Source organism: Cannabis sativa, chromosome 5 (assembly GCF_029168945.1).
Source record: "Cannabis sativa cultivar Pink pepper isolate KNU-18-1 chromosome 5, ASM2916894v1, whole genome shotgun sequence".
Taxonomy (NCBI): domain Eukaryota; kingdom Viridiplantae; phylum Streptophyta; class Magnoliopsida; order Rosales; family Cannabaceae; genus Cannabis; species Cannabis sativa.
In genome coordinates, this window is record NC_083605.1 from 45,409,174 (window position 1) to 45,481,262 (window position 72,089).

The 72,089-nt window shown below is 32.9% G+C and overlaps 4 protein-coding genes and 1 non-coding gene across 8 annotated transcripts; all 5 read left to right on the top strand.

The window, feature by feature from the left end:
* The first annotated feature begins 7,603 nt into the window (after nucleotides 1–7,603).
* Nucleotides 7,604–13,685, top strand: LOC115716755 (probable copper-transporting ATPase HMA5). Its single transcript, XM_030645651.2, has 6 exons — nucleotides 7,604–8,230; nucleotides 10,499–11,902; nucleotides 11,982–12,236; nucleotides 12,313–12,435; nucleotides 12,515–12,994; nucleotides 13,165–13,685. The coding sequence occupies exons 1-6, from the start codon at nucleotides 7,943–7,945 to the stop codon at nucleotides 13,579–13,581; spliced, it is 2,967 nt and encodes a 988-aa protein (XP_030501511.2). The 5' UTR covers nucleotides 7,604–7,942; the 3' UTR covers nucleotides 13,582–13,685.
* A 1,332-nt stretch (nucleotides 13,686–15,017) lies between these two features.
* Nucleotides 15,018–18,495, top strand: LOC115717086 (uncharacterized). 3 transcript variants are annotated; one of them, XM_061115677.1, is made up of 4 exons: nucleotides 15,018–15,261; nucleotides 15,467–15,569; nucleotides 16,071–16,230; nucleotides 17,345–18,495. In XM_061115677.1, the coding sequence occupies exon 4, from the start codon at nucleotides 17,444–17,446 to the stop codon at nucleotides 17,918–17,920; it is 477 nt and encodes a 158-aa protein (XP_060971660.1). In that variant the 5' UTR covers nucleotides 15,018–15,261; nucleotides 15,467–15,569; nucleotides 16,071–16,230; nucleotides 17,345–17,443; the 3' UTR covers nucleotides 17,921–18,495. The 3 variants fall into 3 exon arrangements, with proteins under 3 accessions (XP_060971660.1, XP_060971661.1, XP_060971662.1); XM_061115678.1 differs by lacking the exon at nucleotides 16,071–16,230 and having other exon boundaries at nucleotides 15,019–15,261; XM_061115679.1 differs by lacking the exons at nucleotides 15,018–15,261; nucleotides 15,467–15,569 and adding an exon at nucleotides 15,632–15,653.
* A 7,611-nt stretch (nucleotides 18,496–26,106) lies between these two features.
* LOC115715576 (protein LHCP TRANSLOCATION DEFECT) lies at nucleotides 26,107–27,741 on the top strand. Of its 2 annotated transcripts, XM_061115680.1 has the most exons (3): nucleotides 26,118–26,561; nucleotides 27,212–27,486; nucleotides 27,528–27,741. In XM_061115680.1, the coding sequence occupies exons 1-2, from the start codon at nucleotides 26,289–26,291 to the stop codon at nucleotides 27,467–27,469; spliced, it is 531 nt and encodes a 176-aa protein (XP_060971663.1). In that variant the 5' UTR covers nucleotides 26,118–26,288; the 3' UTR covers nucleotides 27,470–27,486; nucleotides 27,528–27,741. The 2 variants fall into 2 exon arrangements, with proteins under 2 accessions (XP_030500071.2, XP_060971663.1); XM_030644211.2 differs by having other exon boundaries at nucleotides 26,107–26,561; nucleotides 27,212–27,741.
* A 14,309-nt stretch (nucleotides 27,742–42,050) lies between these two features.
* On the top strand, nucleotides 42,051–42,157 carry LOC115711815 (small nucleolar RNA R71). The gene has a single exon (XR_004010685.2). It is a non-coding gene; the product is annotated as a small nucleolar RNA R71 (small nucleolar RNA).
* A 23,334-nt stretch (nucleotides 42,158–65,491) lies between these two features.
* LOC115717261 (glutathione S-transferase T1) lies at nucleotides 65,492–68,278 on the top strand. The gene is made up of 7 exons (XM_030646230.2): nucleotides 65,492–65,712; nucleotides 65,795–65,868; nucleotides 66,087–66,147; nucleotides 66,503–66,556; nucleotides 67,018–67,097; nucleotides 67,303–67,508; nucleotides 67,901–68,278. Exons 1-7 carry the CDS (start codon nucleotides 65,648–65,650, stop codon nucleotides 68,072–68,074), a joined length of 714 nt encoding a protein of 237 aa, XP_030502090.1. The 5' UTR covers nucleotides 65,492–65,647; the 3' UTR covers nucleotides 68,075–68,278.
* The last annotated feature ends 3,811 nt before the right edge of the window (nucleotides 68,279–72,089 follow it).

Genomic DNA, 72,089 nt, shown 5'->3' on the forward strand with positions numbered 1-72,089 from the left:
TGGTCAACGTTTACCAACTATATATATTGATTAGTGAATTAATTAGTTTTTCTTTTTATATATTTATTCTTCTAATACAATTTCTTATCAAATGATAGTTGCATCTTGTTGCCACACACACCATAATATATATGTTCGAAATAATTAATACAAATATATATGTTTTTTTCGCTTGGTAAAAATACAAAATATATGTATATATGGATATGTCAATCTTTGTCAACTCCACTTACGTGCCATTGTGGCATTGTTGAATTTGGAATTGTTTAGAATAATATGCAATAATACTAAAATCTTAAGTACATATGTTATAAATATATATAAGCGCTGGACCAATTAAAATATGCATGGTACATCAAATAAATATAAAGTTATATATGATATTGAAAAAGAGGCCAAAATCTTGCCTTACTTTTTTTTTTTTTTTTTTTGAGTATTGGGGTGAATTAGTTAAACACGGTTTCTCTCTCTCAGCTTTATCATGTTCATCCTCTTATTAAATTAGTCTTATGACAATACATAGACAAACATTACCCACTAAAGAGAGTTGTATTCATAGCTAAAGAGCTACTCGATCACATTATTATAAATTAGTTTACAATCAAATTTATTTTTAACAATTAATACATTGCAAAAAATAATCGGTGTGGTTCACTATACATATATTTTGTATATTAGAAAAAAGCTAAGTACGAGACACGCATGCTTAGTTTTATATTAGGTATATAATTTAATTATAAATAATATAAGAAATAATTATATATAATTTAATTTATTATTATGATTTAATTGAATTTTTTTAATATAAAATAGTTAAGACAATAACAAGTAGTATAATTATTTTGTAAAGTTATTTTTATGTATATTCAATACATTTAAATAATTAATTCTTGGATGAATAATATTCTATCATTCTTTATAAAAAAAAAAGTATCTTCTAATGCATTTATATATATATAATATGTTGTTTCCCAAGTAATGAAATGTTTACTCTAGTATAGTAATATCTTAAATGTTCTGTCTAAACAGAAACACACGGTATTTAATTTGTGTATACATATACATATATATAAATATATATTTCTATCAAAAAAGTAATATATATATATATACTTTTAATAAAACGTATTGTAAAAGATATTTATAATTAGTTTTTTTTTAAATTAGGTTCAATTATGTTAAGTGCAATACATGTATGTTTATTTTTTTTTTTAAATTAGGTAATGTATTTTTTTTAATTTTTAAATGGGATTTGAGATTTTGATCTTTAAGAAAAAAAATTAGCTATTACTACACTGCAGTGTCATTTGGATATGATTATATATACGTATTTTTTTAAATTTTTAAAATTTTCTTAATATGGTAACGTTTCTGATAATACATATATTGTAATTTACTATATTCTTAACCAAAACTCACATAATCAAATTTGAGTGTGTTTATGCATAAACTGGATTCGTAAATTTGATATAAAGGTTTTTTATTCCTAAACTTTATAAAAAATATGGTGTGTGAATCAGTTTACCATAACTAAAATGGAAAGCAATCAATTCATTAGTACAACAATTTCAATTTAAAATATAAAATAAATAATAATAAAGTTAAAAATATGGTTAAAAATATTTATAATTTTTTAAATTTAAATTTCTTTATATATAATTGTTATACTTGAAATTTGGCTACCATCTCAGTAGGGGACACGTGTCAAGATAAAAGGAATATGGATCGATGCAACCGCTTTTTATGGAATAACTCATTAATTACGTAAGTATCAGAGTATACTTGCAACCTACTGACTGTAAAGTCTATCCGAGGAAAAAAATATACAAACTGTTGCTTGGTATATTAACGAGAAACCATATGTCGTTAAATGTGAATAGCGAGGCATCAAGTACGTTACATCTAGGAAGACGAAAGCGACACATATCGACTGCGAAAGTACTTAGATTATAATGTACAAACTAAGTATAACAGTTGGGTTGGCTCGAGACCTAATAAGGGAGGTGCCAGTCTCGCTATGGGAAGACTTCCTGTAACTTCACCCAGTTAACTTTAGATATTTTCTCAGTGAGGCTTACAATCCTGACGAGTCAGAAGCTAACATTCAAACGAGCCTCAAAGAACTCTTTGTAAATAAGAACCGCGATCATCACAAAGAAGCAGCAAGACGTGCATCGTCGACCTCGGAAGGGAAAATAGCCCCAGCTCGCTATTATGATCACTGGAACCAAGCTTCTATCGAGACATCCCCGGATACAACAATTAAAGATGTGTTTAAATACATGATCATTTTGACCCAGTAAAAGCGGGAAAATCACAGCTATATAATTTTCAAATCATAACCGCATTTACACTACGTGATATGTAATCAAACCCCATGATTTAAGGGGATAATCGTTATAAGAAGATTACAGTTGTTGACCGAGGTTTTTGGCAACCAACTTAATAATATATAAGAAAGTTGTAGGAAGTTTAGTGCATGAGATTTTTACGTGGTTGGGGTATTAATGAGCCTTAGTCCACGAGTCTTTAGTATTTATGAGAGTATTTATTACAGAGAATGTTCTTGGTAGTTTTTCTCTCTTTGGTTCTTATGAAACCCAGAATTTCGACCCCTGCCTTAATGTGTTTGGGGGTATTTATAGTGTTTTTATGGGGTGATCCCTAGAACCGAGCTACACGTCTTTCTGTATTTTTCAGTAGGGGCACACATTTCTAACAAGTGTAAAATAGGAAATGCATGGTCTATGCCCTGAGTATCCTAAGGGTTAGGTGGATGTAATCCTTTATCCCTTCTTGACTGATGTGATCCCTCATAAAGTAGCCGTCACTAGGCTTATTAATCATAGCGTAATAGCTGCAGAAGGGGGATTACGCCGTCAGACTTAATACTTATGGCAGTTCCAATACGCCTTCTCCCATGCGGCATTAAATGCGAGGTGACTGTTCAGATGGGGTCTGATACCTCCCGTAGGTGCTTTGTTATAGCTTTGCCCTCCGGGAGTACGTGGACCCCTCATACCTTCTCCAGGAGGTATTTTTCTTGCTGATCCTCTTGATTTTAAAAAGACTTAGTCAAATTATCTCAAAACCATACTCCTCAAATCCACGTGTCGCAGTCGCATTGGTTCACGCATTTTGGACAAAATTAAGGGCAACATTTACCCCCAAGCCTTGTTTGGTGGGAACTAAACGAGGCTTGTTTAGGCGCCTCTGGTTGTCTTATTAACTACCTGGTACGTGCTTTGGGCGCGTGGGGTGCATTTATGACCATCATCATTGCAATTTTTACTTTTTGCAGGCAACGATTCGTTTCCTATCCATTAATGATCTGACGCATTTAATGGGTGTCAATCAAGTACTCAAGCGTTTCCAACCGCCTTGATGAACGCTTGTCCCAACCATTAGATCTATAGAATGCGAATCGATTGCTATTCTCACCGTACGGTGATGCTTGATCACAGCTGCTTCACACCCGTTCTGGCCTATAAAAGCCAGCCTTCTCATTTCATTTGGTTACTTTTGCTAGTTTGCCAAATTTTCTCGGAGCTTTCACAGAGAGAAAAAATTCCAGACACCATAGATCATTTGATACTCTTCCTTCGTCGTTGCCAGTCCTCACTGTACCGACGATCAACACCAACCCCCAGCTCTCAAACTTCATGTAAGTTTTCAGGACACTGTATACTCGTCTACTGTTTATTTGTATAGCATGTTTAGAATATTTGAGTTGAGTGTTGAATTTCTGGGAAATAATCTTGACTGAATTTGCTATGTAACGCATAGAATCTCTCTTATTTGTACCCTTGCTGTTTCCCCTTATATCTTTCTTCTTTTGGAGTTGTCTCCTCTGTCGAAATAACGCTTTTAGGGCATAGGGTGATTCTTGTTTCCTTGGCGTTTTCTCCTTTCTCTCTCTCTCTTTTTTTTTATTTCCCTTTTATCCACTGTCGCTACCTTTGGGATTTTTGCACCCGATGCTTGTTAAGGAAAGTCCTCGAGGTTTCCTTATTTGGCAAGCATCCGGAGGGGGCCTCTTTCCAACGGTTAGGGGACCCCCATTCCCTTTTTAAACATTAGGGTTTTGTTTGGGGCCTAACTGCTGGATTTCTTATTTTTACAGAAAAATGTCTGCTCCTATCTCCGGGACGAAAACTTCTAAGAAGGGGGCGGCCACCTTGGCTACTTTGGAGGAAGTTATGAAAGGACTTGTTGCCCAGGAGAACTATACTTCTCGCGCCAATGGTTGGGAAGCAGATGAGCTCCATTCTACCTTGGTCTGTGCTCATTAGCTCGAGAAGATTGTGACTGTGGCAGGCATCAAGCCATCTGCGTCCGGGGTTGTTCACCGCTTGCCTCGAGACGAAGAGACGTCCAATCACAACTATGGGGGGTTCGGAGCTTGGAGCCAAACCCACCTCATGTTCGGGGCCATGCTCCCTCTTCAAGACTATTTCATTAATTTTCTTATTTTTGTCGGCCTTGTGCCTTACCAACTTATTCCACAAGCTTACCGCCTGCTCTCAGGCTTATTTATTTTTTATGATGCCAGAGGCTGGGCTACACCTAGCCCGGCCGAAATTTTGTATGTTTACGAACTTGATTCTTGTTGGGTTTTATGCCCTAAATAAAACTCTATTTCAATGTAATCCAGACTATTCAATATCAATAAAGAAACAAAAGTATTTTTCTCATTCATTTGTGTATGTTTTGGTTCACCTTATCAATTATTTGTCTACTTGATTTATAAATTCATCCAAACCCTTTTCACATACTTAATCATGCAAATAGTAGCTCTTCCTTGGCCATCAAAAGAGTACTCGAGGTCTACCATCAAGCTTCAGGAAAATTTCTCAATACTCACAAATCAATCATGTCTTTCTCTCCTAATACTTTAGATGATGCAAATAATTTCTTTAGCCAAACTTTGGGAATGCCAATATGTGAGTGTCATGAAACATACCTGGGTCTCCCTGCCTATTCAAGTCATAATAAGAAAGAGTTGTTCGGAAATTTAAAGGAAAGAATTTGGAAACTTCTACATGCTTGGAATGAAAAAAAAAATTCCGTTGGAGGTAAAGAAGTTCTTTTGAAAGCTGTGGTCCAATCTATTTCTACATAAGCTACAAGTTGTTTTCGTTTGTCAATGGGGTTCTGCAATCAAATTAAATCTATGATGGCCAATTTTTGGTGGGGTACAAATAAAGACGAGTCCAAGATTCATTGAAAAAGATGGAAATTGCTGTGTAAATCAAAGTTTGAAGGTGCAATGAGCTTTAGTTCGTTTGTTGATTTCAATCAAGCTATGCTTGCAAAACTAGCCTGGAGGCTGTTTGAGAATCCGAACTCACTGTTAGGTAGACTTTTGAAGCATAGATACTTCCCAAGAAACTCTTTTTTAGAAGCTCACCTTGGACACTCACTTTTTTAACATGGCAAGGAATACACTAGGGAAGGGAACTAATTCTTAAGGGACTTAGATACAAGATTGGTAATGGCTTTCAAGTCAGAAGTGGGCTGGATCCTTGGATTCCAGGACATGACGAATTCAAGCCAATTTGCTATACTAGCAATCCATCAACTCATGTATCTACTTACATTCACGATACTATAAAATGGAATTTGGCTCTTCTTCAAGAAGACTTTGCACAAATAGACATTGATCGAATTATCACCATTCCCTTAAGCTTTTACCAATCACAGGATCGGCTTATATGGTATCATAACACAACTGGGGTATACACAGTTAAATCTGGTTTTCACCTTGCAAACTCAATCAGTGAGAAAGATCAAGAAACCTCTTCGGAAGATTACAAAAGCTGGTGGAAATTCTTTTGGGCCTTGCAGCTACCACCAAAAGTGAAAATATTTTCTTGGAAAGTCATTCATCATGCCCTACCGGTTGCCTATGCTTTACACAAGAGAAAAGTCATAGATTCGACTTTATGCTCAAGGTGTAAAAATGCTTGGGAGTCAATTGGACATGCCTTGTTTACTTGCAAGCATGCCAAGGCTGTTTGGAAAAACACTAACTTCACAATTAATTTTCACCACGCTCATGGTATGTTAAACGGGAATTATCTAATTCACTTGGCAACTACGATGGATAAATTTGATGTTGAAGCATTAATACGTGCAATGTGGAGTATCTGGAATGGTAGAAATACAGTCCTTCATGGGGGTTCACACATAGATCCATCCTACCTTGTAGCATACGCATTGAACATTAAAAACTATAGAAGTGCCAAAGGAATTTGCTGCAAAAAAAATGCTGCAACAGCTTAATTCACAGCAGGCAGTTTCAAATGTTCATAATGCTGGGCAAACTTATCACCAAGAGATGTTGTTCACCCAATTTTCTCCACACCAGGTTCAACACCAGCAGTTTTTTAATGGCCAAGACCAAATTGCACAATCCCCGAATTTGATGCACAAACAAAGATCAACACTTAATCATGGCCAAGGTAACAATCAGCAAAAAGCTTCATCACAGGACTGTCATTCTCGACAAGAAGCAAACCAGTATCAGCAATCTACAATTTTAGTGATGCGCACCAACAAGGCAATCCAGCCCCAGATGCCACTGTTAACATCCGAAGGCCTATTGATGAGATAGCATGGAAGCCACCAGATGTTAATATGCTAAAAATGAATGTAGATGCTGCAGCCAATTTCAAGGATAAGATATTAGGAATTGGAGCAGTGCTGCGCAACTACAAAGGAGAAGTAATTGCTGTGTTTTCAAGACCAGTCCAAGGATGTTTCAGAATTGACGAAATGGAAGCAAATGCGCTCTTTCACAGTTTAAATTGGGCTGCTCAACACCAATTGTTAATCGTAAATGTGGAAACAGACGCCCTTAAGAGTATCCTCTGCTTTGAACTGTTTTCATAGAGACTTATCTTGTTTTAATAATCTCATTGATGATGTACGTAGTCTTTTATCCTCTTTCCCTGAAGTTTTCCTTACAGCTCATACTCGTAGGCAAGCTAATAAAGCTACTCATGGCTTAGCAAAGTACGTTCTAGAGTTTGATGAAGATGTTTCTTAGATAGGAGAAATTTCTTATCCTATTTTCTCTATTATTGTAAATGACTGTTAATTTATAATTATAATATGGAAAATTTTCAAAAAAAAAAAGTATTATTAAAAATAAAAAATATTAAATGTGTATTTCAATAAAACACAAGATACCAAATAAGTATTAACCCTTCAAATATTCTCTATCACCCTCATAATTAGTTAACAAGATTATTCTAAAGTCAATACTGTATAACAACAATTATTACTAATCTTTCCACCATTGTTTGTGAGTGGGATCCTACATAAAATTATGTACGAACAAATTATTATTAAACCCACCACATATTGCCACTAAAAAAACTATATTTTAACCGTTTTTAATTATTTCCTTGGCTTATTTTTTCAATAAATAGTACTCTTCATACCCAAACAAAAAAAAAACAAAACGTTATTGTCCCTATCTCACAAAAAAATAAATAAAATAATACGTTAGTATGTCCCATTTATCATATTGCTAGTGTCTAATAATAAATGAGCTTAAAACATTTGCTTTCAAAAAAATAATAAATGAGCTTGACCAAACTCCAACTTAACTATTTAAACAACCCTTGATCTCTCACAAAGCAACCACTACTTTCCCATTTTCAGTTACAGCTCAAAAAAGCAAAAGCTATAAATTTTTTTAAGAAGAATCATAATCATATTCATAATAATATATAGTTTGCTTTGCTTCATAAGAAAGGGTGAAACCAAAGGTAAGAAAGATCGAGTTATAGAGCTTATTTTTTTTTCCTTTTGGCCCCAAGTCCCCACCACAAAAGAGAGAATAACAATCATAATATCGTTCCAACTTTACCTTATTCTAAATTGTTATTATTATGATATAAATAAAATCTCATATATATCTGAAGCTGCATTTATGGCTTCAAAGTTTGTTGCTTCATTGGGTTGTTTTATTTGCAATGAGAGTTGGGGTCCCACATCGCCTAGGCCTCACTATCCTTCTATGCCTAAATATCCCAAAGGCCAGTCTCCCGGCGATGAAGGTGCAGAGGCTAAAGCTCTTTTCTCCGTTTCCGGACTCACGTGCTCTGCATGTGCCGGCTCCGTTGAAAAGGCCGTCAAGAGGCTTCCCGGCATCCGTGAAGCCGCCGTGGATGTCTTGAATAACAAAGCTCTTGTCCATTACTACTCTAACTTTGTTACGGTAACTTCTTCTCTTTCGATCGTTTTTAGAAAATATAAATTGGATTATTTTATTTATTTATTTATTTTTTGTGTAAATTTGTGGTTTCCAGCACATACATCCACTTAAGAATAAGAATTTTTCATAACTGACTTTGGTTAGTTAGTGTTTTTATATATCTTAAAGGGCCATAATGGGTTTTGATAAGATTATGAAAATATATTAGATGCTTTGAAGTAGTATAACCAATCAATAAGTTATATAGTTTTTTTTTTTTTTTTTGATAAACCAATAAGTTATATAGTTGAAAGAAGCTATGTGGTATTTTTTGTAAATTATTCCATTGAAAAAGTAAGGTGTTTATACAATGCATTCTCTTAAAAGGGATTCATTGATGGAATATGTACCATTTACTATTTCGGTATTTAGAAGAATTTTACATGCGCCTAAAATAAAATAATTATACGTGCTATTTGAAACTTCTTTTCAACGTGACCATAATAAAAATTTTGACCAACAAAATTATTTTAAATACCAAACAAATAAAAATATATCAATGCATCTCTTTTAAGAGGTGCATTGTAGAATTTGTCAAAAAAAATATTTTTTTTTCTTAGTAGTTTTGACAATTTATAATAGAGAAATATCAAAGGATTCTTAATACCGCCTAAATGTATAATATTATTGCATGTCCTATTGGGTTTAACATATATGTTAAGGAGAATTTTTATTTTTATCCTTTTTTTATATAAAAATAAATTACTTTGTGGAAAAGATAAGAAAAGTTAAAAAAATATGGAAAGAAAAGTTCAGGGTCACCATTTATCTTAGGGTAAGAAAATGGTGAAGTTTAACTAACTTTCTCCCTATATTTTTTAATTTTTTTTTAAAAAAAAAAATTGCCACAAGTTAACTTCTTTTTGTTTTAGAAAAAAAAAAATATATATATATTTTTGTATAAATTGTATAAAAACTCATAAAATACATAATTTTCACATTAAATTTAAACTAGTAACTAGTATAAAAATCATTAAGATATCACCTCATGGTGTGAGACTCATCACTGGTGAATAAAATAAATGTTCACTAAGTTGGTTTGTAGGTAATTTTTTTTTTTTTTTGAGGAAATTCATTTCTCTTCATTCAAAACTCACTTTAATAATAATAAGAAAACATATGCATGAATACTTCAAAGAGGTTAAGTTGGATGGAAGAGGCAAAATATGTGTGGCTAGTTTGATGGAAATGGAATTATATTGGTCTTGTGTGTCATGTCACATTTCTTTTAATAGTGGTTGATATGTATATATTAATAATGTTTTCTTTAATTAATATATATACAAATTGGAGAATAATGACCTATAAGATAATTTAATATTATAAAACTTATCTATATTACTAAATAGAATTAAAAGTCACTAAAGCTAGTTTAGTGGTAAGAGGAAAATAGGAATAAGCGAGAGGTTATAAATTTAAATTTAAGTTTTTTAAGCTATTAAATTATTAATTGATTGTAAAATATTATTACGCTACACTAAAAAAAAATATTAAAAGCGTATATAAATATAAGATAAAATTGAATAAGTTATACTTGTGTCGTTTTCATCTTATCATATGCACAAGTGAAACAAAAATGGTTTAAAACTACGGAAAATTTCACAATTGGTCACTTTCAAGACTACTATAGTAAATATTGTTTGGTTCTTAGTTACAAAGCTTTATGAGCTTAGCTTTAATTATTTGGAGTAACGATCGTGAATAAATTTTATGTACTTTAAAGCACATAAATTGAAGGGACACATACGGTAAATTTTTTTATTTATTGATTGCAGTTAATTATTTATGTAAAGAAATTAATAGCAAAATTACTTATGGGAATTTTTTTGCAATTTAGCTATTTATGTAAAAAAAAAAAATGGACAGCAAAAATGCCTAAGTGGATTTGTTTTTTGGAATTAAATACTTATGTGAAAATAGTTTAAACTAAAAATTAATTAAAAACCTAATACTATTGTTATTTTAAAATTTAAAATATTTTAAATAAGTAGTTAATTGCAATTTGCAACAAAATCTGTTACGTACTTCAGTATTTTTGTAGTCAAAGATTTTAGGTACCTAATTAACTGCAATAAATAAAATTATATAAAAAGTTATGTTGTCAAATTTTTTACATAATTAACAACAACAAATGAAAAGTTAAGTAACAATTTTTCAAAAATTGAATAATTAAACTTATTTGCTAATATGGTTGCATAAATAAAATTGTCATTTTTTAAAACTTATTGATAGGAGGAAAGAATTCGTGAGGCTATAGAAGATGCTGGATTTGAAGCAACGACAATCAAACAAGATGATAATATAGCAAAAGACAAGTCAATCCAAGTGTGCAGAATTCGCATCAATGGAATGACTTGTACATCTTGTTCTTCCACAATTGAATCAGCTCTCAAAGCACTTTATGGGGTTCAAACAGCTCAAGTGGCCTTAGCAACAGAAGAAGCAGAAGTTTATTATGATCCAAACTTTCTAAGCTATAATCAGCTTCTTCAAACCATTGAAGATACTGGTTTTGAAGCCATACTTTTAAGTTTAGGAGAAGACATTAGCAAGATAGATATCCAAATTGATGGCTTTAAAACTGACCATTCCTTGAAAATCATAGCCAAGTCACTTCAGTCTATAGATGGAGTACAAGAAATTGAAACATACCCAGAACTTAAAAAGATCTCAATCTCATATAAATCACAGTTAACTGGACCAAGAACTTTCATTGAAGTGATTGAGTCATCTGGATCAGGTCATTTCAAAGCCATGATATACCCTGAAGATCAAGGAGATAGGAATAGTCATAGACAACATGAGATTAAGCAGTACTACAAATGGTTTTTATGGAGTTTGGTTTTCACTATACCTGTTTTTTTAACTTCAATGGTTTTCATGTATGTACCTGTGATAATGAAGGTTTTGGATATCAAAATAGTCAACATGTTGACTATTGGTGAGCTTTTGAGGTGGGAATTGGCTACTCCTGTTCAATTCATCATTGGTTGGCGATTCTATGTGGGTTCGTATAAGGCGCTTCGCCATGGCTCTCCTAACATGGATGTTTTGATTGCTTTAGGAACAAATGCAGCCTACTTTTATTCTGTCTACATTGTGTTGAGAGCAGCTAACTCGAAAGATTTCAAGGGGACTGATTTTTTTGAGACTAGTTCAATGCTCATTACTTTCATTCTATTGGGGAAGTATTTGGAGGTTTTGGCTAAGGGGAAGACATCTGAGGCCATTGCAAAGCTTATGAATTTGGCTCCTGAAACAGCAACACTATTGACTCTTGATGGGGAAGGAAATGTGGTAAATGAGCAAGAAATCGATAGTCGTTTGGTACAGAAGAATGATGTGATCAAGATCATTCCTGGGGCTAAGGTAGCTTCTGATGGTTTGGTCTTATGGGGGCAGAGCCATGTCAATGAGAGCATGATAACAGGTGAAGCTCGACCTGTGTCAAAACGAAAAGGTGATGCAGTCATTGGAGGCACTCTAAACGAAAATGGAGTTATGCATATCAGAGCTACAAGAGTTGGATCAGAGAGTGCTCTTTCTCAAATTGTAAGACTTGTTGAGTCAGCCCAGATGGCCAAGGCTCCAGTACAAAAATTCGCGGATCGAATTTCAAAATACTTTGTTCCATTGGTAAGTGAACATTGAAATGAAACTACTTTGGCTCTACCATTACTAGTTTTGACTGCCTTTTTCTTGATTTGTTTTGCAGGTTATAACACTTTCATTTGCAACATGGCTTGCTTGGTTTTTGGCAGGAAAGTTCCATAGTTACCCACGTTCATGGATACCATCTTCAATGGACAGTTTTGAGCTTGCCCTCCAGTTTGGAATCTCAGTTGTGGTCATAGCTTGTCCTTGTGCCTTAGGCTTAGCCACTCCTACTGCTGTTATGGTTGGAACTGGTGTTGGTGCTTCCCAGGGGGTGCTCATTAAAGGAGGCCAGGCATTAGAAAGTGCACACAAGGTGCGCATAAAACATTCCCTACATAAATTTTCTATTAGTTCAAAATTTAATCACTTGTTTTAACTTTACCTTGTAGGTTAGTTGCATTGTGTTTGACAAGACAGGCACTCTCACAATTGGAAAACCAGTAGTTGTCAACACAAGAATCCTTAACAGCATGGTTATTCGCGAATTCTACGAACTGGTTGCTGCAACTGAGGTAATTAAAAGAACATATCTTCAGTATAAATTTACATGGCAATAGACACAAAACTTATAAAAGCACTTGTATTTAATAGGTGAACAGTGAACATCCACTAGCCAAGGCCACTGTTGAGTATGCAAAAAAGATGAAAGAAGATGAAGAGAACATCATTTGGCCGGAAGCAGAGAACTTTGTCTCTATCACAGGGCAAGGAGTTAAGGCCATTGTTAAGAACAAGAAAATCATAGTTGGAAACAAGAGCTTAATGCGTGAAAACAACATAGAAATCCCAGTGGAAGCTCAAGAAGCACTTGAGGAAGCTGAAGGAATGGCTCATACTGGAATCATAGTATCCATAGATGAAGAAGTTGCTGGAATTGTATCCATATCTGATCCACTCAAACCCGGGGCTCGAGAAGCTATTTCGATTTTGAAAGCCATGAAAATTGAGAGCATAATGGTGACAGGTGACAATTGGGGTACAGCCAAATCTATTGCCAAGGAAGTTGGGATTGATACTGTGGTTGCTGAAGCCAAACCCGAGATGAAAGCTGAAAAAGTAAAGGAATTGCAGGTCAGTATTTATGGTTCAAACTGAAAGAGATAATCATAATTTGGTTAAAAATTTCTCACCCAATAAACAGATTTCAAAATCAGACAATAACAAAAAGCAAAAACTTCATAACCGAAATCAATTAACTTCATGATTAGCAAGAGTCCAATATCAAGTTTTTCTTAATGCAGTCGTCAGGGCACATTGTAGCAATGGTGGGAGATGGAATCAATGACTCGCCGGCATTGGTGGCGGCGGATGTAGGAATGGCTATTGGTGCAGGCACAGACATAGCCATTGAGGCAGCTGACATAGTTTTGATGAAGAACAACTTGGAGGATGTGATAACAGCCATTGATCTTTCTAGGACAACCTTCACTAGAATTCGACTCAATTACATTTGGGCAATGGGTTATAATATACTTGGTATACCGATAGCTGCTGGAGTTCTCTTCCCCTTCACCAGATTTCGGTTGCCACCCTGGATTGCCGGAGCAGCCATGGCAGCATCCTCAGTCAGTGTGGTTTGCTGCTCTTTGTTGTTGAAGAACTACCGAAGACCCAAGAAGTTGGATGAACTTGAAATAGGGGGAATAACCATTGAATAGTTATGTGTATAAAATTAAGAAACAAGAAATCTTTTAGTTTACAGTCTTTTATTTGAATAAAGTAAATGTTTTTTTTTTTGTATCTGTGATTATCTTAATAAAAATTAATTGTAAGAAAAGTAATTTTGTTAATGTGATATATACTATAAGAAAAATATTTGAGGAATTACATAATTTTATAACCTTTCGTTTACTTGTAGCTACAGTAAAATCAATTGTATTACATAAAGAAAGCCTGATGCTATTTTATCATATGTGTGGTGTTTCATCCCTCAAAAATATTTGAGAATAATTTGCCTTCTTTTTAAAACATGTATGTAAATTCTACTTTCTACACCCACACCCATGAGTTGGTGAACAAATACTCTTTATTCTTAATTTAATTGGGAAATTTAAAATTGTATGCATAGGGATTAAAATTGGTCTATTAATTTAAAACTATACAAAATTTATAAAATGGGATAATTTTTACTAAAACTCATTTTTACCTTCCTCATTCTAAACTGACTCTCTCTCTTTTCCTCCCCGTCTTTTGAATTCCCACCACTCACGAACCGAACCCATTTCCCCCCCCCCTCTCGACCGATGAACCCACCACCCCACGGACCGAACCCATTTCCCCACGGTGCTCCCCCACCGACCCACGGCGCACCCCAACCAAATCGGACACAATGTCAAAGGTGAGTTTGTATTCCGTTTTTTAGAATCTCAGAGCTGGGCAAGGTCCGATAGGGTCCGATGGGGTTAATGAATCTGTAAGTTTGCGAGGTAGGAGACGTAGGTCTGATAGGGGGTCCAATGGGTCCGACGGGGGGTCTGATGGGAGGTCCGATGAGTGGTCTGATAGGTATGATATGGGGTCCGATTGTGTCTGATGTGGGGTCCGATGGGGTTAGATTGTGTAAATGGGGATGATGTAAATAGAGAGTATTATAGAGATATCATAAAAGTTGTCCCCTACAAATATTAGTTATTAGGCTAATTAGCAATTTTTCTCCTCGAACTTTGACATGTACTAAATCATGCCCCTTGAACTTTTTTGGCCGTTAAAAATTTCCCCTGAACTATTAAGATTGTTAAATTTAAGGACTTTTATCTAATTTTAGTAAAAAAATTCTAACATGGATGAAAGTTCAGGGAACATGATTTAATACATATAAAAGTTTGAGGGGCATGATTTGGTAGATATCAAAGTTTGGGACGCATGATTTAGTACTCGAAACAGTAAAATTGAATAAAATTAGACAAAAGTCCTTAAATTTAACAATCTCAATAGTTCAGGGAGAATTTTTAACAGCCAAAAAAGTTCAGGAGGCATAATTTGGTATATGTTAAAGTTTGGGGGGAAAAATTACTAATTAGCTTAATTATTATGTGTTTGAGAAAAAAATTTAAGCAAATGTAAACTTAAAAAATCAAATTTCCCATTTAATTTGTGGAAGCAAAGTAAATAACTGATTCCGACTCATCAATCAAACCGAATAGGTGTGAATGTTGAAATCAGAAAAATTCTTAATGATTCCATAAGTAAACGCAGTAAACGGTAGATCACCTACTTTTCTAGCTGAACTTCTCTCACTCGCTGCTATCTCTTTCAAATCGTTTCAAAGTCTTCTCTGTCGCCTTCTCTCTATTGCTGGAAAACCCTGTTCAATCCTTCTCTCTACTGTACGCTCAAAGGTAAGACCACATTCCTCAAATTTAGGGTTTCATGTTAAATTAAAACCTCAACACATATTTTCTTTTAATTTCACCAGCTATGCTTCTCTTTAATTTCTGATCTGAAACCCTCTCCTCACTGTATCTGAATCATCCTTCGTCTCTCGACACCCAAAGCCAACTCTCTTCTCGCCCTCACTCTCTATTTTTTTTTTTGGCTTCGCAGGTGCCCAAGTGGGATTCAGTAGTGGGTGTTTTGAAAGCATCTGCTAGTGTACATAACTTGTTTGGGAAAATGCCTCAAACAATGACATAATCAGATTTGTATGGTATGTGTCGTGTTAGTTTCTTATTAGTGTTGATACGAACGGAAATGTTCGTTTTCTATGTTTGTTGTGGTGGTGTTTGAAGTGGTATTGTTCTAAACCTTAATAATGTGATTGACTTTTTAATGAAATATATGTACATCCAAGATATAAATGCATTAAAGTTAATTTTGTATTAAGGACTTTGTAACTTGCTGCGAAACTTTCAAATTGGAGACCTGAAATGGTTTTTTTAGATTGCTGAATGATAGCTTTTATCTTCTTTGTACGCTTGGCAAAGGATATCCTGATATGTTGGTCTATTATGCAGACTTTGGACCCCATTGATGATGAATTTGATAATTACATTTCCCTATATGTATACAATAGAATGTGGAAATTTAAAGAAAAGTAAATATGCTTACTTTGATGTTATGCTCTGTTTTGCTGTTTGATGTTTGCTGTTTAACTGCAATTTTAAATTTGTTTTGGTTTTGAAATGTTATTTTTGGGGTAATTTCACAGATGTTGTTTGATCCAGAACTTTGGTTAGTGCTTGGACTTGCTGGCTACGAACTATTTTAACTATAGAAAGTTGTATACCTATTTCTACAAGAATGTATGAGAAATATACAACTTTCTTAGATTGTTTCTTGGAGTGTTGAAGTTTAGTGGATTGATTTGGGTGAGTGCTTTTCCTTGTTAATGTTGGTTTAATGTGTGTTTTTGTGTGTTTAAATTTAGTTTATGGAATGGAGGATAGTCTTTTATTTCTACATATTAGATTTGTTTTTTGGTATATTTTCACTGTTCGGACTTCATAGTGTATAATATGATTAAATTGGTTTGGATTTCTTTAGATAATTTTGTAGATTTGTACTACTTGCTATCTGTTTGACTTTAATTAATTTTTTGTGTTTATATGTGTAAGTATGCTAAGACGTGCTTATCAAAATGCCAAGAGATTTTGTTGGTGTTGTGATATAAATAATACTATGAAAGGCAAATTGGATTGACATTTGAAGGTTATGAAACTTATTGTTGTGATATAATTTATAGATTCCTTAATTATCAACTTATATTTTATATATTGGGTAGCATGTTATGAGTTTGAAGATTTGGCAAAAATTTGAAGCTTGAGTTGAGAGCTATATATTTGACTGATATTTAAATTTGATATGTCAGAAATTAGTGTTCTTTCATGGTTGTAGACGAGACATTTCACTTAAAATAAGTTCAATAATTCATATTATTGTTTCGTCTGTCAAGTGTCTTTCATTGCAGCATTTAGTTTTTTAGTGTAGTTTGGGATTCGTTACTTATACTTCTAAATGAAATTAGCTTTTATAAAGCATAATAATAATTAATGAATAAATTTAGGAGTAATACTTATTTACTCTGTTTTTGGTGTGTAGTTCTCAAGTGTATAAATATAAACCATAAATTTATCTGCAGTAGTTACGTCCATTTTAATGGATTATTTGCTTACATCAGTTATATATTAACAAAATAAAAAGCATGAATCAATAATCAATTGAAGTTAACATAACCTTGCTTTCTCTGTTTCACATTTCATGGATATTGGAGTTAAGTGAAAGAGAAAAAAAATATCCCCTTATCAATTTATATGTAATGACAAAGCTTTATACTTGAAAGAATTTCATCTATGAAGCTCTATTCTCAATCATCTTTTGTTTTTAAAAAAAAGAACGTAACTTGATGTACTGCTAGATATACCTTTGTTATATATGTCATATATGACCATCTAAAAGTTTTTTCTGGTGATGTTGCTATTTCAGGCCCTTGAACAGAGGTGTTTAAAACTTTCATTTCCAACAAGTGGTTGGTGTGTGTAGAAACATTCCTTGCTATAAAATAGTTAGTTGGAGAAAAGAAACATGGTTAAGTCACTGGAAGCTATAAAAGGTGGTGGAGGATCCATCAGGGTTGGGACCACTGGCACAATCATTTCCTTGATGACAAGGGAATTGCAATCCATGGATATAGCATCTAAAAAACCTTCATCATCTTTCGATAACAAACCTCAAGCTGACCCTGTTACTCCAAGAAGACTTAAACCAAAGAAATCCTCTGATGAAGCCACCAGCAGTGGAGTCATGAACTACAGGAAAAGCCCGGAATTTTCCAGGAAAACAAAGGGGTATCCTAAAAAAGCACATAGAATCCCTATGCTTAACTCTGACAATGTAGTTATAGATAGAACTCATATAAGAGGGAAACCTGAAAAGAAAGGATCTAACATTGTTGAAGTTGTAGACATAAAGTGTGGAAACACTGATAGAGCTTGGAAAAGCCCCATAACAAGCAGGTTGAGGAAGCTAGGCTTCTCAAAGCTCTCAGAGAGCATTATCTAAGCCCTCAAATTTTTCACGTCTGTTTTCAAGTTCGTGTAGCTGAAACCTGAAATCCCAACTGTCGGCTTTTCTCCCGACACTTCCACCATAGAACACATGCTGGGTAGGAGTTTTTTGCCTCCTTTTTTTTTCTTCTTTTGGGTTGATGAGGCAGATCCAACTGTTGGTTTCGAAGAATGACTACTACTAGAAGAAGCTGTATCTGTAACATGTGACCGATGCTTCTCCAACTTACTGTGACTGCTCGGTTCAAGTTGGCCAAAGTAATCAATTTCCTTCATTACTAGCGAACCAACAGTTCCTCTGGTGCCTATCTCCACAGGATTGTAGGCAGCCATTTTCCCAGCATCAGTTGTGAGAACTGTGTTTGGTTTATGCATTTTTTGCTTGTTTGGATTGGTGCTTGAGGAAAGAAAGAGGCCTTTTTATTAAGAGATGTGGTTTTGAGTTTACCGTTGATGTGGAAGTTGCTTTAAATTGGGACATTTTGGTGTGTTGTGTTTCTCTCACATGAATTATTCACCATTCGTTCTTTATCTTAAAGTGAACAACTTAAGTCTTTGGCCTTTGTGAAAGATTAGATGGTCGTATAGTTCACCGTACTCATGTGATTAAGCTGCTTTAACCTATGACATTTAAGTTTCTTAACTAACTTTAGACTTTGGTTTCTTCACTGGTATTTAGATTAACTTTTCTTCGTAGCACTGTACGCAAATTGTGAAACTTTTCTCTCATTTTAATGCTGAATCAAAACCAAAATATTGTGGTTTGATAACTTTTTTATGCCTATTCTAATTTAACTGGCAAACTCTTGAAATACTTGAGTAAAACGTTTGTGTGGTGTTTTGTTGGACGGAAAAGCCCGAGAGCTTTTACTATCATGCACATTATGGGATTTTGTGTGCCTATTATATGGGCACATTATGTTGGGGATATTTTGTTTGGTTTTCCCTTCCAATCTTTGAATAGTTCAGCATAAAAAAAAGGGAAAAAGTTGAAGAGAATAGTAAATGTAAAATTATTACCTTCACAAGTACAGCTATGTCTATAATCTATCTATAATCTATAACTATAATAAAAGTGTAAAAAAATTTAGTCCTCTAACAATCGATTTACAAAAAACCCCTTTAATTATTTAAAGGGAATTAGTGTCTTCCTGTCATTATATATATTATGAGAAAATCCTTTTCTAAAAAAATAAATAAAATAAATTTATTATATGATTGCTTTTTCATTATAATAATTTAGGTAAATAATTAGAATTATTTATTTAGATAAAAAAAATATATTATATTCTCTATCTGTTAAATTTATAATTAAAGTTAAAAAATGAATTTAACAAAAAATAAGTAGACATACAACACAAACAATTATGAGAAACTAAATATAGATAATCAAAGATAATAATAAAATAAGACTATAATTAATTTATTTTTTTATCCAAATAGTTTTAATCTTATTTTTTTATTAGCTATATCATAGTTTTTTAAAACAATTGCAAAATTTCAATAAATTCAGAAGCTGAAAATAAGATTCAAACAATTTATTGTATTGTTGCACGTCTATTTTTTTATTATTATTTTAATTTATCCGTGTGAAATAGACCTTTAAACTCTACTTTAGAATATTATAAAAAGATTTATTTTTTATTTTTTATAAAAATTTATATTTACTTAAGCAAATCAAATTTAAATTTCTTTATATTTACAAATTCATATTTACATTTTGCTTACTGATATTTCTTTAGTTAAACATAAAAAATAAAGATGCAAAAAATACTAATTTACGATAAAAAAAATAATAAAAGCTAATAAAAGTATTATATTTTTGTAAATCAAAGAGTTCACGAAATTCTTCGACATGATGTATATTTTAGAGGATATGTATACTTAGGTATTGTCATAAGTTTAGTAGATAAAAATACTAATTATTCTTGAAAATAATTGTACCCTCTAAATATTTTTAGAAGCCATTCGCTCACGTCCGAAGAAGCACGTGTAACCCTACTAGTATATATAAAAGCCTAAAAAGAGAGTTTTGGTGGAAATCTATTTATTACCTTAATAAATATCTTTGGTTTTATTCTCACTAGGGGTGTTCATAAAATAGCCGATCCAATCCAATCCGCACGATCCAATCCAATCCAATCCGCAAAGTGCAGATATCCGCACTTGTGCGGATTGGATGTTGATTGGCATGTAAAAGTAACCGATCCAATCCAATCCAATCCACACATATTTATAACAAAATTAAAAAATTATATATACATATAACATTTTAATGTAGAAAAAACAGTAATTTAAAAGTCTAATACATATCATACAATTATATTGCAAAACTTAATAGATAATGTATATTCTATTCTTATATATTTTTTTTTTCTACGTACAATTTAAAATAAAATTAAATATCTTTTTATATATACAATTTTTTTCTTTTGAATTTGTTATTTGTTATTTTATTTATTTAATGTGTTGTTGTAGACATTAAATAACTATAATTTGTTTTATTTTGTTGCTAGTTATGTGAAAAAAAAAATATTTTTTTATAAATATTAAATAATTTAATATTAAAAAGTAACCAATCCAAAGTAACCGATCCAATCCGCACTTTTGCGGATTGGATTGGATTGGATTTGAGCTATTGCGCGGATTGTATTGGATCCAAAAAAATGAAATTCGCACTAAGTGCGGATTGAATGTTGTTTGACCAAAAAAGTACAAATTGAATCGGATGAACAACCCTAATTCTCACCACCATATGTACAGCCAAATTAATATGTAAACCATTTAGTTGTTCTATATTATACAAATGACTTTATTATTATTATTATTATTTTAAAGTGCACAATATTATATATGCTATAATTTTGTAATACAACTATAATAATTAAGGGATTGGAAAATGTATATTTGATAATAATTTTGTGGATCTTTCAAACAAAAGAAATTGTAGCTGTCCATAATTACAATAACATCATTTTTAAATTTTATATGTTTTGTAAATATTGTAGACATCTAATAATTTTCTCAATAATTTATATTTCTAAAAATAATTTTCATTAAATAAACACTTAATTTTTTTTATTATTATTATTTGCGATAAAAAAAAAAATAAAATCAAATCAATAGTAACAGTTTGAGTTTCACATAAACTGATTTTTTTTAATATATATATTTAGTGATAAAAAATTAGAAAAGTCTAATATATTTGATATGATTAATAAATTAAAAAAAAGTAACTAAATAAAAATATTTAAAAAATAATATTAATATCATAATAATAATTTCATCCTACTTGAAAATATAATTATAATAAAAATGATTATTAAAAAAATAATCATTTTCAATTATGGTTATGTTATTTTAGTTGTTCATTTTATTAAATATTTTTGTCTAATCTATTTCATATTTTAATAATTGAATTTATGAGCTATTGATATTTTAATTATATGTTGACAATAGACTATTTTTTTGAGTGAATTTTAATTAGTTTCAGTTAAGTGATAAATTTTGTAAGATAAATAAAAATTTGTTCCCCAATACTCTTACAATTGTAAAATTTAGTTCTCTAAATTTTTGTTTTATTGCGAAAATTCTTTCAAGTAGGAAATATTACGATTTAGCTTAATTTTTGTTACCTTCTATCAATTTTTTGATGTGATCACGTGTCACAAATATATTCATTACGATAATTTATTTAGCTAATTGACATTATTTAAAATTTAATTTGTTGATGCTAAACATACAAAAATTAACTCTTAAAATATTTTTAATTTTTTTTTTCTAGAGCACAATCTATGCTTGTATTTTTTGCCAAGACTCTTGAATCACACCATATTAGCAGCACATCGGTATTACATCAATAAATAGTTTTAAAAAAATGAACGAAATATAATAAAAAGGCATTGTTGTCAGAGGAAATTAAATAATACCAAATATTGTGAGTATTCAATCACAGTTAGAACACTCACAAGTAGATACGCGACTCGCGAGTACTCACCTAGAATAGTGAGTACTCAAAGTATAAGCTACAAAAATAGACACAAACATAAACAGAAAAGTAAAAAAAGACAAGAGAATTATAGTAGTTCAGTCAGAGCTTGATCTGCTTAGTCCATTTTCTGTAATTGTTTTAGCTTAGTTTATTTGATTTGGATCACTCATTTATATAGAAAGCAAGTGTCCCTTATAATTACATAACCGATCAGATTGACAGAATTAAATCAAGATAAACGTTTTAAATGAAGAAAATTTTTGTCTGTTCTTGACTTAATTTATGCAACGTATGCGACTTGCTAAGTCACGGTTTGTCAATCCATATTCTACAGTGTCGTACTCGTAGGATGGGCCTTTGGGCCTATTTCGTTAAATGTCTATGATCACCCTTGATTACCGTCGCCAGAAAAGTCACTATCGCCAAAAAAGTCATCAAAAGTAGGGGTGTTCATTGGATCACATCCAATGAATTTGGACCCATCCAATCCAATCCAATTATTTATTGGATATTGGATTTTTCCATCCGATCCGATCCAATCCAATTGAATTGAGTCATCCAATCCGATCCGATTCGATCCAATGGATGTATTGGATTGGATCAGTTCCATCCATTGGATGCTTTAACTGGTTTTTTATTAGATTGGATTGGATCCATCCAATGGATCCCATGGATGAATCCAATCCATTTTAACCACTATTTAGGCTAATTTCATTAAATATATATATATATATACATATGAAAAAACATAATTTAAAACCTAATAATCTAACATAGATAATAAAATAATATATAAAATATTAAATAAAATAATTAAATATGTAAAATTATTAATATTAAATATGATTGGATGGACATTGGATGATATTGGATTGGATTGGATCGGTTATCCATTGGATCGGATGTCTCATCCAACATCCGATCCGATCCAATTAGATTTTTAAAATTTGCATCCGATCCGATCCAATTATGATTGGATATCCGATTCTATTGGATCGGTTGGGATTGGATCGGTCGGTTGGAATTGGATTGGATGACTTTCTGCACACCCCTAATCAAAAGTAGATATCTCAGATATAACTATATATATATATAAAAAAAGAATCGTTTATATAACATAATGAATAAAAACAAATAATACAAAATAACTCAAATAAGTTATAATTGAAATATAATCAGTTCTGTAACATAAGGAATAAAAATAAATAACACAAAATAACTCAAACCAATTATAATTCAAATAGAATTGATTCTATAACAGTGTTACAATAAATAAAAATAAATGACACGGATTAACTCAAACTGGTTATAACTAAAATAGAGCCGGTTATATAACATAGTGAATGAATATTTTTAAGCTAGATATGATATGTGTGTAATTATTTAGTAGGTTGGAGCATGTTGAATGGATATTTTTGTTTGAGTTATTTTATTTAACTAATTTTTGTGTGTGAGTTTTTATCTTAGTTGCTTTACGGAATCAGTTTTTTAGTCTCAAATTTTTAACTAGTTGATAAATAAAACTGGTTTCTTTATATTATATTTGAGTTATTGTGTGTTATTATATGTGTTTATTTATTTTGTTATGGAACCAGTTCTTTTCATATTTATGTCTCAATATTTTTTTAAATTGATCCTCACCTTTTTTTAACAAAAAAAGTTATAACTGATTTTATGAGATATTATGTGTTATGATGTATTTTTTGTGGAACTAGTTTTTTTTTTTTAATTTATGTTTCAGTGTTTAGGAACCGATTTCCTCTTTGTTTTTTAATTGCAATCGGTTCGAGTTATTGCGTGTTACTTGTTTGTATTCATTATGTTATATAATCGGTTCTATTTTAGTTATAACTGGTTTGATTTATTTCGTGTTATTTATTTTTATTTATTATAACACTGTTATAGAACCGGTTCTATTTTAATTATAACTGGTTTAAGTTATTTTATGCTATTTTTGTTTATTCATTATGTTACAGAACCGATTATATTTTAATTAGGGTAAATAGCGGCATAAGTACCCAAAGTTTTAAGTTTGTAAGTGGCATAATCCCAATATTTATTTTTAGCGACATAAGTACCCAATGTTTGTAAAACTGTAATTTTTCTCTAATTTCGTTCGTACAAACCCTGTTATTTTCTTAAACAGGCTACATATAAGGTCTAGATTCTTGATCATTGGGTCTAGACAGAAACATGTAGTATCAATTACTTCCAAATGAACTTTTAATAAATTTAAAACAGAGTCTGTACTGATAAAACTGAAGAAAAATTACAGTATTACAAACATTGGGTACTTGTGCCGCTAAAAATAAACATTGAGTTTATGCCGTTTACAAACTTAAAATTTTGGGTACTTATGCCTCTATTTACCCTTTTAATTATAACCAGTTTGAATTATTTGTTTTTATTCATTATGTTATAGAACCAAATCTATTTATATTTATATCTGAGACATCTATTTCTGGTGACTTTTCCAGTGATGGTGACTTTTCTGGTAACTTTTCAGTGACAATAACTAAGGGTGTTCATCCAATCCAATCCGCACTATTTTGCTCATAGTGCATCCGATCAGCACTTAGTGTGGATTTCATATTTTAGATCCAATCCAATCCAATCCGCAAAGTGCAGATTGGATCAGTTATTTTAGACTGGTTACTTTTTAATATTAAATTATTTAATATTTATGAAAAAATACATTTTTTTTTTCACATAATTAGCAACAAAATAAAATAAATATTTATTGTTATTTTATGTTTCTAACAACAAATTAAAATAAATAAAATAATAAATTCAAAGGAAGAAAAAATTATATGTATAAAAAAATGTTTAACTATATTTAAATTTTATGTAAAAAAAATTATATATAAGAATGGAATATCCATTTGATTTATAAAGTTTTGAAATATATGTGTTTTATATATATTAAATTTTTAAATTACTATTTTCTTTACATTAAAATTTTAATTGTATATATAAGTTTTTAAATTTTTTTTATAAATATGTGTGGATTGAATTGGATCGGTTGCTTTTACATATCAATCAACATCCAATCCGCACAAATGCGGATTGGATTGGATCGGCTATTTTATGAACACCCCTAACAATAACTTTTCCAACACCGACGAATTTTTCAGCGATTTTTTCGCACGGGTAACTTTTCTGACGAAACTTATTATTACAAGTTTTATTAAATTGATTTATTATTTTTTTCTTATATTTTAAATTTTAATTTTTTTTTTAATTCCATATTTTTTAGGGAAATTTTCATGGGCCACCTTATTTTGACAATTATTTTCAAAAATAACGTTATTTTTGTTATGTGAAGTTTTTGTATATATAATTGCCGTTTTTTTTGGTAATTTTCTATTTTTAGGATTAACAGTTTTTATGTTTGCAGGTAATCGTGGAGGAGATGATGACGTGTCACGTCATTTTGTGTGTGATACATTATTAACGTTATTTTTGTAAAAACTTACCTAATATAGTATATTCCTAAAAAAATCCCTATTTTTTACATTATTTGTTTATGCCATATAAAAGTAAACTCTACCATATTTTCCGAGGTAAGTTGAAAAATACCACTTTTATTAATCAATTAATCAAATTTACCTCTAATTTTATATTTATTTGAAACATACCTCTTTTTATATGTATTGTACTCAAAATACCCTGACATAATAGAGTCACATGGAAAATATTTTGAAGTGACAGGGGTAAAATTGGTACAATATTTAAAAAAAGAGGTAAAAATGATAGACTTTAAAAAAGAGGGTAAAAATAAAAGAGGACAATATAAAAAGGTATAGAGTATAATGTTCTCTATTTTTCCATATTTATGAAGAAAAAAAATCCCATTTACCAATTAATAAGGCCCATTAAAACAAAAGAATTCGGGCTAATTACATTGTACATTCACTTTATTTTACATGTTTTAAATTTTACTTTTATTTTCATATTCTTTAAGATATACTCACTTTTATAGATAATGTCCTAATTATACCCCTTAGGTTAATGTAAATTATGTGCTAGACTTAAGTGTAGATAATGTCCTAATTATACCCCTTAGCTTAATATAAATTATGTGAAATATATTGAGCAACTCACGAAATATAATATGAAAGCATTTTTTAATTAATGGATACAAAAACAGACATATTCCTCACCTTTATCCCAAAGAATTCTCTCACGCCCAATGTAGCCCAAATCCATTAGTTGTTGAGATTTAGAAACGAGCATCGTATATTTTACAATGTTCCTACCCACACGGTAGTACAACTCTCCAATTGGAAGTGAGTTGATACTGGATAGGATAATAAAAGCCGGATTTTCCAGTTAATCTTCCAAGGAAGGAAGGAACTGACTCAGAGTAGTTATGGCTTCAATCCCGTGGACTATAACTTCCACAACCAACCTCACCTTAACTCCTAATTTATCTACTTCTCTCCCCAAATTGAACTCCCAATTTGTGGGTAGAAGAAGAAATAGTAGGCTTGGTTGGGTTAGATCTTCCTCTTGTATTGGTCCCTCCAACGGGTCCAGAGCCAAGTGTTGGTTCAAATTTGGCAAAAATGGTGTTGATGCTGAAGGTGCTGGCATTTATGGCAGTCAGTCCCGGGATGATTTTGATAGAGATGATGTTGAACAGGTTCTCTCTCTCTCTTGAGTGTTTTCTTAGCTGTTTGTTATTTTATTATTGTTGAAACTTGAGAAGCCTATTTCAAGATTAATTCTATATTTTTTCTTAAATGTAATTTGATTGAAATTTCAGAAAATAACATAAAACTATCTGATATTGTTAGAGACTTACTCCATTTGAGGATTCGTATGAACAATTATCTCAGGAATGTTGTTCGCTTTCAAAATAAAAGGAACAATTTGTTATCTTTATCATGGTGTTGGGTCAATGCAGAGTAGATGTATTGTTAAATTAAAATTAAGTTATATCTCAAAATTTATAAGCAATAAATCGAGTTGCATCATCTTATAAATGATATTAATATTAAGTTTCCACTCTCTAACAAGTGGCAACACAAATCAATTTACTTGGTTATGGAATTAGTGTGAGGAGAAGTGAAAAGTGAGAACTTGTTTGTGTTGTGAACTTGTGGTTCAGTACTTTACATGGTCTTGTCGTGCTTTTAATTCAAACCCCATTTGCTAATATTCGAAATGCTATTTAGTTGTGGTGTGGTCATTGGCAGAACTGTTGTTCTTAAATCATGATTTAATGGTTGTAGTGAGGGAAACTAGTGTCAAAAAGGGAACATAATTGAATGTCATTTTTGTTTTTCACAGTATTTCAACTACATGGGAATGCTGGCTGTTGAGGGTACATATGATAAAATGGAGGCTCTTCTAAGCTTAAACATTCACCCAGTAGATATCTTGTTGATGATGGCTGCCTCAGAAGGTGACAAGCCAAAAATTGAGGAGTTACTAAGAGCTGGAGCTAAGTATGATGTCAAGGATGGTGATGGAAGAACAGCAATTGAGAGAGCTCAAAGTGATGAAATCAAGGACTTCATTCTTAATTTTTCAGTTCAAAAAGCATGATATTCATACATTTTCAAGTAAAAGTTTATTGTAGTTTGGTTTTGTTTTTATTTTCTAGTTTTCTTATAGCTTAATCTATGGTACCTGCTTTTGCCATCGAATCGAAATACTTTTTCTTTTTCTTCCATGTAGCAACTTGAATTTACATTCTTGTCTACTTCTCTGTTTTTAGGATTAAAACTTTGAACTTCTGTGTAGAAAGAAAGATATGATTGATTTGTAATTAGTTGGAAGAAAGAAAAGTTCCAAAATTAGTAAGATGATGTTATATAGCCCTTTCAGTTTCATATGGTTAGATAACCTTACTGTACTTGGTTGAAAGTTGGTCTTTTCTTATATTGTCTTATTGATAATCTGGTCCAAAGCTGGATGTGGGCTTGTTTGGCATGGCTTTAGAAGAGCTTTTGAAGTCTCAAAGCTACTTTTAGTTTTGTTTTAATAAAATATAAGAAGAGCTTTTTTGATTTAAAAGAGCTTTTTAGAGAAGCAATGACTCACATACTTTTTTAGGAAAGACTTCTAAAAAAAATACGGGAAGCTATTTTCTTAGTTTAATCAATCTTTTAAAATACCTAATTTACCTTTTTTTTTTTCTAAAAAAATATTAAATTACAGTTTTGATTGTTATATTATGGTAGATTATTCCATATTCTTCTCATAATGAAAACCTAATAGTCTTCAGTCAAGAAAAAATCACAGCTGAAAACACAGAGTCATTGCTTTGTCCAAACAATTGAAGGTTAGTATTCTTTAACTTTTTTATTCTCATTAGAATTTGAAAGAGATGTTTATCAATACAATTCCTAACTGGTAACAATATAGAATTGGACACAAAGAATTGTAAAAGCTCTGAAAACTTATGAGCTGAACCTTTCATTTATATAGAGAAAGATTACAAGAAAAGGCTGATAACAGAATGTAACAAACTCTATCAAAACAGAGTACAAGTGGACAAAGAACTAACAACATGTACTAACTGTAAGAAATAACAGAATACAGCAGATTTGAAAAAGTTTGTTATTTATCATCCCCCCTCAAGCGAAAGGGAGTAGAACACACTTTGAGCTTGGATTTGAGATAGAGAAATCGATCAGTAGAGAGAGATTTTGTTAGAATATCAGCCGTTTGGTCTATTGATGGAACATATCGAACTTCAATTTCTTTGGCTAGAATTTGATCTCTCATGAAGTGAAGATCAATCTCTATATGCTTCGATTTGGCGTGAAACACTGGGTTCGCTGCAAGAGAGGCAACTCCTTGGTTGTCAACCCATATTATTGGAGCAGCTGGGAGATTCACATGAAGTTCATGTAAAATAGAGTGTAGCCACTTAATCTCGGCTGATGTATTTGCTAAGGCACGAAACTCACTTTCGGTGCTAGACCGAGCAACCACTTGTTGTTTCTTTGCTGACCAAGATATGAGGTTTCCTCCTAGGAAAATAGCATAGCCTCTTATCGATCTCCGATCATCTGAGCAACTAGCCCAATCGACATCCGAGTAGGCTTGTAAACAAAGCCTTGGAGCAGGTCGAATGAGTAGACCTTCATGGATTGTGCCTTTAAGATATCTCAATAATCTCTTGCAAGCATCCCAGTGAACATTAGTAAGGGCATGAATAAATTGACTCAATTTATTCACAATGAAAGCAACATCGGGTCGAGTTAATGTAAGATATTGTAAGGCCCCTAATGTGCTGCGATATAGCGTATGATCAGCAAAAGGTTCTCCATTAGTGAGAGATAGAACATGAGAGGCACTAGTTGGGCTGGGACATGGTTTGGTGCCATCCATTTTGAGCTTGGTCAATAGGTCTGTAATATATTTAGATTGAGAAAGATAGAGACCTGATGGTGTCCTATGTACTTCAACCCCAAGAAAAATAGTGTAAGGAGCCCAAGTCTTTGATATCAAATTCATGATTGAGGGCTGTTATAACAGCAGAGATAGCAGTTGGATTTGGGCCTGTTATTAGTATGTCATCTACATACACTAATAACACAATGAGACTTTGTCCTGAACCTTGAAAGAACAACGAGTTGTTTGATTTTGACAGTTGAAATCCCTTGCTGTAAAGTGTAGATTTGAGCTTTTGATTCCAAGCTCTTGGAGCTTGCTTGAGGCCATATAATGCCTTGTTCAGCTTGCACACATGAGTGGGGTATTCAGGATCAACAAAACCTGGTGGTTGTGGCATGTACAACGTTTCTTCAAGAGTTCCATGAAGGAAGGCATTTGAAACATCAAGTTGTTTGATTGGCCTTTAAAAGAGACTGCAAGGGTGAGCAAAATTCGAACAGTAGCTAGTTTGACCACGGGACTAAAGGTCTCTTTGAAATCAATTCCAGGGGTTTGGGAGTACCCTTTTGCAACCAGCCGTGACTTGTATTTGTCAAGTGACCCATTTGCGTTGAGTTTAATTCTATGAACCCACTTGTTGCCTACTACATTCATTGAGGGATGGTATGGAACCAGAGTCCAAGTATTATTCTTGATTAAGGCACGGTTTTCAGTTTGCATTGATGCAAACCATTTGGGGTCTGCAAGAGCATGCTTTAGGTTTGCTGGTTCTTTAGGCAATAGGGATTCGGGTAAAGGGTAGGAGGTGGCAAGATAAGCTTTTGGCTTAGATATTCCAGACTTGGATCGTGTTTGTATGGAGTGAGTATTGTTGTTGTGGGAGGATTTGGGACAGTGGTTGATAATGGCTCAGTGGAAATGATTGGTGTGGGGTGGTTGATTAGAAGTCACTGGGAGAATGCAATCTGAGGCATCGATTGCTGGTGTAGGATGAGATGTACTCTGGTTTGATGTATTCTGGACAGTAGGCAAAGAAGGTGTAACAGCAGGAGGGTTCGTGGTGATAGTCCTTGATGCTGCAGGCATAACAGTAACAGCAGCTGGTGGAATTAGTGGCCTGTTGTCTGGTGCAGCAGCTGGTGCATGTTGCACACCAGAGTTTGATGTATGGGGTACCTCAGTAAATGTGGGAATAGAATTAGTAGGCAATATAGGCGTTGAAAAAGTTGCAGTAGGCATAGGTGAGTTATGAGAAGAATGTATCTGAGGTAAAGTTGCAGATGGAGAGCCAGGAAATTCTTCCTCATTAAATTCAACATTTCGAGCTACATATATTCATCCATTTTTACTTTGACAAAGATATCCCTTGTGAACCAGAGAGTAGCCAAGGAAAATGCATTTATCAGACCTGAAGTTTAGTTTATGAACATTATATGGTCTGAGGTAAGGAAAACATGCACAACCGAATGGTTTGAGAAAGGTGTAGTCAGGTGCTTTATGGAATAAGCACTCAAATGGAGATATGTCTCTTATAACAGAGGTGGGCAGTTGATTAATCACATATGTGGCTGTTTGAAAAGCATTCCACCAGTAAGATAAATCAAGATTAGCTTGAGCAAGTAATGTCAACCTAGTTTCAGTAATGTGGCGATGCTTTCTTTCAGCACGACCATTTTGTTCATGATCATGTGGGCAAGGGTGTTGAAAGTGAACCCTATGTTGGTTTAGAAATTTGGCCAAGGACCTATATCCACCTCAACAATCTGATTGGACACTTTTAATGGGAAAATTAAATTGTTTTTCAGCAAGTAGTTTAAATTGAAGAAAGGTAGGATAGGCTTGAGACTTTAGGGTAAGGGGAAAGATGTTGGAATTTATTTTACCAGGATCTTAGATCTACTCACAAGTATGTTGTTTAACATCCTAAATATGAACTTTTTAAAACGATAATAAACACATATAAAGTTAAAGAAACCTTACATTGGTTGCAGCGGAATAATATGTCTCCTTCCACTCAGATCTCTAACCCTTGTATCCTTTCTGTCGCAGAGTATTATCAAGATCTGAGCCCGAATGTCCTTCTCTTTGAATTTGATCCTTCACGATCTTCCAAACTATGATCGAGGTACCACTTGCTCTGTGTGGGCACTACTCTATCACTAGGAGGTTTCGAAATTATGAAGAAGAAAAGAGAGAGAGAGAGGGTCGGCTATAGAGAGAAAGTGGAAGGCTCAGTTTTTCCTGAAAGGCAATCTCTTGAATTACTGGAAAACTCTTATTTTAGACTGAGCCATCACTTTCTATTTATAGGCAACTACTAGGTTTAGGTTAGTAATTACTTGGCATTAAAATAATGAAAGTATTAATTGGAAAAAGACAATCAAGTGGTAAGCCATAGGTGTTAGTGGGCCTCACTTGGTTTTTGTAGTTTTCACAATTTTTATTTCTATTTTCTCAAAAACGCCAATTTTCCAATTCTAACCATTTAAATGCCAAAACTAATTATTTAATAACTAAAATAGATTATTAAATAATATTTTCATTTAATATAATTATTAATTAGACATATAGAGTCTCTTAATTAATAAATAAATCTAGAATCTCTTTTCTTTACAATTTCACCCCTGCTTAGTGAAAATTCACAAATTAGACATAGTCTAATCTTTAGAATTATAATTGATTAATCATAAACCAGTAATTGAGTCTTACAAGCAGTATGGTCTCAACTAGAATGGGGACCATGGATCTATATTGCTGAGCTTCCAATAAGCCGAACCGAATTTACCAAGCAAATTCCCTAACTTATTAATTCCTTGTTGAATCCACTCTTAGAACTTGGAATTGCACTCTCAGACTTATATAAAGCATTCTATATGTTCCACGATATAGATATGCTATCTCATTTAACCATCATTATAATCTTAATGTGATCAAAGATCCTCTATATAGATGATTTACATCGAGATGGCATAAATTTACCGCTTTCACCCCTCAATGTATTTGGCCCCTTAAAACACTTAGCTACCCGTAAATGATGTTTTAGTGATCTAAGAAATAGTCACTGAAACAAGAGCTCATCCATTTACTTCTATTTAGCTAAGCTCGAAGGGAATCATCACTTGACTTCTATACACCAGTAGAAGCTATAGATTCCATATTTATGTTCAGCGTTCCCACTCAATCATACTATCATGTTCCCAAAATATACGTATCACCCTGACCCAAAAGTAGGCTTAGCTAACAAATCAAAGAACATGAATAGCACTCCTGAGATTGAGCCTAAGCATATCAATATTTAGATTCTTTTGATCTAAGATCTACTAGTGATATTGACTTGGACAGATACAACAGTAAGTTTATAATATCTTGACTAAGTTCAATATTGGTCCAGTCCAATGTATACTCCATACATTCGAAACCAGTATACTTTACCAATATCCTGGAAAGAATATAACACTTACTCCAAGTGTAAGTATTGTTGCTTAATTTATAATCACTACGCAAGTATACGCAATCAAGTAGTAAACTCACACAGGTGAGGTCGAACCACTGGGAATTGGACTAATTACTACTAAATTATACTATTGATTCTATCTGGTAAAAGAATACTTTTTATGAATTAAATAAGACAATTCAGAAAATTAAAACTAACAAAAGGGAGATTAATCAAGATAAGAAAATAGGGAGACGAATCCTGTTGTTAAGTTACCAATGTTAATGTTTAAATGCTATCCTTCTCTTGAAGTGAATGACAGATTATGAATTAACCTAGCTCTTTTCAGATCTTCTAGGTTCTAAATCTCATGCTCTCTAATTAATTTCTTAATTAAACCAACATGAAATCAGCATTAAGCAATAATCTAAATGTCACAAAGGCTATGTAAATACTTCCGTTTCACATCAAAACCTAGACTATCCAATTTTAGCATTCTCAATTCTCACTTTTCAGATTTTGAATTGAGATCATAAAACATGTAAAAGGTGATCAATCTTGCACATGGAAATTAAACACAAATATGAATAGTGTTCACAATCAAGATGGAGGAATGGCAATTAATCATTAACTAGGAAAACTTAAACAACATTCATCATTCTCCCTAAATAGGAGTTTAGTTCAAAACATCCATAATCAAATCCATAATTAACATTGAAATAGAAAAGAACATAGAAAAATTAAAGAGAAGAGAAAGAACTAGTTGAAGCAATCGATTCGGGTCGCCACAAGCCGCTCTTCTAGCCTCCTTCTTTGTTTCTAGGGTTCCAATTCTGAATAATCCCTATTTTTCACGAACCCTTGCTATTTAAACCAATTCTCATCTTCAAAATTCGTGAAATTACGAAATTGCCCAAAAATCCCGTCAACAGGGTCCCCGTCGCGACTGGCACAGTCCCCGTCGCGACTGGCACAGTCCCCGTCGCGACGGGGTTGAGCAGAGAATTTTCGAAGATTTTCTGTCAGTTCCCGTCGCGACTGGCAAATCCCCCCGTCGCGACGGGAGTTCAGCATTGAATTTTGAAACTTTCTGTAAGTTCCCGTCGCGACTGGCAAATCCCCCGTCGCGACGGGAATAGGCAGAAACACCAATTTTGGTTTTTCTTCTCGATTCTTTCACCGTTTTTACTCAATTCTTGTACATACTTTCTTTAAATGCCTGAGGACCTGAAACAAAAGAATCAAGCGTAATATAGCCCTAAAACTAGAAACAAAGAGTGAAAACTAACCGAAAATACGACCCGAAACTTAGACTAATTCTAGCCTAACAAATTCCCCCAAACTAGATTCTTACTCGCCCTCGAGTAAGATGAATGCTACTAACTACTAACTACGCTATCAGATAATCATAATACTACTGCCTCATGTGATGTTCTCTTCTATTGCTCAAACTAGAATTTCAATTCTACCAACTCTAACAATTAATTTAGATGCTCGGTTTATAACACTATGTACAACTGCAAAAATTTATTCAAATGTGAAACATTGTTATAAAAGTTTTACTCTTTCTAACAGTTCCACAACCCGATAACTCATAAGCTTGCATGCTTACCTTTCTCCACTAATGTTGACAGTATTCTTTGGAATCATTAGGTCTTTTCAAGGCTTTAGGTAGTATGGCTCAGATATTCAGGGATAGGCAAAAGACAATTTTGGCTCAAGATATCATAGGCACACAAACAGAACCCACAAGCTTCTTACTTTTCTTTCTTCTAAGATCCCATAATATTCCCAGATTTACCAAGATTGATAGAAGACGTCTCTATTATTTTTCAACATCACTGAATTTTTTTTTTTTTCACACATATTTTTACTTTTTATTGTGTTTTTTTTTTCATCATATTTCATTTTTTTTCAGTGACATTGAATTACACAATTTTCCTCTTCTCAATCTTACAAGTTTTTTTTTTTCACTCTCACTATTTCCTCACACTAAATGTTTCTCCTCCCCCAAACTAATTATGTAGCTTATGATATCATGGATAACATGGTGAAGAAAAATTAATAGTGTGGTTGCAATTTTTCAAATCGATGGGTGAAAAACATAATAGGTTTAGGCTCAAAAGGTTAACTATGGATACATCTTATTACGGTAGGCTTGAAAGGCTCAAACTATCCAACAAATGCCTAAATCATATTCCAATTGAACACTATCAAGGATTTCGTCTCAAAAGAATAAACATACAAGTTCTAAGCTATCCTGTCAATCTTACCACAACCATAGTAAAACAAATATAACATATTTCACAGATTGAATATTTTTTTCAGATAAACACAGGTTTCTAAGCATCCAAACTAATCCAAAGAGTTAACAGAATCAAGCACACAGTTATTTTACAATTTCAGAACACATCACACTAATCAGCAGTATACAACTATCGTCAAGCTTATTGCCATTCCTTAACTAAAACAAAAAAACTAAAACAGATAATTAAAATGCAGAATTTAAAAATTTTAAGTCTCTCCCCCCAAACTAAATATGACATTGTCCCCAATGCACTATTATACCCAAGGTGAGAAGGACTTACCTGAACCCCCATCAGAAGGGGTTTGGTGGTGGCGGCTGATCATAAGGCTGAAAACGCGGAGGATATGCCAAGTAATTCGGGTCCTCGACCCCAAGACTCCACGAATCAATCAAATGATTGAACTGCCTCACTTGATTCTCATCAAATTCACTTCTTTGCGCCATGTAACTCTGGATATGATTGTTTTGCTGGATGATGTAGTTGAGTTGAGCATTGATATGTTGCATCCCCGCATCAAGGGGAGTGGAAGTGGGTACCGCTTGAGGCATTTCTTCATTTGGAATGTGCTCTTCCTCGGGGACATGAATTTCTTGCTGCGGAGTATGACGTGGAGGAGGCGGTTGGCCATAGGGATGCGGGGGTTTAAGGTTTCGCACCATTGTCCAATCAATATTCCTTTGTGGCTGCACTAGATTATCATAAGGATATTGTGGCACATTATGAGCTTCACACAATTCAGTTATAATTCCCGCGAGGCCAATCCCTGCATGTGTTGATCCTGCAACCATGTTATCTAAACTATTCAGAATGATACCTGCAGCCGGCACCATAATCCCTTTCATGATCGCATAAACAATTTTGAGTCTCTCCAATGGAAAATCTGATAAATGCTTACTAGGCATAAGCCTAGCACTCACAAAAAACATCCAAGCGCGAGCAACTTGATTCAATTCACAGCGATAAAGAATTAGGTTCCCATCATCCACCTCATGCAATCTTAAACCCGGAAAACCAACTGTTTCTGCCAAGTCCACAAGATCAAACTTTTCCTTCATGAACCTTTTGTAGTAGTGTGTATTCATCATTTCCATATTAAACAGTTTATGGAGAGAAGCATGAGTTGCAGGCACATCTGTTTTGCGGACTCGTACCCTATCGTTCTCTGCTTCCGGCCAATTGGCTAAAAATTCAAGAGCCAGAGTCTGATTGATTCTTTCTGGAATCTTCACTAATTGCTCCCATCGGCGGTTCTGAATTTGTTGCCTCATGGTCTCGAATAATGGGCTATTCGGAGTGGGATTTCCATCATATTCGATACCCCGATCCACAATGAAAGCTCTCTTTTGCAATTCGAAGTATCTTTCTTGCGCTTTCAAACTCACGAATCTATCTTTTTCATAATTAGACTTTGACGCCGGTGTTGGTGGTTTTGACGATGACGCACCCGATTGCCCAGTTCTAGAACGCTTAGAACCCATAACACTTTTCAAAATTACCACACAAAAAATTTTTGGGAAAAATTCGGCAGCACTTCCCCTTAATTTCTTCACTTCCCAAAAGTCACAATAATACCACAATAGTCTCACAACAACAATATTTCACAAATATTCAACAATGTCTCCAAAATATATCCACAAATTCCAAACTATTCAAATTGTTGAAAAACTCGCTTAACTACTCAAAAGATTGACAAGAAAGAGACTTACTAAGCAAGAATTTCGTTCATCCACCACCATTGTTGCACATCCATGGAGAACTCAAGGTTGAAGATGATGAATAGTGGAAAATTCGGATTTGGGTGAAAAAGTGGAATTTGTGGTGTGATTTTTGAAGAAAAGAGAAGATTTATGAGAGAAATTTGTGTTTTTGATAATATAGATGGAAGATTTGAAGAGAAATTAAAGGAATTTGAAGATCAATGGTGGAATGAGGTTGTGGAGGCTGAGAAAAGAGAAAGAAATCGGGTTGTATGATTTTTTGGTTGATTTTTAGGTTAAGTGCGATTTGGGGCTTTTAAATGGCTGAAGTCGTGGTCCAGTCGCGACTGGCAATAAGCCCCGTCGCGACTGGAGTTGGCAGAATGTTTTTCTTTTTTTTTTTTTTTTTCGTGAGCTTCTCGGTCGCGGCGCGGTTCTAAGTCGCGACTACTGGAGCTTGCACTTTTTTTTTTTTTTTTTTTTTTTTTCGAAGAAGACCTAGTCGCGACTGGGAATTCCCTAGTCGCGACTTCTGGAGCATTGGCCTTCGTTTGACATTTTTTTTTTTTTTTTTAAATTACAAATGCAAATCTATCCTAAGTGCAATGAAACGAATTAAAAGAAAAAAATAAAGTAAAACTAAATTAAAAGATTGGGTTGCCTCCCAATAGCGCTGATTTATCGTCACTCAGCTAGACGTTGACCGAGATCTTCATAGTGGCGCCAAAATCATGGCGGACTTGGCTTGATCAAATTGACCTCCCAAGTAGAGCTTTAACCGCTGCCCGTTAACTTTGAAAGTGTTAGGGCCTTCACCTTTCAGTTCCACCGCTCCATAGGGAAACACTTTGACCACTGTAAATGGCCCTGGCCACCTTGACTTCAATTTACCAGGAAACAACTTCAGCCTTGAATTAAAAAGTAGAACTTGTTGCCCAGGTTGAAACTCCTTCCTAACTAAATTTCGGTCATGCCACCTTTTAGTTCTCTCCTTATAGATCTTAGCGTTCTCATAAGCCTCATTCCGGAATTCTTCCAACTCATCCAACTGTAGTAATCTTTTCTGTCCAGCAGCCTTTAAATCCATGTTCAAAGTTTTCATTGCCCAGTAAGCTTTGTGTTCTAGCTCCACCGGTAGATGACAAGCCTTTCCAAACACCAACCGATATGGTGACATCCCGATTGGCGTCTTAAACGCTGTTCTATAAGCCCACAATGCGTCATCCAACTTTCTTGACCAATCTTTCCTTGATCTCTGCACCGTTTTTTCTAGAATCATCTTTACTTCACGGTTAGAAATCTCAGCTTGGCCATTACTTTGCGGATGATAAGGTAGAGCGGTTCTATGACGAACACCATATCTCAAAAGGAGTGCTTCAAACTGTTTGTTGCAGAAGTGACTCCCTTCATCGCTTATGATTGCTCGGGGAGTTCCAAACCGAGTGAATATGTTCTTTTGAAGGAACCGAAGAACTGTTTTACCATCATTAGCTGGTGTGGCTGCAGCTTCCACCCATTTTGACACATAATCCACAGCTAATAGGATGTATAGATTGCTAAACGATGAAGGAAAAGGACCCATAAAATCTATCCCCCATACATCAAACAATTCTACTTCCAAGATTCCTGTCAAAGGCATTTCGTTTCTCCTTGAGATATTTCCTGTGCGCTGACAACGATCACATGCCTTCACAAAAGTACTAGCGTCTTTGAAAAGTGTTGGCCAAAAGAATCCACTTTGCAACACCTTGGCAGCTGTTCTAGTTCCACTAAAATGTCCCCCACATGGTAGAGCATGACAGTGATTAAGAATAGAGTACATCTCCTCTTCAGGCACACACCTTCTTATTATCTGATCTGCACAGTGCTTGTAAAGGATTGGCTCTTCCCAATAGTAATGTTTCACCTCAGAAAAGAACTTCTTTAGTTGTTGGCGAGATAGCTCAGGAGGAGTGATATTGGCAGCCAAGAAGTTAACATAATCAGCATACCATGGTACCATCAGACTTTCCCTCACACTAAAGAGTTGTTCATCGGGAAATTGTTCATTTATTTGTACCTCTTTTGTATTCTGACTTTCTTCCAGCTCTAGTCTTGACAAGTGATCTGCTACCAGGTTCTCTGTACCCTTCTTATCTTTTATGTCTAGATCAAATTCTTGCAGAAGAAGAACCCATCGAATTAGTCTTGGTTTGGCATCCTTCTTAGTCATCAAGTACTTGATTGCTGAATGATCTGTATACACTATCACTTTATTGCCAATCAAATAGGGTCGAAATTTGTCGCATGCAAACACTATAGCCAGCATCTCTTTTTCTGTAGTAGCGTAATTCAGTTGGGCATCATTCAAGGTTTTGCTTGCATAGTAAATAGTTCTGAATACCTTGTCAACCCGTTGCCCCAACACTGCTCCAATCGCATAATCACTTGCGTCGCACATGATTTCAAAAGGTAATTCCCAGTTTGGTGTAGTCACGATCGGTGCTGAGATTAACTTATCCTTAAGAATCTGGAATGCTTCAAGACAATCTTTCCCAAATTCAAAAGGCACTCCACTAGCGAGAAGATTAGATAGCGGTTTGGCAACTTTGGAGAAGTCTTTGATAAATCTTCTGTAGAACCCGGCATGACCCAAAAAGCTTCGAACTCCCTTAACTGAAACTGGAGGCGGCAAGTTCTCAATTGTAGATACTTTGGCTCTGTCAACCTCAATACCTTCTTTCGAAATTTTGTGTCCCAGCACTATTCCTTCTGTAACCATGAAATGGCACTTTTCCCAGTTCAGCACCAAATTAGAGTCTTCACACCTTGTTAAGACCAATTCCAAGTTACTTAAACATTGGTCAAACGATGACCCAAACACTGAAAAATCATCCATGAACACTTCGATGCATTTTTCTATTAGATCTGAAAATATGGCCATCATACACCTCTGAAATGTTGCTGGAGCATTACACAGCCCAAATGGCATTCGTCGAAAAGCAAAAGTACCATATGGACATGTGAATGTTGTTTTCTCTTGATCCTCCGGTGCTATAGCTATTTGGTGATACCCTGAGTACCCATCAAGGAAACAATAGTACTCTTGACCTGCTAGCTTGTCTAACATCTGATCAATGAATGGGAGTGGAAAGTGATCTTTTCTCGTGGCCTTGTTGAGTTTTCGGTAGTCAATGCAAATTCTCCATCCCGTGACAGTTCTGGTTGGGATGAGTTCATTCTTTTCATTCTTCACTACCGTCATCCCTCCTTTCTTTGGAACAACCTGGACTGGACTTACCCATTTACTATCTGAGATAGGATACGCTACCCCGGCATCTAACCACTTTAAAACTTCTTTTCTGACAACCTCCTTCATTGGTGGATTTAATCTTCGTTGTGCATCAATGGTAGGCTTCACTCCTTCCTCCATTAAAATTCTGTGCATTACAGTTGAAGGGCTGATCCCTTTAATATCTGCAAGAGTCCATCCAATGGCTTTTGTATGCTTCCTTAGAACCCGTAATAGCTTATCTGTCTCTACAGAAGATAGGGAAGAAGCCACAATAACAGGAAGTGTCTTATTTTCTCCCAAATATTCATACCTGAGATGCTCTGGTAGGACTTTTAACTCTAGTTGAGGAGGCTTTTCAGTAGATGGGGTAGGCCTTGTTGGTATGACTCCTAACTCTTCATAATATTTTCTATTCAGCGGGCCATAAGAATCGAGCCACAAAGCATACTCATAAGCTTCCTTACCGTCTTGTTCCACCACCTCTTCTTGTACCAAAGTCAGATTAAGAGGGTCTTCGATGTGCGTCTTTGTCTCCACCAACTGGTCCACCACATCAATTGCAAAACAGTTGTCACTAGCCGTAGGGTAAGTCATTGCCTTGAGCACATTAAATACAACTTCATCTCCTTGTACCCTTAGCTTTAACTCTCCTTTCTGAACATCAATTAGTGCCTTCCCTGTTGCCAAGAAAGGCCTCCCCAGGATGATAGGAACATTGCTGTCTTCTTCCATATCTAGAACAATGAAGTCTGCTGGAAAGATGAACTTGTCAACTTTTACTAACACATCCTCGATGACTCCTCTAGGATGAGCTAGTGATCGGTCCGCCAATTGAAGAGTTACCGTGGTTGGCTTTGCTTCACCAAGCTGCAATCTTTTAAACACTGACAAAGGCATTAAGTTTATACTGGCTCCCAAATCACATAGTGCATTTATTCCTTCAATTTTACCAATAGTACAAGGAATAGTGAAGCTCCCTGGATCTCTGAGCTTTGGAGGGAGTTTCTTCTGTAGAATAGCGCTACACTCTTCAGTTAGAGCCACTGTCTCATAGTCTTCCATCTTCCTATTCTTTGACAAAATTTCTTTCATAAACTTCACATAACTTGGCATCTGCTCAAGAGCTTCAGCAAAAGGAATGTTAATGTGAAGTCTTTTGAAGACTTCTAGAAACTTGGTGAACTGCTTGTCTAGGCTTGACTTTCTGAGCCTCTGAGGATATGGTATTTTCACATGATGATCAATGCTAATAGGTGGAGACTGTTGTGATGGTGCTGGGCTATCAGTAGCCTTCTCTGCTGTCGGTGTTGGTGTCGGCACTGGTTGAGCATTTATTTCTACATCTACCTCAACTGGTTGTGGTAACTCAGGCCCATCATACTTCTTACCGCTCCTCAGGGTAATTGCCTTGCAGTTTTCTTTAGGATTAACTTCAGTTGTGCTAGGTAAATTTCCTTGAGGGCGGGTTGCTACCTGAGTTGCTAGCTGGCCCATCTGAGTCTACAGGTCTTTAATTGAAGATCTAGTTTCAGTCATAAACTGGAGCAGTAAATCTGTTTGCAAACTAGAATTTCCACCAGAGGCTTGTTGCTGATTAAACTGTTGGTTCTGATTTCGTTGCTGATAGAACCCACTGTTTCTTCGGTTGTTATTCTGGTTGAACCCATAATTGTTGTTGTTGTTGTTCTGTGAAAAATTCCCAATGGCCTTAGCTTCATCCATTGGCAAATCATCCACATCTGCTTGACACTCCGAAAAGTGATGACTTCCTCCACATAACTCACAAACAATTTGGGCTTGTTTAGCTTGCCCTGCAATTAGCTTTGTCAATGCCTCTACCTGAGCTGTTAACTTTGTGATGGCATCGACTTCTAACACACCAGCTACCTTCTTGGATTGACTCCTTTCAGTTGGCCACTGCTGGTTGTTTAGAGCCATCTCCTCCAATAGATCATACGCCTCATTAGCACTCTTTCTCATAAAAGCTCCGCCCGCTGCTGCATCTATTAGAGTTCTAGTATTACCAACCAACCCGTTATAGAAGTTGTGAACCAGCATCCACTTCTCTATACCATGATGGGGACACCTCCTGATCAGATCTTTAAACCTCTCCCAAGCCTCATGAAGAGATTCATTATCTTGTTGGCAGAAGTTATTGATTTCTCCTCTCAGCTTTGCAGACTTCGCTGGAGGAAAGAACTTTGACAAGAATTTTGTTGCCAGATCATTCCAGGTGGCAATAGAGTTGGGTGGCAAAGAGTTCAACCAGCTCTTGGCTCGTTCTCTAAGTGAGAATGGAAACAATCTCAGTCGAATGGCATCATCGCTAACTCCATTAACTTTAAAAGTTTCACAGAGTTCCATGAAGTTAGAGAGATGCAGATTAGGATCTTCAGAAGGGAGGCAACCAAACTGAACTGAAGACTGTACCATTTGAAGGATGGCAGGTTTGATCTCGAAGTTGTTTGCATCCACTGCCGGTTGCCTAATACATGACTGCACTCCCGTCAGAGTAGGGAGAATGTAATCTCTCAAGCTACGGCCATTAGCTTGATCTTCCACAGCGCCTCCATTATTACCATTATTACCCCCATTGTTTCCAGCATTATTGTTCATATTGGCAGCCATGATTTCTGATGTTTCAGCAATTGCTGAAACTCTTTCTTGCCTTTTGTTCTTTCGATTCCTCCTGCAAGTTTTCTCGATTTCAGGATCAACTGGTAATATGACTGCTTGTCCTTGACGGCGCATACACTTAGGATTCCTGAAATAGATCAAGAAAATATTGCAAGAAAAAGGTTAGAAAAATCAGCAAGAGAAAATTACCAAAGTAGAAGTTAGTATAATTTGGATAATATTAATCTTTATACAATTCCCCGGCAACGGCGCCAAAAACTTGTTGCTTAATTTATAATCACTACGCAAGTATACGCAATCAAGTAGTAAACTCACACAGGTGAGGTCGAACCACTGGGAATTGGACTAATTACTACTAAATTATACTATTGATTCTATCTGGTAAAAGAATACTTTTTATGAATTAAATAAGACAATTCAGAAAATTAAAACTAACAAAAGGGAGATTAATCAAGATAAGAAAATAGGGAGACGAATCCTGTTGTTAAGTTACCAATGTTAATGTTTAAATGCTATCCTTCTCTTGAAGTGAATGACAGATTATGAATTAACCTAGCTCTTTTCAGATCTTCTAGGTTCTAAATCTCATGCTCTCTAATTAATTTCTTAATTAAACCAACATGAAATCAGCATTAAGCAATAATCTAAATGTCACAAAGGCTATGTAAATACTTCCGTTTCACATCAAAACCTAGACTATCCAATTTTAGCATTCTCAATTCTCACTTTTCAGATTTTGAATTGAGATCATAAAACATGTAAAAGGTGATCAATCTTGCACATGGAAATTAAACACAAATATGAATAGTGTTCACAATCAAGATGGAGGAATGGCAATTAATCATTAACTAGGAAAACTTAAACAACATTCATCATTCTCCCTAAATAGGAGTTTAGTTCAAAACATCCATAATCAAATCCATAATTAACATTGAAATAGAAAAGAACATAGAAAAATTAAAGAGAAGAGAAAGAACTAGTTGAAGCAATCGATTCGGGTCGCCACAAGCCGCTCTTCTAGCCTCCTTCTTTGTTTCTAGGGTTCCAATTCTGAATAATCCCTATTTTTCACGAACCCTTGCTATTTAAACCAATTCTCATCTTCAAAATTCGTGAAATTACGAAATTGCCCAAAAATCCCGTCAACAGGGTCCCCGTCGCGACTGGCACAGTCCCCGTCGCGACGGGGTTGAGCAGAGAATTTTCGAAGATTTTCTGTCAGTTCCCGTCGCGACTGGAAAATCCCCCCGTCGCGACGGGAGTTCAGCATTGAATTTTTGAAACTTTCTGTAAGTTCCCGTCGCGACTGGCAAATCCCCCGTCGCGACGGGAATAGGCAGAAACACCAATTTTGGTTTTTCTTCTCGATTCTTTCACCGTTTTTCCTCAATTCTTGTACATACTTTCTTTAAATGCCTGAGGACCTGAAACAAAAGAATCAAGCGTAATATAGCCCTAAAACTAGAAACAAAGAGTGAAAACTAACCGAAAATACGACCCGAAACTTAGACTAATTCTAGCCTAACAAGTATACATCATCGCTGATTATCACATCAGTGTAAATCCAAAACACTGATGAAACAGGGACTTAGTCTTTTGAATCATATAATCACAATCACATTCCACTGTGTTGACAATACTGTAATTGTGAATAAATATATGTTCTGGACTTAACTGATTTTGTGCATATATTAAATATATATATTAAACCATAAACATGAAAAATTCATGCAAACATAAATCACTTCAAACTTCTTAGATTGATAACTAATCAGATTGTAATGGGTTTTATTTAGGGCACAAAACCCAACAACTCCCACTTGCACTAACATAAAACAAATTGTGCATTCCAATCAATCTGTTGTCTTGATCTTCAGATCAAGTGTAGTATATTTGAATCCACCCAAACTTCTGGAACCAGGTTCATAAAACATTATGAAACATCCTTTACTATATGCTTTACTCATCAATGGATACTGAAATCCTTACTGCTTATTAAGTACATCTGAATAAACAGAAGACATATCTCTCATATTTTAAAATTTGGAACTGAGATAATACAGTGTAGAATTTTCTTCAGCAAAATAACTTTCTGGTAATTTCGAATTTACAAAGTTATAAATCTTCTCTGGTAGAGCTTGAATTATTATAGAAGGGTTTTTACACTCTTGTAGAATAACTCCTCCAACCCCAGAGTAACCACCATCTCAAATTCTTGAATGAGTTGGGGTAGATATAAGGATAACTAATATACAGTTCTTTAATATCTAACATATAGATCACTTTCATAAATCTTTCTTGAGTATCTCCTAATGTTCCTTATTTGATTACATCTCAGATAGCTCCCACTCAATAATAGATGTCTGGTTAAATAATAATAGATAGCTCCTAATGTTCCTTATGTGTTGTGACTTATTGTATTAGTCTGAAACTGTAAGTTTCTTTTAAGACTAAATCATCAACATAGCAGTCTAGTATTTGAAGTGTAAAATACTTGCTAGAGATTAAGTAACCAAATTAAGATACCATAAAATGTTATGAAGATTAGAAATCTTGGCTCAAGTCATTCGAATAGACTATGCAAGAATTCTTCTATCTTATTCTCATAATTCTGATAAGTTATTTCTATCCACATGAATGGTTAGATTTGCTTTCTCAGTAGTGTTCTTAAGTTCCTATCACAAGTGTCAACCAAATGAAGATGGATAAAGAATTTTAAAATTCTCCCACTCAATTAAGGTAGTGTGATACATTATCAAAGAACTTTATTGGTATCATTACATATTATAACAGTAAAACTAAACCGGAACATATAATCAAGATCAAGGATTTATTCTGATAATAGCTAATTTATTATGTTACTTCCATGTTTATAGAAAATATGTGTTACAGGGAGTACTGTGGAATAAAGTCCACCCTCTAAATGTATAGAGATTATGATCCACCCCTAAAGGTTATAGAGATCATGATTCTCTACGTGTTATAGAGATTATGTGGAGTTTCGAATATAATCCAGAGTTCATTAGATATAAAAGATCGTTGAACTGCATATTATTCTTAACTTTTCTCCACCCTTATCAGATCAAAAGATCTTTTTTATTAAACAAATTCTTAATAATTTTTTTAGAATTAACAATTATTCATAAACATAGAGATAATTTCTAGTGTTTATGTAGTAATAACTCTATGAAGAGTTTAAAATATTATAGAATTTGTACCAATAATAAAAATACTTACACATACAAACATATAAATATAATTGGTAATTGTTGTTTAAGATAAAGTAGATGTAGCTCAACTCATAAATTGCAATTTATTTGTAAAAAAAAATCATAAAATTAAAGAAAATTGTTTTGCAACATTATGAGAAAAGAACAGGGAATAAAAATCCCAAACTAATAATTGAAATCCAAATTGTTTTTTAAACTGAAACAATTAATTCAAAAATAAATAAACGAGCTTCATCTTTATCTTGGACGAACTTCACCCCTTTGTCCAGCTTTCGATTCAACTCACTAAGATAGCAATTGAGTTCAAGCAGCTTGGGTTATAATAAGAAGAAAAACAAATAAACAAGGTTAGTAGTCCAGAATTAATAATCCAGTTGGACAATAATTCACTAAAACTCATCAGTTTATAGAAAGAAATACCTTGTTTCTTTGCAAGAAGTTTAGGACATTGGGGTTTCCAATGGCCTTTCTCATTGCAGTAGAAACACTTTCCTTTTTAGTGTATCACCAGTAGCAGTAGCCTTTTTGTTCTTAACTGTTTTCACAGCTTGAGCTCGCTTCTTGGTATTTTTCCACTTCTTCTTTGTCTTGGGTCTTGAAGTAGAGGCTACATGTGCCTCAGGTTTAATCGTCCCATTACCATTTCCAGAATTCTGAGGTTTACTCCCTTTCTTCTTGGGTCCTCCAATCAAATTTTCATATGTCTGAAGGTCATTGACTAACGTATGAAAGTCTTGCTCCTTTTTATTCATGACATAATTTGATGTATAGGGCAGAAAAGCTGGAGTCAGACTATTCAAGATAAGACTTACTTGAGTTGTCTGATCCATTTCAGCACCATGATTCTGGGCTTTCTGGAAATAACTTGCCATTTGGAGAAGGTGATCACGCACATTCTGATGGGGTTCCATCCGTGCATTGATGAATTTCTTAGTCGCGTCAAAGCGAGACTGGATAGATGCCATTCCGAATAGCTCGATTAACTTCGTCATTATTTCTGCAGCCGTGTCGGTTTTTGCAAACCTTGTTTTTAAGGTGTCAACCATGCTGGAAAGCATGAAGTATCGAGCTTTATTGTTAGCATTCTGCCAACGCTCGAACTTCTCTTTAACAGCTTTAGTTGCATTGTCACCTGGCTGTTCAGGAGACGGCTCAGTTAACACAAACAGGGCACTTTCACCTATGAGAGCAATATTAAAGTTCTCATTCCATTTTGGGAAGTTAGATCCATTTAGCTTATTTTCAGTCAAGAGTGATAAAATGGGATTTGACATGGCTGTACAGGATACTACAAAATAATAAATAGAAATCAATTATGGTTTAACACAAAATCTAATTCAGAAATTATTAGCACATAGCAAGTAGGAATGACAAGAGAAAATACTAAAAATATACAATCCTAAATAATTTCCAAGGTTTTCAACGAACTGATATCAGTGTCCCGTTTAGGTGAGAGTCAAAGCTACCATCCATTGAATAGAGTTGTCAGCTCATCTAAAATAATAAATATTCTAGCAACCTTTTATTCGATCGAAAAGAGAATCCGACGTTGTCCCGTTTAGGCGAGAGTCAAGGTCATTCCTATTTCATGAGCTTCCACCATTGTTTCATATTTTGTAAGTCAAATACAGTCGTCACCATTAGGGTGATCAATACTAATATAAAATACTTACAAATATACTTATCTTTCGAGATTAAACGGTGCTAACTTGCTAATGAACGTTCCTCCATTAGGGAGGATTTTTCACTAAAACAAAAGCTATGTAAAACCAACAATGGAGATCGAATTTCTTAATAATAATAAAGCTCATTATTTAAAATGTATTTTCTTCTATTATTTATATACATATATTCATTAAATATCAAATTTAGAATAAAACTCTAAATAGAATTTAATTTAATATTTATCAAATTATACTTAGATGGTTATAAAAATAAATTGAATTATTTCCATCTTAGTATTAATTTTCTAATAAATATTAAGAAAATTATTTAATTTAAGTTGTATTAATTTAAATTAATTTGCAACTCAAAATAAATTTTCATAAGAATATATTTATTGTATTTCAAAAAAAAAAGTAAAGTATAGAACTATACTATTTTCGAAATACTTAAAAATAATTACTAGAGAAATACTTCAAGCAAAAATATTATCTATCTAGATTTTCTTTTGACTAATTAATTCAATTTCTAATAATAATATATTTTAGTTCATTTATTTTAAATTAATCATTAAATGAAAAAATCATTGATTTAAGTTGGTTCAAAAATTAATTAAAATAAATAATTAATTTACAACTTTAATCTATTTTTCAAGATAAATTCAAAAACATCTTCCATAATCAAATGCAATTTCGAAATTGATTAATAAAATAAATAAAATATATTTTAAAATTATTCAAATTTAAGTTGTAGAGAAAAAAAAATTCAACTTAAAATAATTTTCTATTTAATTAAATGTCATGAAAAAAAATATTTAAGTATCATGATGAAAATCAACTTAGATATTTAATTTTTCAATTTAATTAAATGTAATAAATTCAAGAATAATTAAGTATAGAGAAGGCTTAATTATTAATCTCTAGTTTAATACTAGGAAAAATATTCTTAACTTGAATCGTACCAAAATTAATTATAAAACAACTAATTTCACAATGTATAATATTTTTCTATTTAATATTAGAAATAATAACTAGTCTAGAAATAACTATCTAGAAAATATCTCAATTTAACTAAGTATCTTTTGAAAAATTTGAAAAATATCTAATTTAAGTTGTTATAGAAAGAATCTAATAAAAAAAACTTAAATATTTTCAAATTTAAATTCAATTAAATATCAAAATTAGGTTGTAACCACCTAATTTGAAAATATTCCATTTTAAGTTTAAAAATTAACTTAAAAAATATCTCAAGAATCTTCAATAACCAATTCCTAGAATTCCTCAACTTAATTTTAAATTCAAAAAAATATTCAAATTTAAGTTTGATATGAAAAATTAGTTAGAAATAACCAATTTATAACTTAAATAGGAATATTTAATGAATTAATTATAATAAGCTTCAGAAAGAATCTAGTTAGTTAAAATTCTTTATTTAATTAAATACAAGAAAAATACAAATAGTTTATCTAGAAATAATATCTTAAACTAAGAGTGTTTTTCTTAAAATTACCTTTAAAATATTAAAATGAAAGTAAATTTCATATATTTTAAAAGTTAATTATGTTGCTAATCAATTTTATTAGGTTAAACTAATTTAATTAACCTAGCACAGTTATCTAAATCAGGCAAATGAGCCTTCACAATTGGGGTAGTTCATGTGAGGGGGAGCTGGGTTCAGTATGTCGTACCCACTTCTATTGGCCCCCAACTCTCACACAAGGCCCAAAAGAGAGGAATTTAACCTTAAAATAAATAACTGTTATTAATTGAATAGGTCCAAAAACTAAATGGACCTAAATAAAATCTATCAGGGTGTGACATTTTATTTAGCAACAACCTATATGTATCTATAATAAATTAAACATATAGGCTCACACAGGCACACAGATTTGGATGGACCCTATCATGTTTTCAGGTCATACACAGATGAAAGAAGAATGTAAAATTTACCTATTACAAATTATTTACTTGACCTATTGACAATTGAACCATGGGTTAAAATCAGATCATTGGATCTGTCAACAAGTTAACCATGACAATTTAGATCAAGCAATAACAGGTTTTTATAAAACTTACGCATAAGCTAAAAACACATACTCCTGCAACAAGTTGAACTGGATAGTTGGATGTAGGATTTATTTAATTTTAAATAATTAAATTTCGAAAATAATAAATAATAAAAAAATATTTTCGGAATTTTAGTTAAAATAAAATAATATTTAAAATTAAACCTACAACTTTGAAAAATTAGGTTTCAACTAACCTAAATATCATTTCAAAAAATTTGCTAACTACTTTTAAAAATTTCATGTTATTTTATAAATTAAATATTCAATAAAAAAATGATAAATATCCTTTTCTGATTTTATAATTTAATTTAAATAAAAAAATAACAAAATTTAAAAGTTAGCAAAATATCTTATTTCTATTCAAAATATCATGATTATAGTAATCTTATTTTAAATTTAAATAAGGTCAAATTATTTACAAAAAAATTAATTTAAAATATTTAATATCTGACCTTAAATTTAATAATAAGATAAAATAATTAAATTTAAAAATAAGATAAAAAATTAAGCAAAAAGGTAGATTTTTACCTATTTTCAAATTCAAATTACACTAATATCTAAAATTAATTTTAAAAATTCAAATTAATTTATTTCTGATAATTAGATTTGAAAATTGAAAAGTAAAAATCAAAATACAAAACTACACAAAAAATCGGAAGTTAATTCCATGAAATAGCATGAAAAATCGAAGAAAACGAAAAAAATTGCAAGTGGTACGGACAGTATGCACACGCACGAGCAGGGAGGCTTGACCGAGGTCCCTCGGCACAAGAGGCTGCATGCAGCCTCTCCGCGCGCGCATGGGACGATTTCAGACAAGGTCTTGTCCTGACCGAGGAAGCTCGGTCGAGCTCTTGTCTGAGCACGTGCAGTCGAGGGTTTCAGCCTCATCCGCGCGCGTAGGGTGGGTGACACCATCCCGATATTTTCCGATTTTCAAAAATTCATAACTAATTCAAATAAAATCGAAATTGAGTTCTGTAAAAAAGTAAATTGCTTAATTTTTTCCAAACTATCCAATAAAAATAATTCCAGAATCAGATTTTCAACTATTTTTCACGAAAATTCACAAGCATCAATCAATCATCATATAACACATAGATCAACATGAAACCATCCCAATCACATACAAATCGCTTTAAGTCCAAATTTCTTACAAGCAAATCAATTACCATGGATCTGAGACCAGTTGCTGGAATTTATTTTAGAGAAAATTAGTTGTAGATACGGATTTTTAAATAAATTTACATGAATACACTCTAATATTTTAATATATTAATGATAACGATTTGTTTTTATTATTTTAGAATGCGTGTACCGAGAGTCTCTACTCTCTTAGTCTTCTTCTACTTATTTTTTTTTTCAACTGTTTGACTCTTTTTTTTAACATATTTCATTGTGAGTCTCTATTTACTTTAATCTATATTTTAAAGTAATCATTTTCAGAATATATACATATTCGTCATATCACTACACCATCAGTACTAATAAGATTAATATAAAAAAATGACTTTTTCATTATTTTTTCTTTTTTCATTTAATTAACTAAATTTTAAAATCAACAAAATTAGTGCTTTCAAAAAAAAAAAAAAAATTAACAAAATTAGATATCTGAATTAATTTCTAATAGATTACTAAAAAATATTTTGTTACTCATATTTAAAAATTAGCTTAGAGTATTTTAGAGAAATTAATTTTATTGAATCATTTTGATATCCATATTTAAGAAACAAAATGGTATCTTAAATATCATAAAATAAGTTACATTACATAAAAAAATATCTATACTAATTTTCTTAATAAATTATTTAAATATACATATTTAAGAAACAAAGCGGTATCTTAAATATCCTAAAATGTGAGTTACATTACCAAAAAAATGTCTATACTAATTTTGTTAATAAATTATTTTTTAATTTCTTAAATCGTTAAATAAATAAAAAGTAACGTAAATGTATCCTAAATAATAAAATACATACTATAAAATTAAATTGTAATTATAATCAAAATAAAATACATATTCGAATAAGTAACAAAAATCTGGTCAATATATAAATTTTGTTTAATTAAAATTTAGTTGCTTATTTCTTAATAAAATATAAAAGAAACTAAAATGTAGCTTTTGATTATAGTACTAATCTTCCTTCGTGATGATGATGTTACTTTTGATTTATACATAGATTTTTAAGGTAATTTAAATGTTATTAAGATAGAAAAATAATATAAATGTATCTTAAATAATTTGCCAACATAATGTTATTTAAATTGAAAATTTTATATATATAACATAGTTAAGTTTATGATGTTTAACTTTAAGTTATTATTATTTTGATATAAAACAACTCTATAATAACATATATATACTGAATTTTATTTAAATTTATAGTTTGGTTACTTATTTAGTAATAAATTATAAAATAAACTAAAAGGTTGTTTTTATTTTTATTATATTTTGTTTTTAATTACAATAAATGAAATATATGTTTTCTATATATATTGAAAGATTAATTTGAAAAATAGATTATAATAATATATTTTTTTGAAATGATCAAAATTGTGATAGGAATTTTTTTTTGAAATAATAGACAAGAGAGAGCAAGAGAGAAGAAAATAATTTAAAAAAATTAAAATAGAAAATAATTATTTATGTTTTCGGTGTATAACATCATTCGCTATTTATATTTATTTAAATTACTTCAATTATTTTCATAATTAATTTAAATATAATGTATATAATTAAAAAATTTCTTATTAAAAATAAATAAATAAATAAAAAAGAATTATATATAAAATAATTTCTCAAAAAATTGACTAAAAGTAGAGACAAAATGATAGATTTCTTTTTATTTTTTTTTAAAAAAAAATAATTAAAAATGGCTTACGTAAGAAAGAGAATCAAAAAAATCGAAATTAAATAGCTTACCATTCGGCATAAGCTGCCTACGTTTTTGGGATTATATGAGTCAGCGTCATTTTTGTGATTATTAACAAATTTGTGTATATAATTAAAAATCTTCCTTTATTTTACCAGGATCTTAGATCTACTCACAAGTATGTTGTTTAACATCCTAAATATGAACTTTCTAAAACGATAATAAACACATATAAAGTTAAAGAAACCTTACATTGGTTGCAGCGGAATAATATGTCTCCTTCCACTCAGATCTCTAACCCTTGTATCCTTTCTGTCGCAAAGTATTATCAAGATTTGAGCCCGAATGTCCTTCTCTTTGAATTTGATCCTTCACGATCTTCCAAACTATGATTGAGGTACCACTTGCTATGTGTGGGCACTACTCTATCACTAGGAGGTTTCGAAATTATGAAGAAGAAAAGAGAGAGAGAGAGAGAGAGAGAGAGAGAGAGAGAGAGAGAGAGAGAGAGGCGGCTATAGAGAGAAAGTGGAAGGCTCAGTTTTTCCTGAAAGGCAATCTCTTGAATTACTGAAAAACTCTTATTTTAGACTGAGCCATCACTTTCTATTTATAGGCAACTACTAGGTTTAGGTTAGTAATTACTTGGCATTAAAAGAATGAAAGTATTAATTGGAGAAAGCCAATCAAGTGGCCGGCCATAGGTGTTAGTGGGCCTCACTTGGTTTTTGCAGTTTTCATAATTTTTCTTTCTATTTTCTCAAAAACGCCAATTTTCCAATTCTAACCATTTAAATGCCAAAACTAATTATTTAATAACTAAAATAGATTATTAAATAATATTGTCATTTAATATAATTATTAATTAGACATATAGAGTCTCTTAATTAATAAATAAACCTAGAATCTCTTTTCTTTACAATTTCACCCCTGCTTAGTGAAAATTCACAAATTAGACATAGTCTAATCTTTAGAATTATAATTGATTAATCATAAACCAATTATTGAGTCTTACAAGCAGTATGGTCTCAACTAGAATGGGGACCATGGATCTATATTGCTGAGCTTCTAATAAGTCAAACCGAATTTACCAAGCAAATTCCCTAACTTATTAATTCCATGTTGAATCCACTCTTAGAACTTGGAATTGCACTCTCAGACTTATATAAAGCATTCTATATGTTCCACGATATAGATATGCTATCTCATTTAACCATCGTTATAATCTTAATGTGATCAAAGATCCTCTATATAGATGATTTACATCGAGATGGCATAAATTTACCGTTTTCACCCCTCAATGTATTTGGCCCCTTAAAACACTTAGCTACCTGTAAATGATGTTTTAGTGATCTAAGAAATAGTCACTGAAACAAGATCTCATCCATTTACTTCTATTTAGCTAAGCTCGAAAGGAATCATCACTTGACTTCTATACACCAGTAGAAGCTATAGATTCCATATTTATGTTCAGCGCTCTCACTCAATCATACTATCATGTTCCCAAAATATACGTATCACCCTGACCCAAAAGTAGGCTTAACTAATAAATCAAAGAACATGAATAGCACTCCTGAGATTGAGCCTAAGCATATCAGGATTTAGATTCTTTTGATCTAAGATCAACTAGTGATATTGATTTGGACAGATACAACGGTAAGTTTAGAATATCTTGACTAAGTTCAATATCGGTCCAGTCCAATGTGTACTCCATACATTTGAAACCAGTATACTTTACCAATGTCTTGGAAAGAACATAACACTTACTCCAAGTGTAAGTATACATCATTGCTGATTATCACATCAGTGTAAATCCAAAACACTGATGAAACAGGGACTTAGTCTTTTGAATCATATAATCACAATCACATTCCACTGTGTTGACAATACTGTATTGTGAATAAATATATGTTCTGGACTTAACTGATTTTGTGCATATATTAAATATATATATATTAAACCATAAACATAAAAAATTTATGCAAACATAAATCACTTCAAACTTCTTAGATTGATAACTAATCAGATTGTAATGGGTTTTATTTATCGCACAAAACCCAACAAAAGATCCATGTATACCTACTATAGTCATCTAGGGAATGGATATAGTATCTATACCCTTCTTTGGATTATATGTGAGAGGGACCCCATAAGTCCGTGTGAACCAATTCTAATGGTTGGGATGCTCTAGACTCAGAGAGAGAATAAGGTAGCATATGACTCTTTCCTTGTTTGCAGGCCTCACAAAACTGCAAGGCTTTTAAATTTGGTGGTATATGTAACTGGTTTAGGATCTTGGCAAGAGTTCTTTAGGCAGGGTGCCCAAGTTTCATATGCCACAAGTTAACATTAGACTTTTGTAAAGTAAAGGCCTGAACAGTAGGATTGGAACATGAAAAAGTATTCTCTTTATTAATGAAAGAGTTATTACGAAAGGTTATAGCTGATGTAGCAGCTATATTAGTACAATTTGATTCTTTTTCTGATCTAGAGCTAATAACAGATGTTATTGGCGGCCTAGGTGTAGAAGTAGCAACATGACATTGAAGATTGACTTCTGGTGTGACAAAGGATCGATGAGACAATGTGTATAGGCCGTTTTTAACTCTCCCCTTAAGCAAAACAGTCCCTGTGACCTTGTCCTTGACAAAACAACAAGTAGAGTGAAATTCTAGAAATACATGGTTATCTTTAGTGAGCTGAAGAACACTAACAAGATTCTTGGTAATATGAGGGAATTTTAGAGCATAATGTAACTTTAAAGGAACACTGGAGGAGGGTAAAGAAGTGTTACCAACATGGGAAATGGCAAGTTTCTTGCCATTGCCTACAGTGAGAGCATCGGGTCTCGAGTATGGCATTTCAGAATCCAATTGTTCCATTCCTTGGGCAACATTATTAGTAGCCCCAGTATCAGCATACAAATCAGAATCATCGATGAACTCTGGTAGAGTATTAAATGAATAAGCTTGAGGATTGTCTTGCTCTTCAATTTCAGTCAAAAATGCCTTTGAATCTCCCATTTGAGGAGTGACAAAGTTCTTGTCAAATGTATAATGGCAAACGACTGCTGTGTGTCCAGGTTTGTGACACACTTGACAAAGCAATCTTGGAATTGAAGGAGGGCCAGTTCTTTGATTTCTTGTTGGGACTCGGTTCATGTTACCATACGATCCTCTTTGCTGAGAATTGTAGAAACGATGAGGGGCACCAGAAGCATTTTTTTGATTTTTAATATTGAGATTTGCAGTGATTTTTGAGGAAAGATCATTCACATTGAAGTGCCTTTCAATCCTACTCTCATGCGTTAGCAATAATGACTGAATAGACTCAAAAGAAAGGTTATCTACAAGACTTGTAACATGAACCACCACTGGATCATATTCAGGTCCCAAACCATTTAGTAAGTGCATAATCAGATCACTTTCATCCATAGGATGACCAGCAGTAGATAAAGAATCAACCAACAATTTAACTTTATCATAGTAATCAGATATGGAAAGATTACCCTTTTGAATTGTGGAAAACTGAGACTTGATCTGAAGGAGACGGGCTTTAGATTGACTGGAGAAACGTTGAGCCAGGGCACGCCAAGCATCAAAAGACGAATCATGCTGAGCCAGGGAACCAAGAATTGTTTCTGTCATTGAAGAGCAGAGCCAACTGAGAAGAAGTTGATCCTTTCGTTTCCATGCCGTGAATTCTGGGTTGATTTCTCCGGTGATGAGGTGCTGAACAGGAGCCACACCAGTGAGGAGTATATCATCAAGTCCATGCCCGATTACTGTGGGAATCACTTGAGATTTCCACGCAAGGTAGTTCGTTCGATCAAGACGAACTGTAAGAGATGAATTGAGTGAGTTTTGGAACGGATTCCATTGATGCAGAGTAGCAGTGGGTGCTTGAGTAGTGGCGGAAGGAGTAGCAGAGGTGGGTTCTGGGTGTCGAGGTTCCATGAACGACGCGAGTCAATGGCTTCCTGATACCATGAAAGAGATGCTTATCAATACAATTCCTAACTAGTAACAATATATAATTGGACACAAAAAATTGTAAAAGCTCTGAAAACTTATGAGCTGAACCTTTCATTTATATAGAGAAAGATTACAAGAAAAGGCTGATAACAGAATGTAACAAACTCTGTCAAAACAGAGTACAAGTGGACAAAGAACTAACAACCTGTACTAACTGTTAGAAATAACATAATACAACATATTTGAAAAAGTTTGTTATTTATCAAAATCTATTAACAACTTGTTTGTATTCATTATAAAAAGAGAAAAAAATTCTTTTAAGCTTTGTGTAAAATCCTTTTTTTTTGGCAATTTAGGTGTCAAAATATTTTTATTTATGGTGTGATTTCTATGAGTTAATAAACTGATTTTCCCACCTTAATAATATGTTTTTAATGTTCTTTTCTATCAAAGGAAAAAAATCTTTTTTCAGCTGTCCTTTTTCTAAGTTTGGAAACTTCTTGTAAGAGAAGAAATTCTCTTATGGAAAGTTGGCTTTACATGGAAACTTTGACTATAGTTATTTCTCTTTATTGTGTTCGATTGTGTCTTGATAAAATCAGATGAAGCACAATGTTTTTGGCAGGTATCAAGACCTTGTACATGATCGCACACCATCTTGGCAAGTTTCCTTTTTCTGGTTTGGTTTGCTGCTGCAAAACCTGTCTATGATGTTGCAAAACAGAATTTTTGTTTAAGAAAATTTGTACAGCTGTGGAATCGACTTTGTGACTGTATCTAGGGTTCCTGTGCTCTATAAATAGAACCTAGAGAGCAGTCAATCGATTCAACTCTTCTAGCTTTCATTTTTTGCATATTTTCATTTTGAAGAGAGAGTTCTTTTTGTGAAAACCTAGTTGTTCATCTAGGTTTTAGTATTTGTATATGTGTTCTCTTACTGGTCTCATGGTCGGTTAGAAAAACTTGATTGAATAAGAGAGAGGTTTTTAGGAAAAGACTTGTTCAAGCCTTACTTTGGGAGGAAGTAAATACTCACACCTCAAAGACGATGGGAGTTTGTTGTTTGATGGTGGTTTAGAAATTAGATTTGTGAAGTGTGTTACAAAGGATTGCGGCAAAGATTTAGAGGGAGTCTAAACTTGTATAAGTCAATTGTCTTTGTAATTTTTGAGACTTTACTAATTGATTTCTTTCTCTGGGCGTGGCCCCGTGGACTAGGAGTGTTCAAAAGAACACTGATACCATGTACAAATCTCTTGTGTCAAGTGATTTTATTTTCTGATGTTTTTATTTATTATTCTGGTTCTGGTTTGTTTCTACAAAATTGTGTTCTGCAGTAACAGACTTACATTCTGTTGCTGGAGACTGTTACAGTTATATTTTTACTGTTTTTTTTTTTTGTAATATTTATTGACATTAGCAAAAATTCAGTTTTTCAATTGATATCAGAGCGGGACACTAAACTCTTAGTGTGGTCCTTTAACATTTTTGTGTGTTTTTGTGCAATATGTCATTTTTTGCATAAAGAAGTTTGATTTCTAGACCACCATTGCTCAATGATTAAATTCAAAATCTAATGTATTTAATAAAATACATTTTTCGAATTTTACCTGAAAAATAAAATAAAATAAATCTTGAAAAATTATTTTAATTTATGTTGGTCTAAAATTAATTAATAAATTAATTTTCAACATGAATATATTTTTTCTATTTAATTAAATTTCATGAAAATTTTCTAATATTTAAGTATCTTAAATAAATCAACTTAAATATTAATTTTCTTAATTAAATATATCTAAAAAAATACCAAAAGTCTACTCAAAAATAACTATCTAGATATTTCATAAACTAATTATTGATTTTCTAATTAAAATATAATATATTTTAGTCTATTTAATTTATTATCATTAATGAAAAATTACTTGATTTAAAATTAATTAATAAATTAATTTTCAATTTTAATCTAATTTTTAAAATTGAAAATTTTAAAGTATCTACATTTAAATAAAGAGGGAAAAGGAAGAAGAAAAACCTGATTCAAGTAAATCATGGCAAGGGAGAGAAGAGATATTCACCTGACATAACTACATCAATAAGCGAAGTGCGCTAAACAACCGTAAGGTCGTTAACGCTACCGATGAAAAGACGTCAAGCCGATAGGACCTACTCGAACAATCGCCCTACTCGATCAAGCTGATTAGCAAGTCAACCAACTCGTTCACGTTCATTCGACCTACGCTGACGACTATAGGGGAAGCGACTGACTGTAGTGGGTGTTGCGTATCCGGAAGAGTCAGACTTCGTTTCAAGCAGCAATCTTTGAAAGGAAAGATACTTGTTGTCAATTCAATGTGGGATAGTTCCTACAGGATAGGAATATATTTCAAAAATTACATGGAAAAATGATTATTAAAATAAAATAAAATATACTCTTAAAATTATTCTAATTTAAGTTGATCTGAAATTAAAATTTCTAACTTTAATATAATTTTCTATTTAATTAAATTTATTATAATATAAACAAATAACTAAGCATCTTGAATAAAATAAACTTGAATATTAATTCTAATTTAAAATCTAATAAAAATATTCTAATTTAAGTTGGTCTAAAATTAATTATTAAATTAATTTTTAACTTAAATATATTTTTCTCCTTAATTAAATATTAGAAAATATAAATTAGTTACTAGAAATTTTTAATTAGAATATTTCATTAAACTAAGTGTGTTTTTTCTAAATTAATTTTATAATAATCTAATGAAAAATTAATTTCATTTATTTAAAATTAATTATGTTGCTAATCAATTTTAGTTAGGTGAAACGAATATAATTAGCTTAAGATAATTATTTAAATAAGACAAATGGACCTTCACAATTAGGGTGATTCATGTGAGGGAGAGCTGGGTTCAGTATGTTGTATCCACTACTAATGGCCCCCTAACTCTCACACAAGGTCCAAAAGAGAAAAATTTTAACCTTTCATTAAATAATTGTTATTAATTGAATAAACCCAATTCTAATTAGACCTAAATAAAACTATCAAGGTGATATTTTATTTTTAGCAACCTAGTCTATTTAAATATCTATAATTAAATGGGCTTTCTATATGCATCTAAGTCCAATAGCAAATATATAGGCTCATATATACAAATTAATTTGTATGGGTCCTATCATGTTACTAACTTTATCACAGATGAAAAAAATTACAAAATTTACCTGTTACAAATTATTTATTTAATCTATTGACAATTGGACTATGATTAAATTTAGATCATTGGATCTATCAACAAGTTAATCTTAGCAATTTAAATCAAATAAATAATAAATTTGTTAAAAAAAAATTTCAGTAAACAATTAAATAAACAAACAATCATGTAACAAATAAGAATTTGAGATATTTATTAATTATATAATTAAATTACTATTTAAATAACCAATTAATTTTGAAAATTTTAGGGTTGTTGAAACAACCTAAAATATCTTTTTAAAATTTCAAAATTTAAACTATATTCAAAATATTTCGATTTTATTTGAATTATTTTATCAAACTAAATTAAATATGTAATAAGATAAATAATATGAAATAACCAATTAGATATTTTTCATATCATTTTTTGATCTTATAATTTAAGAAAATTAAAATAATTAAATAAACTAATTCTAAAATAGATTTGGTTAGGCATTTATTATTTTAAGAATAAATTAATAAATAAATGATAATTTTCAAATTTATATGTCAAAATATCTCATTTTAAGTCTTTTCAAATTTCTACAAAAATATCTAGGTTATTTAAATATATATAATATTATTTATAAGTAAAATGGTATAATATAATAATAATTATCATTTTTCTAACTTATGATTTATAAATAATAAATTATATCATATAATAACCAATTTATGAATTTAAAAATTATTATGGTTAGGATATCTATGAAAATATCTAGATTTTATTTGAAATTTATTGTTATTTAATTTATCATATAAGATAATTTGAATATAATTTTAATTTAAAATATAACTAATATTAAAATATTTAATCTTATTATTAAATATTCTGTAAACTTTAAGAAATTAATAAATTTTCAAAATCCAACCACAATTCAAATATAAAATAACTAATTTTTTCAATTCAAACTTCAAAATATCAAAAATTAATAATAAACTATTAAAACAATTAAATATTATTAATTTTAAATTTTGATATTTAGTTTCAAATATTAAAAAATAATATTTTATATTAATATGTAGTGATTTGAAATGAAAAAAAAAATCAAAAGTTGGTGAAAAAATCACCAAAATTGGAATTTTTGGGGTGAAAACACCCTTGGCCGAGACTGATGCTGCAAGCAGCCTCTATGCGTGCGCGAAGGGAGAGTTTGAAGGGTTCTTGACCAAGGAACCTCGATCACCTACAAGGTGTTGGCGTGTGGAGCTCATGTTTGAATGAGGGGTGAGACCGAGCTTCAGACAAGGGATTTGTTCGAGGCATGCACGCGCAGATGGCTTCTTGTCCAGGGATCTAAGCGCATGAGCACCATGGTCGACACCCAATGGACTAAATTTTTCAAATCCACATATCTCACTCAATTTTAATCGGAATCGAGTTCCGTAAAAACCAAACTTGCTTAATCTTTCATAAAGAATCCAAATAAATTATTTCCAGAATGAAAATAATATTATTTTTCATAAAAAAAAATTAATTTATAACCATTCATCAATTAAGCACATAAATAAATATGACCACATCCAAATCATACAAACATCGTTTTATATCCATATTTCATGAAAGTAAATCATTACCATAGCTCTGAGGCCAATTGTTAGAAGTTATTTTACCATAATCTAGATTTATTAACAAGTATATTGGATTATATTCTATAATCTAACACCTTAAATATAAATTTCCTAAAACGATGAAATAAATACATATAAAGTTTAGAAAATCTTACATTGGTGGAACCGAAATGATATGGTTCCTTCCATTCAGATCTCTAACCCTTGTTCCTTTTTATCGCAGAGTAATAACAAGATCAAAGGCTAGATCTTCTTCAAGTGTTGGATTCTTCACAATCTTTCACACTATGATTGAATACTTGACTTGATATGAGTGGCCATGTACTCTTCACTAAGGATTCAAAAATAATGAAGAAGAGGGAGAAGGAATTTGAAATAGCTATAGAAGGATGCTCTCAATTTCTATTTGTTTGACAAAAAAACTAGGTTATCTTAAGTTATGAGAATGAGATGTATCTTATTTCTTTTATAGTATTTCATCTAGGGTTAGGATTTAAATTGTATGAACTAAAAAAAAGGTAAAATAATAGCATAATAATGCTTAAGTGGCCAGCCATACATAGTGGACCTCACTAGTTACAATTTTGCCATTTTATTCAACAATTTATCTTTTCCTTCACTAATGCCATATTTTTCAATTTCAATCCTATAAATATAAAATTATTTATTTAATAATTATAACTAATTTTTAAATAAAATTTCCATTTAACTTATTTATTAGTTAGACCTTACAAAGTCTCTTTTTTTTTTAATGGTAGAAGTCTCTTAATGAACAAATAAACACTAAAACTTCTTTTCTTCACAATTAAGTCCTTGCTTAGTGAAAATTCATAAATAAGACATAATCTAATTTAGAATTCTAATTGATTAATTAAAACCAATTAATTGAGTTTACAAGCAATATTATCTCGACTAGGCCTATATAATCAAGCTTCCAATAAGCAGTCTAATTGTTTACCAAGTAAATTCTCTAACTTATTCATTCCTCCTGACTCCACTAAAGATTCGGAATTGCACTCTAGATTTTATTGAACGCTTTATATGTTTCAAGATATATGCTATTAATGATCCATTATTATAATCTAAATAGTCAAAGATCCTCTATAGCTGATCTACATCGGATAGAGATAAATTTACCGTTCTACCCTTCAATGAATTTTATCCTTAAAATACTTAGCTAGTTGTATAATTACTGAAATGAGGCCTCAATCATTTATCGCGCTAAGCCAAGCTCGAAGGAAATCATCGTTCACTTCTAGAAGTTATAGAAGCTATAGATTTCATATCTATAATTAGCGCTCACACTCAATTGTATTACCATGTTCCTAAGATGTAAGCATTAGGCTGATCCAATTGGTCAACTTTAACAAACAACTCAAAGAACACAAATAATACATTTAAGGCAGAACCTAACTATCTCAGGATTAAGATCTATTGACCTAAGATCAACTAAGTGATACTTAGATAGATATAATGGTAAGTTTATGATATCTTATTTCTGTCAATATCGGTCCAATCCAATGTATACTCCATACATCCGATCCTAGCATACTTTGCTAATGTCTTGGAAAAGACATAACACTTATCCAAGTTGTAAGTAAACTTTATCGCTGATTATCATGTTAGTATAAATTCAGTGTACTGACAAATCATGAGACTTAAACTTTGAAACATATAATCATGATTATATTCCACTGTGTTGACAATGCTTAAATCATGAATAAATGTATGTTCTGAATTTAATAGAATTTATACATTAAGCATATAATCGTGAAAGTAATCATGTGAACCATGCAACATAAAATAATTTCTAATCTTTTATTAATTAATAAATCTAATTATATTGAAATAAGTTTTATTTAGGGCGTAAAATTCCAACACTTCCTTCCTTGAAGAGATTGATAATAATAATTAATCTCGACCTTCCTTATGGCCTTAAAATGATTGGGGATAAACTCCCAAATTCTGGGTATGCTCGTTATCAGAATGATTTTTCCAAGGCTAATGTTTATCCTTTTTTGTAGGTTGTACAAAAAAAATTGTAAACCGCCCAAACCGAACCGAAACAACCGATAAAAATTACAAACTGAAATAACCTGAAATAATTACAACCCGCCCAATCTGTTAATTGGACGGGTTGAAAATAAGTCCAACCCGTCCAATTAAACCGAATAACCCGACCAACCCGACTTTGGCTTTTTTTTTTTTACTTTTTAGTTTTCATTATATATAACATAAATGATCAAATATATAATTATATAAAATTATGTAGTTAATTGTTAGTTTCAAAGTCATATATATTGTATTGTGCTTTGGTGGAATTTGATATTTTTAATTTATCTTTTTAATTTTTATTGACTTTGAAACGAAAAAAAAAAAAAAGTTTGGCCGGTTTGGGCAGGTTAACCCGACCAAACTGCCTAAACCGTTGGTCGGTTTACAATTTTTTTTTTTTAAATTGGGCGGGTTGCACATTAATTTTAGCAACCCAAAATTTAGATTGGGCTAGAAAATATATAGGATAAACCGCCCAAACTGACCGATGTACAACCCTACTTTTTTGACCCGTCTCACTTGAAAGGCCATTACTCCGTCTATCCCTGCTATAAATTCCAATAAACACTTAGCTATTAGAACCATTCCTCATCCAATTCCACTCACCATTGTTGAATCTTCCTCTAAACAATCCTTGGCTACTCCTACTAGGGAGATTTTACCTGAGTTTCCTTCTCATTTTCCTTCTTACTATCATTCTTGAATTCCCTCCATTGATGAAGGGATTTTAGCTAATACCACGGTGGGACTTAACACTAGCCATAACCTTTTTTCTACCATCAATTTACATCCCATAGCTAATGATGCCACATATCCCCCTACTGATTTTCTCCTCAAGAATCCGACTACTCAAATGGATAATGCTTATATTGTTAAGAGTTGTGATGTTATTATTACTTCTACAGAGGCTAAAGGAAAAACTAGCATTACATGTGAAGATGATCAAGACTATGTTATGCATAACAAGGCTTTCAAAAGATAAGTGGATTTTGATAGTCTTAGAAGCATCTTGAAAAGGTGTCGCAGCAACAAGCAACAGTCTTCATCTATTGATGATTCCATATCTCAGGAAGTTTCTAACTTTCTTATGGATTCTACTGAGTTAATGCCATCTTCTCCAGCGGGTGTTGTTGATCAGTAATCCCGCTCACAACCATGAATATTTTAAGCTAGAATGCACGGGGTTTGGGGAATTCGAGTGCATTCGGTTGTCTCTGTTTGCTTGTTCGTGAGCAAAATCCTCAACTCTCCTTATGGAAACTAAAGCTCCTGCTGGTGCTCTTGTTAGGTTCAAACAGTCTTTACATTTTAGTAACAGTTTAAAAGTTTCTCGTGTTGGTTTAAAAGGAGGGTTATGTTGTTATGAAAAGACAATGTCCATGTATCTTTACTTTCAATTAATACAAATCATTTTGATTGTTATGTGTCTTTTGAAGAGGGCCCTCGTTGGCACTTCTCGGTTGTTTATGGCTTTCCAAAATTCAATAATAAGAAACATACATGGGTTTTGATTAATCGCCTGGCTGATGTTTCTTCCCTTGATCCTTAGATGCTAATTGGTGACTTGAATGAAATTTGTTTACATACACATAAGAAAGGAGGACTTCTTCGACATGATAATCAAATACTTGCATTCCGAACAACATTGGACAGATGCCATTTAACTGAACTTTCTTGTATTGAGGATAAGTTTACTTGGGCAAAAAATGAGAAATTAATTTATTATATTTGATTATTTTACTAATTTTTTTAAATAAATATTTACTAAGTTAATTTCTAAATTAAAAATCATTTTGCATTTATTTTGCATCTCAATCCTTTTCTTTATGGGATAATTACATAAAACACTGTTTTTGTAAAAAAAATTACATTTTTACGTTTAATGTTTTTTTTTTTTTACATTTTTACGGTTTTCCATAAAAACAACACGAAAACAACAAGTAAACTACATAAAAGTAAGATGAAAATAACATCTAAATAATATCAAAACAACAATAAAAAATAACATACATATAACAAAAAACTAACAACATATTAACATGAATACAATATAAAAAGACTGTATTTTCTGTAAATTAAATTAAAAAATTCGTAAAAATATTTAAAATTCCGCAAAACCATATTTTTGTAATTTTTTTTTATTGTATTTGTGTATTTGTAAAATTATCCCTTTCTTTATTATATTTTTGTAAAGTTCTCGATACAATTGGGCCCAAGGTTATGTCTGGTCCACATTGCCGCAATAAGAAAAGTAGAGCAATCGGTTTTTCTCTGATCTCCAACGATTTCTGTCCGTAGCAGACAGAACGATAGATAAGAAGAAGTCAGAAAAAAAAAAAAAAAATTGAAAGAGTTCATTGAAGCAAAAATGACGCTCAAAGTATATTCCGATAGAATGTCCCAACCATCCCGTGCTATTCTAATCTTCTGCAAGTAAATTTCTTCTTTTTCGAAATTAAACTCTCTGTTTTTATGATTTTTATGATTTATATGTGTTTTCTTTTTATTTGTACAGAGTAAATGGGATTGACTTCGAGGAAATCAAAGTGGATTTATCCAAGCGCCAGCATCAAACTCCCGAGTTCAAAGGTATATATATTATGTATATTTGGAATTGGGAGACCCAATTGTCTGAAAGTAGAGATTTTCTTTTCGTATTGGAATAACCATATCTACCTTTTGTACTTAGCTGAATCTCTTTCACTATATTGCGTTGTAGTTTTATCTAGTTAAAAATTTGGATATAAATGATACTTGGGCTGCTTTTCCACTATAATTTACAAGCTTTTGTGTTTTGCTTATTTCAGAAATAAATCCTTTGGGACAAGTTCCTGCTATTGTTGACGGAAGATTTAAGCTGTTTGAAAGGTAGTTCCTTCTTGTACTAAATTATATTGTTTGATTTAACTACAGTTTGATTTTCAGTTTTTCTCTTTTAAAAAACTTGTATAAAGGTTTGATTTGACATTATATTTACATGAACATGGTGACTGAGGACTCATGTTTGTTGCTATTAATATACTCCACAGATAATTTATATGTGAATTCCTTACAAATGTTTAAAACCATGTTTAGAACATGAATAGTTAATTTCTGCTCTATTTTGTTGCATTTTTTTCTTCAGTGTTCAATATAAATATATTCAAATTGCTGTTCCTTACATCATTTCATCACATTTGCAGTTTGCTGCTTAACACTGTTCCATTTTCCATTTCTTTTGCAGTCATGCAATTCTCATCTATCTTGCTTGTGTATATCCTGGTGTCCCAGATCACTGGTAATATCTGCTATTCTTCCTTTTTTGTTGTTTTCAAAAGAAGTGTTTAAAATTGTCCTTAGCAAAGTTGAATTACAGAATGAGATTACTTGCCTATGGATTCTTGGTGTAGCTGTTGCTGTGTAGATACTTGTTGACCAAAAAATATAAAATCTAAGTCTTGTGAATTTAATTAAAGTGGAATAATCGAAATAGATGTAGTATAGAAAATAAAGGGATGCGTGTTTATTTTCTTGGTTTTCTTTACATTTTTTAAAAATTACACTGTCCAACTGATGCTATACCTTTAGGCAGGCATAACGAAAGTTCAGAAACTATAACATTCATTTATTAATGACATCTTTCTTTCTCAGATTGTGTATCTCTGAATGATATATCTTTTGTAAAAATTGTGACATTTTTTCCCTATTAATTTTATCGTAGTCAACCCATTTCTGATTCTTCCATGTTCATTATTTCAGGTATCCTGCTGATCTATTCAGGAGAGCTAAAATTAATTCAGTATTGGATTGGCATCATTCGAACTTACGTGTTGGTGCAGGTGCTTTAGACTCATCTACCTTTGATTTTTCTATTTGTCAAGTGGTGTTTTTGCACTTCGCTTTAATTGAAGTTTTCTGACTTTGTTGATTTGTATTCCATTCAACACACTATATACACATCCATATACTTGAAAACTGTTACATGTTGTTATTCTGGTGCTGTTTTGGAGGGTTAATCTTTTCTCAATGATGCTTCTGCTTCAGCAAAGTATGTTTTATACACTGTTCTTGGGCCTGCACTTGGCATTCAGCCGAATCCACAAGCAGCTGCTGAAGCAGAGAAAATTCTTTCATCCTCTTTGTCAAAACTAGAGACCATTTGGCTCAAGGGGAAAGGCCAGTACTTGCTAGGTGGCCTTCAACCATCCATAGCAGATCTAAGCCTGGTTTGTGAAATTATGCAACTTGAGGTAATCACACAGCACTAAATCTTACTAATATAATTTGATTCTTCTTCTTCTTTTTCTTTTAATAAAAAAAAAAGTTTTGGTGAGTAAGGACTATATGTTTTTCTCAAAATGTTGTGAAACAAACACAAGACAGGTATCCCAAACAGCTGATTTTGCGGTTTCCTTCTTTTTTGGTTTCTCAAATATTATAGGATTAGGCTAGGAGTCTGTTTCATAAAATATTTTGTTGTGAAGAAAAAGAAAACACATGATTATTGGGGTACCGAACCAACTGTAGATTTATTAATCAAGCTTTTGTATGCATTTTGTGTTTCATGCATTGTAGCTATGCTAAGTTTTGGTAGCTGCGTCAAAATGTTAACTTATGGCACAACTGAGTTTGTTCTATGCAGGTATTGGACGAAAAGGATCGGATTCGCATACTCGGCCCTTACAAGAAAGTTCAGCAATGGATTGAGAGTACTAAAAGTGCAACAAGTCCTCATTTTGATGAAGTTCATAAAATTCTTTTCAAGGCCAAAGCAAGATTCCAAGAGCGGCAGTCCAAGTTGCCATCCAAAATGTGAGAATAACACACCATGTTGTTGTCTTAATATACCTATTATATGATTCTATCAGAAGACTTTGGCTATTATATTCTACACTTAGTATAGTAAGCTACCTACTTGTCTGCAATATAATATATAATAATCAAAGAAAAGTATTCTGTTACTTAAATAGAATGTAACTTTTAATGCTGTTAATGCAATTTTCAATTTGTTTTGCTCAAAGTAATAATTTTTTTTTGAACCGTGTTAGCACCTTTTTGTCCTTTGTCTGTATCAGTTTAATTGTTTTATCTTTCTTGTAACTGTTTTAACAGTTTTTCCGTTCGTTAGTTTTAACTAACTCTGCCTCTTGTAATTTCCTCTTGATTAATATAAACAAAGCCTCTCTTCCTCAGTTTGAGGTTGAGCTTGATTCTATTCTCTCTTTTTCTTTTCTTGCTTCTGTTTCTTACTTTTCACAATCTCAACATGGTATCATCGATGGAAAATGATCTTGGCCACTATGCCCAAAATTCCACCCCACCTCGTCGTCAACATCAAGCTCCTGAGAATCCACCACCACAGTTTCAGATTTCCAATAATCTGCTTTTGCTCAATATTCGACTCGGTCGAACCAATTATGCCTACTGGAGATCCCTTGTTCTCCCCTCGATTCGTGCACATGGCCTTAAAGGTATCCTTCTTGGTACTATGCCTCGCCCACCAACGATCAATCCCGTCACTCGAACTCTCAATCCTGATTACGATCATTGGGTCAGATGTGATGCTCTCATCATGTCTTGGCTCATGAACTCTCTGTCCGAAGCCATGATTGGCCATGTTCTACAGTGCCAATTCGCCTCCCAGTTATGGAACACTTTTTTTGCTCTGTTTGCCACTCAATCGAAAGCCAGAGAGCTTCAACTTCGATTTGCAATGCAAACCACCAAGAAAGGCTCCCTCAATATTGGCGAGTATATTCTCAAAATGAAAAATCTTGCTGAGTCCCTGGCAGTTGCTGGACATCGTCTTTTTGATCAAGAACTCGCAATGTACATTCTTGGTGGGGTTGGCCCTGAATATGTAACAGTTGTTGTCTTCCTCACAGCTCGTGCTGAAGCTCTTACGCTAGAAGAAGTTCAATATATGTTACAAAATCAAGAAACGCGAATTGAACAAAATCAGCATCCCACTTTAGATCTTCCCCAAGCAAATCTTGCTCATGTCAATAGTAGAGGTGTTCCTACTGGACGGGGTTCAGCACCATCTCGTGGACATAACAATGGCCGTGGTCAACCTACTAGTCGTGGAAATTCCACTGGCCCTTCTCGTGGTGCTGCAACCGGCCGTGGACGAGGCAACAGACCAGTATGTCAAATCTGTGGCAAGATACGACATCTTGCATATAAGTGTTATCACAGATATGATCCCGAACTTGCTAATCCTACATCCAATACAGGTTCGAATAACAACAATCCTCAAGCTCTGATATCTGACTCCACTACTTCAACAGATGACAATAGATGGTATGTTGATAGTGGAGCTACACATCACATGACCTCACATTCTCAGCAGCTTTCAAATACCACTGACTACAAAGGCAAATTACAGTCGGTAATGGTTCTTCTATTCCTATTTCTAAAGTTGGTTCTACTTCAGTTTCCACTAATGTTTCTAATAAATCTTTAGCTTTAAATGATATTCTTTATGCCCCTGCTATCACTAAAAATCTTCTTAGTATTTCCAAAATTACAACAGATAATAACATCATCTTGCTTTTTGATTCTAATTCATTTCTCATCAAGGACAAGACTTCGGGCCAAGTACTTTTTCGGGGTACTCTTAAAGGAGGGCTATACAATCTTGACCTCTCAAAGGCTTTGCCTGTGTCAACTACATCCACAAATTCCTTTACTACACCACACCAGGAGCTTTCACCTGCACCAAAAACTCACCTACTGCTATATCAGAATTTCAACTATGGCATTGGAGACTCGGGAACCCCTCACATAAAATTCTAAGAACAGTTGTAAATGGGCTCAGTTCTAAAATAAAATGTAATGATCTTTCTTTTTGTGAAGCTTGTCAAGTTGGCAAACTTCACAGCATGACATTCTCTAGTTCTGTACCTAAAACAACTGATGTATTTCAATTAATACATTCAGATGTATGGGGTCCGTCATTTTATAATTCAATGGAAGGCTTCAAATATTATATTAGTTTCATTGATGATTACTCCAAATACACTTGAATTTTCCCTACGACACTTAAATCTGATGTTACTACTATCTTCAAAGAATTCAATGCCTATGTTGAGAGGAGTTTTCAAACTAAAATAAAAGCATTACAAACTGACTGGGGTGGTGAGTTCAGACCCCTCAAACCTTTGCTGCAGCAGTTAGGAGTTAAGTTTAGGCACCCTTGTCCCCACACACACCAGCAACAAGGGCGTGCAGAAAGAAAACATAGGCATGTGGATATTGGGCTCACTCTTCTTGCACAGGCTGACATGCCTTTAAGTTTTTGGTGGGAGGCTTTTGTTGCTGCTACTTACACCATAAACAGGTTACCTACACCTGTGTTGCATCTCAAAGCACCTTATGAGGTACTCTTTCACCATAAACGAGATTATTCTTTTTTAAAAGCTTTTGGTTGTGCTTGCTATCCCTTATTAAGGCCCTATCAAAGTCATAAGCTCTCCTTTAGAACTGCGCAATACTTATTTCTTGAATACAATACTATGCACAAGGAATACAGGTGCTTGCATCCCTCTGGCCGCATCTATATTGCTAGAACTGTCAAGTTTAAAACACTTTTCACATCCTCATCCCTACCACCAACCTCACAACCCCCAACTCACTCAAACCAGCAGCCTATTTACACTATACCTTAACCTGTCACCAATCCAGACACATCTAAAACCAAAAACTCCTCCTTGCCAAATACATCTCCTCCTATACAACCATCACCAGCAACAGCTTCACAAACCCCAATTCCAACCCCTGTTCAAACTTGCCTTGCTGTACCTCCAACTCAGAATAACACCACTCCCACCAATATAGTTTCCCCTCAACCACAACCTGATCATGAACCCCCACCTATCATTACACCTTTACCATCATCTGGGTTACAAATTAATGCCCCTGTAGCCATTCCACAAAATACACACTCAATGGTCACAAGGTCTAAGAATGGAATCACAAAACCAAAAGCCTTTACAACTATATCTAAAGTCTCTCATGAACTAACTTCTCTCAAGGCTGCACTCCAAGATCCTTTATGGTTCAATGCCATGCAAAATGAAATTCATGCCCTGGTCAGAAATAAAACTTGCATTCTCGTGCCTTATTCTCCAGGGATGAAAGTAGCAACAAATAAATGGGTGCATCGTATTAAGTATAACTCAGATGGTTCAGTGGATAGATACAAGTCATGGCTTGTTGCTAGAGGTTTTCAGCCAACACCAGGTCTGGATTACTTTGAGACATACAGTCCAGTTGTCAAACCATCTACTATTCGTGTTATTTTCACACTTGTTGCCTGCAATGATTGGATAATCCAACAGGTTGACATAAATAATGTCTTTTTAAATGGGAAGTTCCATGAATGTGTCTATATGACCCAACCACCGGGATTCAAAAGTGATGATTATCCTGATCACGTATGCAAGCTTAACAAAGTCATATATGGGCTCAAACAGGCACCTCGGGCCTGGTTCAACAAACTGAAAACATATTTGATTCAGTCGGGTTTTCACAATTCTAGGGCTAACACGTCTCTATTTTTTACAAGAAGACACAACAAACTTCTACTTCTTCTTGTTTACGTTGATGACATTCTCATCACAGGGGAAGACATGAATCTCATCAACAAAGTCATCTCTGATCTGAACTCTCAATTTGCCTTAAAAAATTTAGGCCCTATTAGCTACTTCTTGGGGTTCGAAGTTACCAGAAATTCAACAGGGATATATCTCACTCAATCTAAATATATCAGAGACTTACTCAGTTCCACAAATATGACCGATGCCACCCCAACTCCCACTCCCATGGTC

Coding starts and splice junctions, on each gene's coding strand:
- LOC115716755 (XM_030645651.2), top strand. CDS start 7,943: ATGGCTTCAAAGTTTGTTGCTTCATTGGGTTGTTTTATTTGCAATGAG. Junction 11,903..11,981: donor CAAAATACTTTGTTCCATTG/GTAAGTGAACAT, acceptor TTTGTTTTGCAG/GTTATAACACTTTCATTTGC. Junction 12,436..12,514: donor AACTGGTTGCTGCAACTGAG/GTAATTAAAAGA, acceptor TGTATTTAATAG/GTGAACAGTGAACATCCACT.
- LOC115717086 (XM_061115677.1), top strand. CDS start 17,444: ATGGTTAAGTCACTGGAAGCTATAAAAGGTGGTGGAGGATCCATCAGG.
- LOC115715576 (XM_030644211.2), top strand. CDS start 26,289: ATGGCTTCAATCCCGTGGACTATAACTTCCACAACCAACCTCACCTTA. Junction 26,562..27,211: donor ATAGAGATGATGTTGAACAG/GTTCTCTCTCTC, acceptor TGTTTTTCACAG/TATTTCAACTACATGGGAAT.
- LOC115717261 (XM_030646230.2), top strand. CDS start 65,648: ATGACGCTCAAAGTATATTCCGATAGAATGTCCCAACCATCCCGTGCT. Junction 65,869..66,086: donor TCAAACTCCCGAGTTCAAAG/GTATATATATTA, acceptor TGCTTATTTCAG/AAATAAATCCTTTGGGACAA. Junction 67,509..67,900: donor GTGAAATTATGCAACTTGAG/GTAATCACACAG, acceptor TGTTCTATGCAG/GTATTGGACGAAAAGGATCG.